Below are 72089 nucleotides of genomic sequence, written 5' to 3'. Positions count from 1 at the left end.
TACTTCTACTTCCTCCACCTTTACCTTTCCACATTTGTGGACCCTCTATGAACTGTCTTGATGTTCAGGTTGGATTCTGTGGCCCATGCATCAACCACTTTCTTGCAAGCACTCCAAGCTCCTGTGCCCTGTTTCTGGGGCACATGCCTGGAAAACTTGAAATCTGAATGAACCAATTACACTCATTATCTAGTCTTGCATTAGGCAGCTGAGGACGGCTGAGGAGTGGCAGTCACCAGACAGATAGAGATCACTACAAGCTTGATTACCAGGTACCTGGTGTATTCAGTTCTGTTGACTATCTCACCACAATCCTGACTCCCTTACATTTTCTATCTGCTTTAGTTTCTAATGTCTCACTTCCCCTCTTGACTTGACTTCTTGTATCATAAAAAATAGAAACCCCAGGCATCCCTCAACTTTGTGCTCCCAAATCCACAGCACAATCTGCATCTGCCTCAGTTTTCTTCTCAAATCCTTTTGTTAACACAGGGTGCCTGCTCCCCTTCTAAGATAAGACTCATCTTCCATCCTGCTTGGATCTAACATACTCAGAAATGGTTTTATGATTCCAGCAAAATAGAAGTCACTAGTGATTTTTTTGCCCCCAATGTTGGGGACAGAACTCAGGACCTTGTGCATGTTAGACAATTGCTCTACCAATGAGCCACATTTCCAGCTCCATTGGTGATCTTAACAAAACCAGGCATGGTGGTGCAGGTCTGTAATTCCAGCTACTTGGGAGACTGAGGCAGAGGGATCACAAGTTGGAGGCCTGTCTGCAAAACTTAGAGAGACCCTGTGTGAAAATAAAATTTAAAAGACTCAGTGTTAGAGCAGCCCTAGGTTCAATCTCCAGTACCCCCCCTCAAGAAAAAAGTTATACCGAAATGAGATGAGAAGGAACTAGAAAGTGAAGAAACAAAACAGTTTCAGACATGGTGTTTGATAAATTTGATAATGAATAGAGGAAATGACTTACTACTATCCCTAAAATCTGAAGCTCTCAATTATTCCCTTTGTATTTCTCCTCTTCCTGTCTACCCATTCCTTAATATTCTCTGCCTTTTACTTAACTATTTCATGTATCCATCATCTTAACAATTGCAGCAACATTTGGACAGACAATAACAAAAGCCATCCTTCAACCTTAGGTCCCTCTGCTAGAAGGCACAGTGCTAGAATCCTGGCCTCTGACCTACTTATCCAGTCCCAGGGAAACCAGAATATCTATGTTTAACCAAGGTATAGTCCTGGGTGCTAAGCAAATGAAGAGTAGATGAATGATTATTTTAGCTCATTAAACTCTACCACATTATTTATGTTATTTAAATTAAAAGTGCAAATGCAATTAAAGTGCTTAGAACACAGGCAGAGAACATAAGAGGCAGTGAATCCAAATGGTTAGGACATCACTCTAGGGAGACCGATACCCAGGTTCCTATCCCAGCTTCTCACTATTTACTATGACTTTGTACACATTTCTTAAACCTCTTTGTGTCATCTGGACAGTGGGAATTCTGATGGTAATGAACTCGCAAGATTACCAGGAGGGTAAAATGACTTTATATGTACAAGGACCTAGCTAGTCCAAGGCCTTGTAACAATTCACAGTAATTGTTCATAGTTACCATTAACAAATGATGAACACTATTACTAGTAATTTAAATTAAGATAAAATAATTACTGAGCATTATGACCCAATTCCCCCAAGAGCTCTGATTCCTAACACCCTTTCTTATACCCCAAATTGCATTCATTTGAGGGCTTACCTCTTGCTCATTTGGGACATAACATTGCTCCATCAAGTGGGTTTGTTAGCTGATGAAACAGAATTTACATGACATATGCCAGTATGGGAAGGTGCACACATAACCCACAGACCTAAATCACGATATTCCAAAATCTAGATAGCCCTGCTTCCTTATTTAAAGCACAGTTGGGTTATTTAATACAAACCAACATGGCTGTCTGGAATTATGCTGTAAAAGGCTAAAGAAAGAAAATTTGTCCTAGGTGTGCAATCTAGAAGGTTCCCATGACATTTTCTCCATATTTTTTTTTGTTTGTTTATTGGATGTCAGCTTTCAGATATGCTGCTCAGCTAGTCCAAACAGCATGTGTTTTTATGTTCTGAAAAACTGTATCAAGCAACAGAATAAAACAACAGAAACCAGTTGGGAAGCTTTCACTTTTAAAGAGTTTCCAAGCACCCTGCCCTTTTCCTAAAGGACTCTTTTCCCTTTTATGGATGAGCACCAGGCTCCAAGACAGTGTAAATAGAGCTTCCTGTTCCAGGGAAGTACTGGCTCCTGCAGGAGCCCAGGGGTCCTCTGGGAAAAGTTGATAGGAACTATGAGCTGTATGTGACCTGAGGCTCAGGAGCCAGCTGAGCCAGAAGGGAGGGAAACACATTTAACGGCTCCTTTGTGCAGGCTTTGGTCCCAGAAGCACTTCTGGGAAAGTAAGTCCAGTGCCATACACACAGTCCTTGCAAAGAATGGCAGGGAAGCTGGCCGGGCTTGAAGGACCATTCCCAGATCAGATGCCTCAATCTTGGACATAGCTGCTTGGAGGAACCCAGAGATGGCTGGAATTCCCACAATTCAGGGATCTTGTACATCAAATGAGCAGGGTTTTAAAAACAGAAGAAGGGTTAAGGGTGTAGCTCAGTGGTAGAACACTTGCCTAGCATGTGTGAGGCCCTGGGATCCATCCCTAGCACTATTTAAAAAAATTAATAATAATAATAAAAATAATTAAAAACAGAAGAAAAGCAAATTGATTCTGTACAAATTAATTCCAGTCCGACAGCAAATATTTTCAGGGCACTTAGTGTTCATACATTAAGGACATAGAAATTAAAATATTCTCTTTTCTTTCAGACCTTAATATTTTTCCATGCTTTTGAATAATAATAACATAAAGGACTACTTTTGTGGTTGAATTGGTAATTTTGATCTTTGATAATTTTGATCTTTGACTTCTGTGTGCTTCAAAATCTCATCAGTAGTAGCAAAACAAAAACAAAACAAAACAAAACAAAACAAAAACACCAAAAAGGTATTATTAATATTTTTGGATGTAGTCATAATGATTCCATGGTAATTACAATTTTTGGTCTATGATGAAGATTGAACCCAGGGCCTTAAGTATGCTACTAAGTACATGCTCTACCAGTGAGCTGTACCCTCAGCCCCATAAATATTATTTTGATAATAGCTAACATTTACTGAGCACTTTCCATGTGTCAAGCAGTGAGTTAAGCCAGGTCTCCATCAGTATAAAATTATTTGAATGAGAACCAACAAGTCGTGTTTGCTAATTTAATATAAAATATGCCATCATATTATTGTATTAATATAAGCAAAAATGAAAATGAAAGGAGTGACATAAATATAAATAGAAGTTCTTAATCTTTTTCCTTCTCTCTCTCTCTCTCTCTTTTTTGTTTCTTTTTGGGGGGCTAAGGATCAAGTCCAGGGCTGTGCATGCAAGTACCTTGTCAGATATTTGACTTGAAAAAAAAATTTCTACAATGGAGCTACACCCCAGCTCAGAAATTCTTGTACTTTCTTCTCTCATGTGACAGTAGACTGTCTATTACTGGGATATGGACACCTGAGTTTGAGGATCGGTCTGCAGATACTCCACAAATGGTTATTTTTTCCGGTTTGAAAATGAGCAGAGATGAAGCCCTTGCCCAAGCTTATTCCTGTGGGGGCAGGGTGTTGGCTGCTGGGCCCACCCTGTGACCTCATGACCTTGTTGATTTCTGTAGCTTTTCCACAGAACTTTTAGGAAGTCATACCAAAATAGTAGTATATTCCTATTTCTTCTTCTAGTATTAGATGCATGTACTTAAAAAAATGCAACCAAATGTGTTCTAGACTTATCATCTGAGATTTTTAGAAGAGATTGAATCAATTTGTAGTTTTATTTTTTAGTCAGACATAAGAACCTCGGAATGAATGGAGATTTACTCATCTGAAGCTTTCTTTTTTAAGCCAGAAGTTAAACCCATATAATATTGAGGTTGCTGTTGTGGAGTGTATAAATGAACTCAGAAAATGGTTCCACTTAGTATAGCATAAATTTTTTTTTAAGTATAATGTAAGAAGTGCAAAATTTGTATCCTGAAAACTATAAAACAGTTGAAAGAAAATTTTAAAGTTCTAAATAAACAAAAAGACATCTGTTATGGTTTAATTATACGAAATGTCCCCTGAAAGCTCATGTGTAAGACAAAGCAATAAAGTTTGGAGGTCAAATGATTGGGTTACAAGATCCTTAACCCAATCAGTACATTTATCCGCTTAAATTCATTGGGTGGTAATGTAGGCCACCAGGATGCAGCTGGAGGAGATAGGTCACTGAGGGAGGGCCTTGGGGGCATATATCTTGTACCTGGTGAGCACAGTGCTCTCTTTGTGCTTCTTTTGACCATGTCCTGAGCTGTTTTCTCTCCCACACTCTTCCACCATGATGTCCTGCGTCACCTGGGCCCAGAGCAATGTGTGGACTAAGACCTCTGAAACTGTGAGCCCCAAGTAAGCTTTTCTTTTTCTAAAATGCTCTTGTCAGGTCTTTTGGTCACAATAGCAAAAAAGCTGACTAGTTTTATGTTCATGGTTTTATATTCATGGATCAGAAGACTTAGTAGTGTTAGAATAGGAACACTCTTCTGGTTGATCTGCAGCTCCAACTCATTCTCTTTCAGATCTCCAGCTGAGTTATTTGCAGAAATTTACAAAGCTGATTCTAAAATTCAAGTAGAAATTTAAGGGACTGAGAACAGCAAAACATTCTTGAAAGTAGGAATAAAATTAGAGACCTCACGCTTCCAAATTTTCAAACTTATTACAAAGCAATGGTTATCAGGATGGTATGATGAGGGCATAAGGCTAGACATTTATGTCAAAGAATATAATTGAGAGTTCAGAAATAAGTCTTCACATTTATGGTCAATTGGTTTGGGACAAAAGTGCCAGGATAATTCATTGGGGGAAATTATAAGATTATCTTTTATTTTTATTCTTTAACTTATTTTGTCTTGGGCATTGAATAGTATTTTCAATAAACAGTGGTGAGAGAACTACATGTCTACCTGCAAAAAAAATGATTTTGGACTCTTACATCATATCACACAAAAAATTAATTCAAGTCAGGTGCAGTGGCGCATGCCTACAATCCCAGTGACTTGGGAGGCTGGGAGGAAAGCAAGTTTGGGACCAGCCTCTGCAACTTAGTGAGGCCATTTCAAAATAAAATAAAAAGGACAAGGGATGTAGCTCAGTGGCAAAGTGCCTCTGGGTTCAATCTCCAGTATACCCCAAATTAACTCACAGTCCTAAATGTAAGAGCTAAATTATAAAAATACTTAAGAGAAAACATAGGTGTAAATCTTTATGACTTTGGATGAGGCAATAGTTCTTAAAGATGATACCAAAAGCACAAGCAACCAATGAAAAATCACAAATTGGGCCAAATCAAAATTTTTTTTAAAAATTGTATTACAAAAAAAATTGTATTTCAAAGGTCGTGATAAAGGGAGTAAACCCACAAAATAGAAGAAATTTTTTTTTGCAAATCAAATAACTGACAAGATACTGGCATCTAGAATACATAAAGAATGCTTACAATTACATAATAAAAAGATGACTCAACAACAAAAACAAAAAAACTCCAAAAATCCAATTTAAAAATGGACAAATTATTAGAACAAATATTTCTCCAAAAAAGATGCAGAAATGGTCAATATGTACATGAAGAAATGCTTAAAGGACTGGAGGTCTAGCTCAGTGTCAAGCATAGGTTTAGCATGCCTGAGTCCCTGAGTTCTATCCTCAATAGCCACCCACTCCACACACAAATGCTTAACATCACTGATAATTAGGGAAATGGAAACACAAATCACAATGAGATGCCAATTCACATTTGTTAGGATGAGTATTATAAAAAAAAAAAAAAAAAAAAAAAAAAAAAAAACCCAGATAGTAACATACATTCATCAGGATGCAAAGAAACTGAAACCCTTGTGCCCTGGTGGTGGGAAGGTAAAATAGTGCAGCCACTATGGAGAATGGTATGATGATTTCTCAAAAAATTAATCATAAGATTATCACCTAATCCAGTAGCTTCACTTCTAAGCATACTAAAAAAAAAGTGAAAGCAGGGATTCAAACAGATATTTGTACACCCATCTGCATAGCAGCATTATTCATAATAGCCAAAAAGGTGGAAGTAACTCAGATGTCTGTTGATGGATGAATGGGTACTCAAAATGTGTCTCTCTATTTCCATATGATGAAAGATTATTCAACCTTGTAAAGATAGGAAATGTGGACACATGTTACAACATGGTTGAAACTTGAGGACATTATACTAAGTGAAAAAGCAGTCACAAAAGGGCAAATATATAAAATTCTGCTTATATGTGGTACATAGAGTAATCATATTCAGAGAAACAGAAAGTGCAATGTTGGTTGCCAGGAAATGGGTACAGGGAATAAGGGGAGTTAGTGTTTAATGAATACAGAATTTCAGTTGGGAAAGATGAAAAATTTCTGAAGATGGCTGCTATTTAAGTAACATTGTGAATGCCCTTAATTCCACAGAACTACATACTTTAAAAGATGATAAAAATGCTAAATTTTTATTGTATATAAATATGTGTATATATATATATACACACACACACATTATATATATATACACCCACACATTTGGCACAATGAAAGGATGAATTAAAACATAATAAAAAGACAAAGAACCCAACTGAAAAACAGGCAGAAGATATGAATAGTTATTTCGCTAAGGAAATTATATAGCCAGGTGCAGTGACATACACCTGGAATCCCAAAGACTCAGGAGGCTGAAACAGGAGGATTGCAAATTTGAGGTCAGTCTCAGCAATTTAGGAAAGCCCCAAGCAACTTAGTGAGACTGTCTCAAAATAAAAAATGGGGTAAAGGGGGAATTCCGGGATGTAAGTAGTGGTAAAGCACCCTTGGGTTCAATCCCCAGTATACACACACACACACACACACAAATGGCGAACAAGTACATGAATGATGCTCACAATCATTAGTCACTAGGGAAATGAATATCACTAAGATAGTTTTAATAAAGAAGACAGATTACATGTTGAGGGGGATATGAAGAAATTGTAGCCATCCTATACTACTGATGGGAATATAAAAGGGTGGGATCATTTCAGAAAATAGTCTAAGAAGTTCCTCAACAGTTAAACATAGAGTTCCCAAATAATCCAGTAATGGATCCAGTTATAGACTGCAGTGATGGATACATAACTCCAAATACACTAAAGAACATTGAATTGTATTCTTCAAGTAGATGAACTGTGTGGTCTGTGAATTTAATTTTTAAAAATGATTTAAAAAATAATAAGCTTTGGGTGCTTGAGATATATTCATGAGATATATTCATCATGAGATGATGAAAGTACCAAGTTGTAAATGCTTATCAAGCAATGATACTTAATTGTTTGCTCTCTCTTCTCTCATATTTGTGAATATAAGTTTAAAAATTGAGGCTATTTTTCTTGAAATCAAGAGGTTTTGCCATTTTTTTCTCTGTGGAAAAAAAATGGTACCATATAATTTTATTATCCTTTCCTTCTCTCCTCTCTCTCTCTCCCCCCCCACCTCTTTCTTTTTTGCAGTACTGAAGACTGACCCAGGGCTTTGCACATGCTAGGCAACTGTCCTAGTGCTCAGCCATGTCTCCAGGCTTCCTTCCCTTAAAAAAACAAAACAAAAACAAGTTAATTGCATTATTATTTTTATGTCATAAAGTACATCCATTTGAAGAGTATAATTCAATAACTTTTTTGTAAATGTATGTGGTTATCCAAATATCACCACCATTCAGCTGCAGAACATTTGCATCACCCAAAGTGTTTCCTGGTGACTATTTGCAGTCAATTCCTGCACCAGCCTTGTATCATCCCTACAGCAAAGAGGGACAGTAAGATACCTGAATATCTCCTTTCTATTTTCCCCAAACCTACCTAAGTTAAAGGAACAATGAGAGCAAGTCTGAGCTGGAAAGTCCAGATACCTATTATCTTAAAGGACAATGGCTTTCTCTTGTGCACACGGCACTAGGGCAAGGTAGTGTTATCTGTAGAAAGCTACTTCCTTGCATGCACACCAGGACAGTTGCTCCTTGGGACGCTAATCAAGCTGATGCTGATGAAGTCACTGCTTTTGCAGCCTGACATGTACAGCCCCTCTCTGAGTGGGGATGCACGTGGAACTGGGGGCACCGTGGAAAGCATATGTGTCACTCGTCCTTTGGGTTGCCACTGGATAAAACACAGGGAGGGAGAAGAGGTGCTGTTCAGCAAAGCACCATGAGGGACAGAGGTGCTGTCTGTTGCCAGTTACCACTGAACTCCTCTTGGGGCAGTCTCTGATCTCTCGTAGCTTTCCCCCATTCAACCATATGTCTCCCATGCTGTTTCTGGGCACTTTCTTTGACTTTTCTGCAGCCTAACCATTGCCCTAGCACAACTGGGCAGAAGATGGATTGAGATACCTGAGCGGATTGTTTAGGTTTCATATCATGAAAAAGGTCAATGCACAATTACCTATAGATTAGCAACATGCTTTATAAACTGAGCCTGTAGCATTGCAAATACCAATTTTTGTGTTGGAAAACAGGTATTTTCACCCACACACAAAAAAATGGTATTTATGTTGAGTATAATAGATTTATTTTAAATGGATAAAATAGTAAGTTCTCGGTTTTAATTCTATGGTTAATGTTGACAGATGTAACCCACATAAACAAAATCTTCTTGGGGTTCTCAGTAATTTGTAGAGTGCAGGGGTTCTCAAGAGAATTCTCAAAAGGAATACATCCGAATCACCTTGACTTCAAGTCCCACACTTTCTTCAGCCCTCTGATATTTCTCTCCACCAACATTTCTGAAGCTCATTGTGGTAAGGTTACCTATAAATTCCCAATTTTGAAATCCACTTGACATTTGCATTCCTTATCTTATTTGACTGCCCTCAAGCCTCTAACATTGTTGTCCACTCCCTTCCCAAAAATCTTTCTCCCTTTGATGTTGCAACACCACCCCACCTCAATGTCTCTTCCTATCTTTCTGTCTTTCTAATCCCCTTTGCTTGATCCTTGCCCTGACTATTGGCCATTTCTCAAGATTTCAACTTAGGTTTTCGTTTCTCTCTGCTCTAGGTATTTCTCCTGGGGTGTCTTCTCAAATTTGCAACTTCCTTTGCTGCCTCTATCCAGTGATTCCAAAATCTGCATTTCTTCCCTGAACTTGATATCACTTATTTCCGCAAGCATACCATGTCCAGATAGACATCCCTAAGGGAAGATGTATAACTGAAACGCATATATAACTTTCCCTTGCCAAGCTCACTTTTTGACTTGTATGCATATTTTTGTAATATTATTATCCATTTATTTGGAAACTCAAGACAATCGTTAAAAAAAAATAACTTGTTAGGTTATCTTTGACACTTTCTCTTCTGAGGCCCCTCCTCTAATATGTGTTAGATCTCCAAAACCATTCTAGTTTCAAACCATCTCTCATGTTTATTCCTTGTTTTTGCTCCTTTTATTTATGCTCACACCATCTTTTACCTTCACAGGAGATCAGTGTATCTCCAATTTTCCTCCCAACGGCTTGACAGAGTTTCCTTTTTCCAAGCATACACAAGTTTGTCCATTGTATTTTGAGTGTTTAAAATTGTCCTGTGCTTTCTCCCCACCTATAGGATATTATCCACATCAGCAGACAAAAAACACATGAAGTCCTGTTTGCCATGTTTTTCAGCTTTGTCTCTTACTACCCCAAATTGTACCCTATCTCCCAGCCATGACTTGTGCCTTTGAGGCATTCAACCCACGAACCCTCTACTGATGGGGTATATCCCAGCCCTTTTCCTTTTATTTTTGAGAAAAGGCCTACATTTCATAGGTTGGCCTTGAACTTGCAATCCTCCTGTCTCAGCCTCCAAGTAGCTGGGATTAAGGCATGCACCACTGCATCTGGTTAACCGTGTAGTTTCTGGGTATCCATATCTTTCTGTCAGCAGAGCTCCTTCTATGGGTTTCTTCTTTGTTGTTTTTTCCAAGTCTCTTTTTAAAGGTCATATCTTTTCTGCAATCATCTCCTCTCAGCAAAGAAACATATTTGCTTGCTTTATTTTGCAAATTCTCAAATCAATGCTCATCAGCCCTTATCATATCTCATTGAACTGTTGATATTTGTTTGCATCTCTAATTCCCCACTAGACTTTGGCTGTAGGGCTGTCTCCTCAGTGCCTAACCAGTGTCCAAGTCCACTGTGTGTGTGTGTGCCAGTGGATTAGTTGGGTGGGAAAGTCAGAAGACGCTCCTTTGCTTTCTCTCTGAATCAGCTGCAGAGACATGATTTCTCTCCACAGTTAAATCAGATGTGAATACTGACTTGCTTCACCACGCAGAAAAGTGCACATCCAATAACCATCCAATGATACAGATGAAGCAAAGCTTCCCTCTCACAGAGGGACCAGGAATTATTTCTTGCAGTTTTGTTATTTGCTTCTTTTCATAGATTAGGAACAAAAGAGATGTTGGGATGAACAGACTCATGGGGAGAATGAAAAGTCAGGTGAGTGCCTTGGGAAAAAAAGGTACCAAAGTAGATGAGGGAGATAGAATAAAAAAAAAAAAAGATTGTGGGAAAGAACGTAGAGAAACAGTACCAAAGAATAGTCCATTTGCTGCCAATAAGGCGCAACAGGGAAAAAGAAATACAGGAATGAGAGGAAGCTCTGACAGGATGCAGCTTCACAATTCTTTTCAGAGTTCAAGCTCAGGCAGGCTCCTGGACATTGTCTCCAAACTATGTGTCCACCCTGACGCTCAGATCCATGTATGCTTTCTCTGAAAGGAATTTTTGGGTCAAAAGGCCAGAGCCTCTACATTAGAAGAAGGAACTTGTCTTTTCAGGATATAGGTACCATCTTAGGAATAAAACCAGCTAACACCCCAATCATTTGATGAAACTGTTCCAATAATGATGAGTGCAGTTTCAGATATTGATGAGACGCCCAGAGACCCCAACTGTTATATTCAAGTTCTTCCATCTGGTGCTTTTGTGTAGGACTTTAATAAGATTCTATACCAAAATTCAATACTCGTTTTAAAAGTTATTCTCATTTGTAAATTTAATACTCTTTGATGTTAAAATCATAAGTAATTCTTATTTGAAGAACAATAAGAGACCATGGCTATTGCTGGTAAGCTTGTGAGTTAAAGAGTAATAGAACTATACATTTAATCATATCTTTAGAACTGCACCAGAATGTAAGGATTGAATGTATAGTTCCCTCATTTTTTTTTAATGATTGCTTTCTCCAGAATTGGAACTTATTGGTTTAGTAATAAGTTGCATACTGAATGAAGTAGACTCAAAACTTAGAAGAGCTGGGCATGGTGGCACATACCTGTAATCCCAGCAGCTTGGGAAGCTGAGACAGGAGGATCATGAGTTCAAAGCCAGTCTCAGCAATTTAGTGGGGCCCTAAGCAACTTAGCGAGACCCTGTCTCAAAAAAATTAAAAGATTTGGGGATGTGGCTCTATGGTTAAGCACCCCTGGATTCAATTCCCAGTATCTCCCCCAAAATAAATAAATGAATAAGAATAGTGTCATGTGGTAATGTTTAAAGGTAAAATATGTTCTCTTGTTGAAACTACTGTAATATTTGCCTGGTATTGAAAGATAATGACACGTTGGATCATTTTAAAATCAGAAGAATATACAGAAGCTAAATAGTTTGCAAAGATATGGTTTAACAACCACATTTCCTTTCTTTCTTTTTTTTTTAATCAGTCTGTGGATTGAACCCTAGGATACTCTATCACTGAGCTACACCCCCACACCTTTTATTTATTTTTTTAATTTATTTTTATTTTGAGACAGGGTCTTAACACGTTGCATAGGTTGGTCTCATACTTGTGATCCTCCTGCCTCGGCCTCCCAAATTGCTGGGATTACAGATGTGAGCTACTACAACCAGCTAAAACCTTCATTTTCAAAGTACTGTCCCATCTATCATTAAAGCCTATAGGAAAGTCTTTCATGTATAAATCCTCAAGTCAGATTTATTAGATTTTATGTTTCTTTTTAGCATTCTTCAAATACCAAACTAATCACTAAGCATTTAAGAAGAGTTTCCCAAGTTCTATCACTCAAATAAGATTTCACCAGTTCGGCCCAATGATTATCCATGGGGGGAGATGGATTTGTAGTCAGGAAACAGGCGGAAACATAACTTAGCTGTCAAATGTAGTGCTCATTCTTCTTTATCTGCCACCTGCTTTTTAAAAATACCGTGTCCAAGTCTCTCAAACCTTGTACCATGGGATTATAGAATGTTTGAGTCTGAAGGGAACAGAGAGATGTGTCAACTCCTGAATTGCCTATGATCACCAACTCACCTGGAGAAGAGTCCAGGTTGGAACCTGGGCTTCCAGCTCTGGCCACCTCTGACACCTCCCATCCCATCACTTTGTCTCAGGACTCACTGTCCAATGCAAAGATTGTATGACTGACATTCTCCAAAGTCTGGGATATGCATGTTCAGATGCAGGAATCAATATGGTTTATAAGACTTGGTGCTGGTTCCCCGCGATAGAATGAACTACTCAACGATTATTTGTCTATGTGTACAAGTAATAAAGAGAGAGAAGGAGGTAGATGGACAAGAGTAAGGTGGGCTGGCATAGAAGCAACTGAGTTTAGCATTATTTTTAAAACATTTATTTTTTAGTTGTAGTTGGAAACAATACCTTTATTTATTTGTTTGAACCCAGGGCCTCACAAGTGCTGGGCTAGTGCTCTACCATTGAGTCACAAGCCCATCCCAAATTTAGCATTTTTATGAGCAAGGACTTGGCTTTATATTGCCTGGCTTCCTCCTCCAAATGTACCTTATGCCAACTACTGTGTGATTTGGGGCCAGTGACTTGACCTCTCTAGCCTCTGTTGCGGGTTTTCTGTGATGACTTGATGAGCTAAAGCATTTATAACTGGACCTGGCACTTGGTAAGCACATACATGCTAGCTATTGTAGAAAGAGCCCTGTATACAATTTGGTGGCACGTAAAGGTGTCATGTGAAGTCACTCACCTGTAAAGTTATGTGGTCTTTTCATCATCTCTTTCTCTTGGAGTGTTCTCTATGCCATCCAGCCAGGTTATGCAGGTACCATTAAATTGCATTTTTTAATGTGACCCTAAGAGATCCATATGGAAATAGAACCTATGTTTTTTTTTTTTTTTTTTTGTTTGTTTTAGGGCTAAAGGAGCAAGCTCATTTAACCCACACAGACTATCTCAAGAGTAATTCACCTATGTCTCTAAAAAGCTAGGGGGAGGAATGACCTCATTCCCATTCATGCATTCATTAATTGAACCTAAGAACAAGATTCTAACTTTCAAGCAGAGTTGAAACAGAAGGACTCCAAATTCAAGGAGAAAAGCTACCTAAATTATCCATATATCTTCCCTTTCTCTGCATTTTCTGGGACAACATTTCAAGTTTATTAGACAGGTTGTTTGCTAATATTATGCATTTGGAACAAAACCCTGGGTGTGTGCTTTTTAGAGAATCATGTAAATCATCAAGGTTATACGTAGAACAGTGATTTGCTCAGTGACCAACAGGTCCCTACAGAGAGCAAATACACTGCTCTTGCCAGAGAAAGGAAGCACAATGCTTCCTTATTTTTCTAGCATCCTAGGCTTGCAAGAAAACACACATCCTCCAGATAGTCAGTTAGCTATTCAAATAAATATTGACGATAGGTACTGCTTATTACAGAAGGACTTATTTCTCGTAATTCCACTATTAACAATAGTATAGCTATTTTCTGAAATGCCAGCATTATGTGAATTCATTACTTTAGTCTTAATTTTAGAGGTGATTTAGAAATGGAATATTTAAGAGGGATCACATATTTTAACTCAAAACAAATTAACAAAACTAAAACATCACACATACTTTGAAAAAGTATACGTACAACTGTGGTTGAGTTCAACTGAACAACCTTCAGAAACAAGATCAGCAGGCATTTGTGCAATGCTAATGGCTTTCTCACATTTCCTTGATGATGTCATAATTACCTATGGAAATACAGAAAGCCACTTCCCATCTGCCCAACACAAACATGTCACCTCCTGTTTTTCATTTCCTTACAGTGACAGTCAGCGTTTCTCCAGTTTTCCGGATAGCTTTCAGTCCTGAAACAAGAGTTGTTTTTTAAAATTTCTTCCTAGGTTATGTTAAGACATATCTCGTAAGCCATAGACTGACACTTTTTTGTAGAAGGAAAAGAAAAAAAGATTACTGTGGAGCTCAGGGAAGAGATCAAGCTACACGTGGCTGCAGTGTGTTAAAGTGCTTTGCCTTCTGATTCACCCAGATCCTTTCGGCCAATGGGCTTCATGCAGAGTCACATGACAAAGACCTGCTACATCATTCCTACTGCCATCCACGGACCAGCTTTCACAATCTCTCTGATAGTTTTAATCTTCTGTGAAAATCTGAAAGAAGAAAGTAGGCTTAATTTAGGGGTGAGTTTTGGGGGCGACTTGCTTTTCAGGGTCTCTGATGAAATGAGCCCTTTTGTCCAATAAGACTCAGAAACCTGTTAGAATATTTTCTGGCTCTTCATGTAGAATTGTTAAGGACATCGCACTCCTGAAGCCCAGACTGTCAGATATAGCTGCCTCCAGTACTGTCCGTAGGTCACCTGGTAGAGACACAGTCCTACCTGGCTGGTGCTGGTTCCTACCTCCTATGACGGGGATCTGCTGCTACCTATACTTAGTTGTATAGGTAGACCAATTTCAAAAGGAAAAGAAAGATTTTTCAAGATACTGTTACGATTTAGCAAGTTAATTTATTCTCAGAGTTTCCTGAAGTGTTTTGCTTCTGTCTTATTCTATAAGACTCTACTTCAGTGTTTCACCCTGAGAAGGGTCTGTCCTGGTTTCAGAGGTGACTCCAAAGTTGGGTAGGAGGGGGTCTAGAGTTCATCCACGTTTTAGAGGCGGTCTGACATTTGTACACACAGCCTTCGTCCCTTGTGACTTATGAGCCTCGAGAGTGAGAAATACGTGATTTTCCCCATTCCATCACTTAGTAGGTTTCCTTCAGAAAGGAATGTGTGCCCAGGAGCAGGACATACAACCGGGTCCTTCCCTAAGCTTCAGACTAAGAACCTGGCTACCTACTAACCAGCAGCACTTGGATATCACACAAATACACATTGAGTATTCTTACCTTGAAACTCAAAAATCCAAAATGATCCCAAATCCAAAATTCAATCAGCACTAACATGAGGCTGCAAATGGGAAGTTCGACCTCTGACCTCATGGGATGGGTGGCAGTCAAAATGCAGGTGCACTAAAAATATGATATAAGGTTATTTTCAGGCAATGTATATAAGGTTTACATAAAACAAATGAATTTTGTGTTTAGACTTGGTTCCCATCCCAAAGATATCTCATTATAGATATGCATGTATTCCAAAGTCTGAAATCTGAAACACTTCTTATCCCAAGCATTTTGGATAACAGATGTTCAACAGGCACATTAAAATCACCTAGCTCTCCTCCCCCTGTTTCCAGCTACTCCTGCTCCCTGGTCTCTGGACAACAAATTTCTATTCATTTGGTTGCCCAAGCCTTAAACCCAGGGTCATTCTCAGTTTCCACCTCACTAGAGCCCCTCCATCCACATAGCATCCACTTTTAATTATAAACCTAAGACCTAAGAACTTATTCAAATTTATCAAGTATTTTTGATTTATACTGATATTACCTTAATTTCAGCAAGGATAATATGTTACTAAATTAATATAACAGCTTCCAGATCAGCGTCCTTGTCCTCAGGGCCCCTGAATCATGGTCTCCATGAGGGTTCATATCTTGCATATCCTTCACTTGTCGCTGTGTGAAGGAGCCTGGCAGTCTTAGGATGTCTCCACAGACGGCTGCTGCTAGTTCACCATGGCTATCAACCATTTCTCCCACCTCTGGGCACAGTGCCTGATTTTCTACGGGGAAATTGGCACCCTCTTTCCTTTTGCTTTGATCTCTGCCATCCTTCTCCACCCTCTCTGACTTGGCCAGCTCCAGAGACTGGAGATGAGGAAATATTGTACCTTTGGCCCAATGATTGATTCAGGCTTGGTCATTTGTCTCTGTCAGCCCAGTGGAAAAAAAGCAGTCTTAGGAACCACTGGTGAGGAACAGCTTCTGTGGGGTTTACAAACCAGTGGACTCCAAGCCTGACTGCTGGTCGCCATCTGGACATGGTGGACACCAGGCCTTACTGGAGATAGCCCGACAGAGCTGTGTCACACAGGCTCTGACATGTCAGTCTGTGGGACTGCGCTTGCTCAAACCACTTCACCTCTAGTTTATTTTAGTTATTCAGACCCTTTTTTTGTTTAAATCAATTTGAGTTGATTTTTTTTTTTAACTTGAGAACAAAAGAGACTTGATTTCTATTTATGGCCATGTAAGATCCTTAAGGATTAGGCTTCTCCCTGTCTTTTTCTTTTTCCCTTGAGACTTTTGCACTAAGTACTTCCTGTTCATTCTTCAAGAACCAGCTAAAATTTTGCTACCTTCCAATATGCTTCCCCTGACTGCTCCAGGCTCTCTGCTCACAGCTCTGTGGTAACACTTATCATATTCCTTCCTAATTGCTTATTTGCTTTCTGGGCACTCTCTCTGGGAGCCCCTATAGTGGGACTGTTCATGGATGCATCTCCAGAACCACATGTATTCACACACATGTCTGAAGCAATGATTAAAGCCTCAAAGAAAGAGAAAAGAGAAGTGATTTTCTCAGTTTAATAGAAAACGTGATTGACATATTTAGAAAGATCACTTCCTTTGGGTAAATCACAAAGGTCTGAGGCAAAGACAGGTTAGGAAACATGAAGACTGTTTAAGTCATGTAGGCAAGAAATTCTGGCATGATGAATGACCAACATACTGTGAGTGTGAGGATGGAGAGGAGGCAATAAATTTGAGATATTCAAGATAATAAGCATCAGATATTGAGACAATGTGGGGTAAAAAGAAGAGAGAAATCCAGATGACTTAAGGTTTATGGAGGCAGGAAACATACAGAAGAAAGAATTTTGGAGTTAGGGAAAATTTTGCTTTTTTTTTCTAAGTTAAAGTTGAAGTGTGGTTTTTATACAATAATATTCACCCTTTTAAAATATACAATTCAAGTGACTTGTAATATATTCACAAGATAACCATAACCATTATATAATTCCAGAACATTTCTCAAAGAAATCCAAGCCCATATTAGCAAGCACTTCCCATGGCACCATCTTCCGCAGCCTCTGACTATAACTGATCTATTTTATGTCTGCATATATTTTCTTCTCCTGGACATTTCATGTAAATAGAATCATACAATATGTGTCTATTTGTGTCCAAATTCCTTCACTTAGTATGACTCTAAGTATTATCTCTATATTTGTACTTTGTGTATTTTTGTGGCTAAAATTATTTACATTGTATAGATATACCACAATTCATTCATTCATTCATTCATTAGTTGATGAACACTTGGTTGTTTCCATCCTTTGATTATTATGAATAATACTTTTATGAACATTTTATGTACAAGATTCTTTGTAGACATGTATTTTCAATTCTCTTGGACAAAAGCCTAGGTGTAGATTTTCTAGGTTATATAATATCTCTATGTTTAATTTTGGTTCCCCTGAGGATTGAACCCAGGGCCTTGTATATGATAGGCAAATGTTTTATCAATGAACTATATCCCCAGTTCTCCATTTTTAACTTTCAGAGAAACTGACAGATCATTTTCCAAATTGGCTGCATCTCCCTACATTCCTATTAACAATTTACAAAGGTTCAAAAACCCGAATCAACACTTGTTATGTTCTTTTGTTTTGGTGACAGCCATTCTAGCAAATGTCAACTGGTTATCTCATTGTGGTTTTGATTTGCATTTCCCTAGACTAATGATGCTCAGCATACTCTCATGAATTTTGTGCTATTTGTGTATCTTCTTTAAAAACCATGTCTCATTCAAATGCATGAATTGCCAAGATCATTGTAATGTCATGTGTAGCAAAAAAAAAAAAAAGAAACAAAACATGACTATTCAGATTCTATGATTTTTTTAGAGAACAAAATTTTATTCTAAAAATAGAACTTCAGTAACAATAAAATACCAAAAGGCAGTCATGATAATACAAAAGGGGAAAATAAATAACAGAAATTTGCTCTATTTTTTTCTGAAAAATATAAAATTATCACAGTAATGTGCTGCTAACTCTCATTTATCAATATTTGAATTACTCACTGTGTGAAATAGCCAAAGAAACTTTAAAGTCATAGGATAGATGGCTTCTATCTAATTTTTAGATTGCTTTTATCTTCAAGTAAAAGTGTCTTTTAATACCTGGATTGCTTTTATTGTTAAGTAAATGCATTCTCAAGCAAAGCAAACAAATTTATATATGGGCCTATTTTCAAATGGAATTATTTTTGATATTGAGCTGTAAAAATTCTTTATAAATTCTGAATACTGGACCCTTATCAGATATATAATTTGCAAATACCTTCCGACTTTGTGAATTATCTTTTTATTTTCTTTTTTGTGTCCTTCACAGCATAAAATTCTCAAAGAAAATCTCAATGAAATTCAATATTTCTATTTTTCTTCTGTTGCTTGTGCTTTTGGTATCACTTCTAGGAAATTACTGCCAAATCAAAGATCATGAATATCTAATCCTATGTTTTTTTCCAGAAGTGTTGCAGATTTAAATCTTGTTTTTAGGTTTCTAATTTATTCTGGACTAATTTCTATATATAATGTGAAGAAGAGTATAACTCCATTCTTTGGTATGTGTATATTTGGTATCATTTTGTTGGAAATAATTCTTATTTCCCCCATTGAATTGTCCTGGCACTGTTGCCCCAAATCAATTGATTTTGGATTCTCTATTTTACTCCATTTAACTGTATGTCTATACTAGTGCCAGTACTATATGCTCTTGATTACTAAAGCTTTCTAGTAAGTTTTGAAATTCAGATGTGTGAGTCCTCCAACTTTGTTAATTTTTTTTTAAAGATTGTTTTGGCTAATCTGGATCCTGTGGATTTCCCATGAATTTTAGGATCAGCTTGTACCAGTAAGTGAGCTAAGATTTTGAGAGGGGTTGTGTTGAATCCGTTTTGGGGATATTGCCATTCTTAACAATATGGTCTTTTGATTCATGAATATGAGTTTTAGTAGAATTGTTTTTAGTAGGAAACAGGTATAGCACATGGTTACCCTTTTTTCTTAATTTCTTCCCATTACTTAATTAATTTCATTCAATAATGTTTTCACTGTACTTGCACTTCTTTTGTTAAATTGACTCAAATTTCTTATTGTTATGGATAGGATATTGTAAATAGATAATTTCCTTTCAGGATTATTCATTGTTATTGTGTAGACATACAATTGATTCTTAAAAAAACTGATCTCATGAGGGGCATGGTGGCACATGCCTGTAATCTCAGCTACTCAGGAGGCTAAGGTAGGAGAATCATGAATTTGAAGTCAGCCTTGGCAATTTAGTGAGGCCTTGTCTCAAAATAAAATTTAGAGCACTTGCTATACATGTGTAAGACCCTGGGATCAACTCTCAGTACAAAAAAAAGAAGGAAAAAAAAAACAATCAAAAGCTCATCTTATATCCTACAACCTGCTAAATTTATTTATTAGCTCTGTAGATTTTGAGGGTATATTAGTTCCGTTGTTGAAATATTAAATTTTAGACATCTAGCATGTCATTGAACACAAAGAGTTCAAGGAAAGTGTCTTGGATGGGTTTGGAGGTCTTATAACTACTGATCTTTTTAAATATCTAAAATTACATTTTGTTTAAGGGATTGGAAAGCTGAGACTGTCATCCGAAAATTGTTTTTGAGGACAAATTTTTTAATGGCATGTAGACAAATGGGTAGAAGAATTTGGAAGTTCCTGTCTCCATTTCCTTTTGATTTTTTTCATAGTTAACATTCCTTTTGCTCCTGCAGAGGAGGCTCCGCACCAGCACATCTGCCACGTGTTTTGCTGTTATCGATATGGGTGCTCCAAAGTCAACAGGTGTTTTCTGATGTCAGAGCCTTTCTTGTTTTCTTTGGAGGCATTCCAGTGCTGGATAAAGACATGTTTGCCTGAAAAGGCTTATCTCCTCATTAGGACCAGCTTTCCAGAAGATGCTCTGGGCCACCTTGCCAGGGAATTGTCCACCAGAGAATGTCCACACAGTTCATCACACTTCCACTCCTGAGTTCCAAGCAGTGTGTGTTGTAGGATACACATTGTCAGTGTCTCCATGGAAACCAGATCAAACATTTTGATTCAAAATTTTGGTCTCCATCAATATCTAAGAATTGTTTTTAGTAGGAAACAGGTATAGCACATGGTCACCCTTTTTTCTTAATTTCTTACTAAATTTTTGGTAAAATAATGTACCAAGAATTTTAAGCTTAAATATACTTAGCTACCTTTAAGCACATAACACAAAGCATGATATTTAGATTTTTTTTTGTATTGAACATAATCATCTTGGTGGTCAGCCAATTTATTTATGTCTATTAGCCAATCATCTTGAAAGAAAAAATCCACAGTGGTACATGCCTGTAATTTCAGTTACCTGGGAGGTTGAAGCAGGATGATTGCAAGTTTGAGACCAGCCTTAGCAATTAGCAAGACCCTGTCTCAAAATAAAAAATTTTAAAAATGGATGGGGATGTAGCTCAGTGGTAAAGTGCTCCTGGATTCAATCCCTAGTACCCCCTCCCAACAGACAAACAGACAGAAATCCTCTATTCATCAGAAAAGTAAATTATTAAAAGCCTTATTTATATTAATAAGAACTGTATATTTTATGTACTTAACTACTTATTCATATAAAAAAATGTCTGTGGATTATCTCTAAATGAAGCTTAATTATCACAAATTCTTTTTTTTTTTTAATATTTATTTTTTAGTTATCGGCGGATACAACATCTTCGTTTTGTATGTGGTGCTGAGGATCGAACCCGGGCTGCATGCATGCCAGGCGAGCGCGCTACCGCTTGAGCCACATCCCCAGCCCACAAATTCTTAATTTAAGTTGTAGGTTCTATCATTTTTCATTCTCAAAGTTATTAAAGAAGATCTTTCCAAAACAGGAAAGGATATTTGGTGTATTGTTAAAACTAAAAATGTTTTTTGTAGCAAACCAATTTGGGAAATTTAAGCATTTTTCCCATGCTCTAAGTTGACTATCCCTTTTGAGCTAGATCAGGATCCAATAAACGCCCCCTTTTCACATCAGGAATTATTTTTGTTGCATAGTTCAATGACAATCAGTTTGGCTTTCCTTTCATAAATATAGCCAAAGTCTCACATTAGTGATAATAAATATAAAAAGTCTCACATTAGTAATAATAAATATAAAAAGTCTCACATTAGTAATAATAAATATAAAAAGTCTCACATTAGTAATAATAAGTATAAAAAACGGAATGCACCTCAAAGCCTAATTTCAGAGGCCATGACCAGCAGTTCTGAGAAAACAACGGAACTGGTCTCTTCTCTTTGGATATTGAGTCAAAGTGAGTCCACTCATATGTGAATTGTGGAGACTAAAACTCTAACGGACAAGGCATCAACGTGCTTACAGTGTGTACAGGTCAAATCAAAGGTCATATACTAGAGTAAAAGGTAATAGAATAGTTGGAAGAAAAGGTGGTGCTCTTTGTAATCTTTTATGAGATGTTTGGGACATGCTTCTGCAAGAGGCAGGCCATACTTCCATACTTCTGATTTATTTTGGGTGATCAATGATCTTGAATAGGACTATTTCTATCTGGCCTGCCTTTAGAACAGATCAGCAGAGACAGCAAATAACTGGTGCTCAGTACTGGACTCTACCTCCTTGTCATGATAGTGGACTCTTCTCAGCACCCTTCCTCTCCCAATAGGCTCTCCAGATTTCCCTATTCCCTTCTCAGGTACTCTCATCCTAAGAGAGGGCAGAGTGTAGGTCTAGCTTTGACCCTTTCCACCCAACAGGAACCTCTCTATTGTGGGACGAAGAGCAGCCTCTCACCTCTGAGGAGTGTCCCTTTCCCAAGGAATGGCAGACTGCCCACCTCCATTCACTGTCCTCCCATTCCTTGCTTTGGGGACCTACCACACTCCTATGGGTGCAGAGGCTTGTCATCTCTTAGTCTTTGCTGTTGTCACCATCTGAGCCAAAGTGCCACAGCTTACGCCTCCTGGCCACTTAGATGGCCCCTAATTTTACTTTGTTCAGAAAAGTCTCTCTTAGCTGATACCTTATCAGCCAGGAAACTGAATAGTGTAATTTTGCTGGGTGAGGTTGGTGATCCTCTCTGATGGTTTATTTGAGAGAAAGTAAATAGCATAATAGTGGAGAAAGCATTCTTGTGGGGGGGAAGTTAAGATGCTCAGACTCCTCGGCTAGGTTTCCCGGGGGGGTTAAAACCTTAACCCCCAAAAGAACACACACATGATGGGGTTGCCAGCGTTCTTTCATTGTAGAGCAGCTCCTTGCTGGGGGATAGTCTTCCACTTTGGATCTGGATTCTGTGCTTTAAATTCAGACATGGCTCAGGTGGCATATTCTGCATTGTTACTTTCCTGCCATCCCTCTGGGGTGATGGCTAGCATCCCCCTCCCTGTCTCTGCTCTCCCCACTGCAGAGCTGGGCACCCAGACACAGTCCCAGACTGTCTGTGCATCTGCTAAGTCCAGGCAGGCACTGGGGACATGCAGAAAGGAAAGGATTTGTTCTCTCTGAGAATCACTCTGCCATTTTGTGGCCATATTTTCTTCCTTTCTCTTTCCAGACTCCTTTATCCCCAAATTTATCTAGTTTGATCATCTCCAACTCCTGACTTGCATTGTCTTTTCAGAAATAAGCCTGCAGGGGACAGTGGGAATGAGCTTCCCTATCGGTTATCCTTATCAGCTCAAATACACCAGACATGATTTGAGTGTTTTCGGAACATGCCCTTTTCTGTCTTATGGTGTAGTATTTTTAAATTTTTAGATAATAGGAGCAGATATTTAAATGTATGTCTCATTTTCTGGGTTATTGTAATGAAATAACTGATACTTAAAGAGAGGGATTCCGCTGGAAACATCTCAAAAATATTTGAAGCCGGGTTTGGTGGTGCATGCCTGTAAATCTCAGCTGCGAAGGAGGCTTGGGGCAGGAGGATCCCAAGTTCAAGACCAGCCTGCACAACTTAGCAAGTCCCTGACTCAAAATAAAAAATAAAAAAGGGATGGGGGTGCAGATCAGTGGGAGAGCACCTCTGGGCTCAACCCCAGTAGAGCCAAGTAATAAATAAATAAATAAATAAAAATTTAAAAACAGACCAAAAAAAAAAAAGTATTTGAATTTTATCTCTAAGCCCCCAGCATTCCCAGCATGGCTGAGCCTGCCCAGTCCTTGAGGATGGTCTGAATGAAAGAAGGAAGGGAGAAGATGAGAGGAAAGGGAGAATGTGCCCTGGGCCAGCCACTCTGTGCACTCTACCTAGCACCTGTGGTGAACCTACTCCTTGGGAGTGGCTTCCACGTGGAGTTAGTCATTCTTCAGGATGTTGTATTTACCTCCGTGAACTGTGTTCCCTCCAAAGGGTAGTTAGAGATACGACAGAAGGACTTGAAGATTCACCATGTTTAGTTAGATATTTGGTTTGAAATCTGCCAAGGAATAGATGAATGTCTGGATCAGCCCAGGTGCAGAGGTGCACACCTTAATACCAGTACTGGTGAGGCTACGGGGCTTACTGCAGTCCAAGTGCTTGGTATCCACCATCACACCGAATCTCACAGTGACCCCAGGATGCCAGCACCTCATCTGCTTTAAAGTTGGAAGGTTAGAAGTGTTTTGTTGTACGTAAGTGGCAGGGCCAAGATGTGAAACCAGACTTTTAAATATTAGGTCTCCATTATGCTGCAAAAATGATATTTATTCCTCTCTGGCTTCTTTCCCCCATGAGTTTATGATGTATTACTTATTAAGAATGGAAAGCACAGGAAGTGAATGGGTTCTTGTAGGACACAGTTGTCTGAGTAGAGGGGATGGAAACCGCCCTGTTCCCAAGAACAGTCAAATAGCGGCAGCCCCCTTCCCCTGGGGCTAGTGGCTCACATCTGAGTTAGATTTGCCAACAGGGCTCCACCATGCTCCCAATGTTTACTGCCACAACGTACAATGGAAAAATGGAAGCAAATTCTCCATATTAACCCCACTTTCTCTTTTCTGGATTCCACTTTTTCCTCCTAATTCAACTTGCCCCACATTACCCCAATCAATTCCCTTCTTGCATAAATTAGCCAGTTTTGATTGCTGTAGCTAGGCTGAAAGAATGCATATTTGGGATAATTAAAAATTTGGGACATTGTATTTGACAGCAACTGATTTTGACCTCAAGATACATCATTTCTCAATTTATAAGTGACTACATCCTGAGGCATTGAGAAGTAACTTCCTCAAAAATCATGTGACTGACACATGGTAGAACCTGTCCATCATTCCTTATCCATAATTCTGAGGTCCAGGTACCTCTATAAACTACAAGCAAAAACCTGGCCTGGGCTGATCTGCAATTACTTAAGTCTGTATGTTACTTCTATAAAATTCAATGTAATATGACTCACAATCCCATACTCCTCCTCACCGTAATGGGTTTGAAGGCTTCACCCATTTGCCATGTGTCTATTGACCTGCCATTTATACGGTCATCCATCATTTGATGTTCTTTTTGATAAATATCAATAGTTCCCAGTGATTGGCAGTAGGTAGGGGCTACATAGTTTCTCTCAGGAAAACTTGCAAGTATTGGGGCCATTCCTGCCCAAGTGCATAAACATTAAGCAAGAGAATTAAAAAGTTCATACTGTCTGGTCTTCTATCCTCTGAGAAGCCTTCCCCCTCTGTACTCCAAAGAGCACCCAAAAGATGGCCAGCTCATTCTGCAATGGATGCCCAGTGTTCTGTTGTGAGCACCATGAGGGCTAGACAAATCCTTTTTTGTTTTGCAGGTCATCAATCCTTCATCTGAAATTCTAAAACCAACAAACTAGTAACAACAGCAATAGCAAATCCAACATGAAAATCATGATTCTAAAATATACAAACCAACAACAAATCCAACACTGAAAACCAAAGTGATTTTTGCAACTTATTAGGCAGAAGAAAGCCTGATGTTGAGGGCTCTTAATAATTTCATTTATCTAATAAGAGTGAATATTCATGTTTTGTGCCAAAGTTTTAATATGTTTGCTTACAGGGTACTATCTCAGGCCCCTCTGGGTTATCAATTAATAAATGACATAAGTCAAGTCTTTGAAGAAATATTAAGATCCTGTAACTTGTTTATGGAGAGGGGCAAAGGGCCCATGTAATCCTTCAATATCAAATGTCTTAAATATAACTTTCACCAACAAAAAATTGTTTTGAGGGCTGGGATGTAACTTAGCCATAGAACCCTTGCCCAGCACTAGTGAGGCCCTGAGTTTGATCCCCAACACTGCAAACAAAACAAAACAAATCAACAGGAGTGTGATTTCCACAGCAAAATAGCATTATTAAATCTCTTTCCCTCCCCCAATTTCTTTTTCACTGACTCCCAGCTGTTAAAGAGCCATTGTATGCAAACACAAAGTCAAGCAGGAGACTCAAACTGCAGGCTAGGAGGTGGTTATCTGCATTTGAATATATCTATGTTAATTTTTTTAACCAACTAAAAACCCACAAACTTTAAAATTGTGTAGAAAATCCTAACAATTGTGTAGATTCTAACAATGTTTGAGGTTTGCATATTTGGGATATGCAAACTACTCTGAAAAATACTTGAGAATTCTGTTTTTACATGTGAAATCCAAAAGGAGAATTGAAGTCTCAAGCTAATCCCAGAACACAGTATCTTCCCAAAGCTCTATAAGCATATGAATGAACTTACTTAGCTTCCCTTCCTACAAGGGGTTCTTTGGGGTGTGATAAAAAATGTTAAGTGTACTTGCCAACCAATGGAGTCTTGTGAAGACGGGTGGGCAGTAGTTTCTTATAATGGCTAAATAAAATACTAAACTTAAATTGCTAAAAATGACTGGAAGTGAATTAAAATGATCCAATAAACATTTTCAATAAATCAATAAATGTAATTTAATTGGAACTGAGTTCATTTGAAATGCCTGGGGAAATTCATAAATAAACTTCATTTATTGCATTCTTGGATCTATGAAAAAATATTTTGTTTATCCAATCCACATATATTCCATTTAGTAAGAATAAACATATTGCTCCTATCTCTTGTAGGAGGCTAGGGCTGACGTTATTCCAAAGGTGATCTAGTTTGGTAGCAAATTGCACTTCAGGAAAGACCAAAAAGGAAAAAAACAAAACAAAGCAAAAACTCCTGTTTTTGTTATTGTTCTGTTATTGGTTTGCTTTTTTTTTTTTTTTAACTTGAGTAAAGTTCTCTGTTTCAGAAAAACCTGGAAAAGTTTTAGTGTTGTCGTTCACATCCACAAAAGTGAATCTAGGACTGAGGTGAAGTTTCAGAGACTCTTCAGGGTCAACATTTGGTTCAAGACTCTGAGACAATTCCTAGATCACCTTAAGTTTATCCAAAGTTATAAAGAGTTGAACACATTCTAGCAAAGGGTTGGGGAGTACATGTTCTTTTGCAGGTGTTAACAGCCCAAACCAGTTCATCTTTTTAATTGAATGAAAACTTTAAGAAGATGGACAGCAAAGGGGCTGGGGATGTAGCTGAGTGGCAGAGCACTTGCCTAGCAAGCACAAGGTCCTGGGTTTGATCCTCAGCATCACAAAATAAAACTCTCTCCCTCCCCCCAAACCACCACCAGCAACAAAAACCAACCAAAGGAAAACAAAATTAAACAATCTTTAATAAAATTCCTATAGAAAACTTAGTCACAGGGCAGGTGCTCAGTTGTCTTCCCAGTATCACTGAGGGTTGAGAGCTTCTAATATTCTTTGGAAGATAAGTGGTAGTTTTGTAATATGTTACCAATAATCAATCCCTCCATGGTAAAAGACACCATAAATAAAAATTAGATTCAAAGCACTATGTCCAATATGTGATATTGTTCTCATGTGTAGGTTTCTATTATAGAGGACTAGTTTTAAATTATTCCAGTTTTTCAATATTAATATAACAACAATCAATAATGTATGTATGTGACTATGTTTACGTAGACATAGGCATTTATATGTTATATATTTAATCTACCAGGAAATAAGATTGGCAACTGTTATAACAACACATAAAATACATAGAAAAAAAATTTCATTCAGTCCTGTTATCAATCATTAATTTACACTTGGTTATGTAACAATCCATCTGGAGACAGTAGAAAAGATCTTTCTCTATTATGATTTCATTCGTTTTATCTCAAGAATTAAAATAATTTTTAAAAAAAATCTTCTAGTTTTTCCAGATACTTCTTGGTGGATCCAAGAGAGTCTGATTGTGTCCTTGACCTCAAGGGCCCCCTGAACATCGGTAAGAAGCCCTTTTGGTTTTGGAGGTTGGGATATCTCAAATCTGTAAACAGGTCCCTGTTGGTGTGAGTTTATCCACCTTCATTTGTTGATAATTTGTATATGACTAAATTAAGATGAGGAAAAGAGACCATTTTCACTCAGTCATTCTGTATCTTTGCAGAGGTTATCTTATTTTTTCAGTTAAGAGATTTTTGTTATTTTGTATATTATAGACAATGTAAAAATGAATGTAATCCTGACTAAATGTCTAGCGCCACCTATTGGTAGTAAAGTATATATCAATTCTTGGTGACTGACATTCCCCCTAAAGAGGAAACTAGTGATTTTCATGATTCTTTTTCTTCCAATTTTTATGTCCATTTGCACACTTTATGAAGATTATTATACTTAAATGTTGGAAATAAGAATAATAAAATTCTTCTACGTTATGGTTTGTATTGGTTCACAATATCTTTGAAGTAGTATATGCAGTGACAGTCTCCTTTTCAATTATAAAAAGAAAAGTACAGGGAGAAACAACAATATAACATCACATGATGTTTTTTATACTTGTCCCGAGTACATGTTGTTACCTACAATACAAAGTGTCCTAATAATGCTCTGTATCTTTTGAAACAGCTTTGGATTTTTTTTCCCTTGACACTTAAGAGGTTGAAATAATAAAGTAATTTAAATTAAGTTACTTATCTGTGCTAAGAATGAATGGGCACAAATTATGCTGAGACAACTGGATTTCCACATGCAAAAGAATAAAATTGGACCCCTAACTTACATCATAAATGACACAAATCAAAATAAATCAACCACTTAAACAAAATATGGTCTGTCCATACAAAGGAATATTATTCAGCCTTATAAAGGAAGGAAATTCTGACACATGCCAAACCATGCATGGACCTGGGGGTGGGGGGGCAATATGCTAAGTGAAATTAGCCGTTCACAATAGGACAAATACTGTGTGATCACACTTGTATAAAGTATCCAAATTCAGAGAGAGAGAGAGAGAGAGAGAGAAAGTAGAATGCTGGTTGTCAGGGGAAGAGGGAGGAATTGGGATATTGCTGTTTAATTTTTGCAGAGTTTAAGTTGGGGAAGATGAAATAATTCTGGAGGTAGACAGTTGTAATGGTTGCACAACAATGTAAATATAATTACACTATTGAACTGTGCACTTAAAAATGGTAAAGATAGTTAATTTTATATTATGTATATTTTGCCACAATCAAAAAGTAAATTAAGTGAGGTGCAGTGGTGCACACCTGTAATCCCAGTGGCTCAGGAGGCTGTGTCAGGAGGATTGTAAGTTCAAAGCCAGCCTCAGTAACTTAGTGAGGCCCTAAGCAACCTAGTGAGACCCAGTTTCAAAATTAAAAATCAAAAAGAGCTGGGGATGGGCTGGGGATGTGGCTCAAGCGGTAGCCCACTTGCCTAGCATGCATGGGGCACTGGGTTCGATCCTCAGCACCACATAAAATTAAAATAAAGATGTTGTATCTGCCGAGAACTAAAAAATAAATATTGAAAAATTCTCTCTCTCTCTCTCTCTAAAAAATAAAATAAAAAAAGAGCTGGGGACATAGCTCAGTGGTTAAGCACACCTGGGTTCTATCTCTGGTTCCAAAATAAATAAATAGTAAATCAAAAATTAAAAAATGGATCAAAACCTTAAATGTAAGAGCTAAAATTATAAAATTCATAGAGAAAAACATAGGCATACATCTTCATAATCTTGAATTAGGCAATTGTTTCTCAGATTTGACACCAAAAATCGAAGCAACCAAAAGAAAAAAAAAGACAAAATTAACTTGATCAAAATTAATATTTTGTGCTTTCAATGACATTACTAAGATAGTAAAAAGACAACCAGGGAGAAATCATTTGAAAACCAAACCCTTTTGTAAAAGACTTGTATGTAGACTATAAAGAATTCTTGCGATTCAATAATGAAAAGATAACCCAATTTAAAATGGGAAAACATGAGTCAACATTTCTCCAGAGAACATATCCAAATGGCCAATAAGTACCTGCAAAGATGCTCAATACCATTAGTCATTAGGAAAATGCAAATCAAAACCAGAACGATGGGGGCTGAAGTTGTGGCTCAGAGGTAAAGTGCTTGCCTAGCATGTATGAGGCACTGGGTTTGATACTCAGCACCCCATAAAAATAAAATAAAGGTATTGTGTCCATCTACAACTAAAAAAATAAATGTTTTTTTTTTTTTTTAAATAGTGCTGCTTGGGATTTTAAAAAAATCAGAACAAGATACCAGCTCATACCCACTAGAATAGTCATAGTAAACAAAACAACAATGAAATAAAGGATAGTACTAAGTACTGGTGAAGATATAGAGGAAACTAGAATCCTGATGCACTGCTGGTGAGATTTTAAAATGGTACAGCCACTTTGGAAAACAGCCTAGCAGTTCCTCAAATGATTAAACACAGTGCTATCCTATGGCCCAGTAATTCTGCCCTAAGGGAATCGAAAACATAAATTAACAACAACAACAACAAAATATGCATATGGTCATAGCAGCATTATTCATAATAACCAAAAAGTAAAAAAAAAAAAAAAAAAAACAGATGTCTCAGCTGATAGAGGGGCAAATAAAATGTGGCATGCTCACACAAAGGAATATTGTTCAGCCGTGGAAGAAGACGGAGAACTGATACATGCTACAACACAGATGGGCACTGATAAAACTGGCCAGCCACAAAAGACCACATATTATAGGACCACACATTATTTTATATGACTCCATTCATACAATACATTCAAGACAGACAAAATTATACAGACAGAAAGTAGGATAGTGCTTTTTTAGGGCCAGATCTGGGGGGATGAGAATGACGGCTGAAGCTTTCTGGAAGGATGAGGGAAAAAAAACCAAGAACTTAAAATTGATTATGGCAATGGTTGTAGATATCTGTGAATATAAAAAACAAAACAAATCAAAGTTCCTGAACTGTACCCTGTAAAAGAATCAATTAAGATGGATAAGTTAGTGCAAGCCTATAGTCCTGGGTTCTCAGTAGGCTGAGGCAGAAAGAAGACTTGAGCCCAGGAGTTTGAGATGCCATCTAGAAAGAAAGAGAGAGGGGGTGGGGGCAGGGAGAAAAAAATTTGTCTGATATGTGAATTAAATCTCAAAAAAACCTGTTATTTGAAAGAGCGAATGAGTCAACAAGAGATTCACTGTCATTCACTTGTGACATTAATTAAAAAATGGTTTTAGACTGGGAAAGACTAGATAGAAAAAAGGCAATGCTAAACATTCTCAACGGTTATTACAATATATAAAATTATTAATGTTTAGATTAAATGAACAGGGCTTTATAATAATTTAAATTTTAAAATATTTATTCATAATAGAACATTTAAATATTTATTTTGTTACAGTAAATAGGTTCTGCTAAAATTAAAGTTAGACACATTGTTTATTCTTTATCTCCTATACTCTGATTTTTAGCAAATTGCATGAAAAGACTCAGTTTTAGAAGTTGTCTCCAAACTATGACTCTTGCTTCTCTTTCTGGAATTGCCTTTTATATTTGTTAATTTCCTGAATGTAAAAGCTGTTATTTTCATTCAGAATGTAAAGATACCCTTAGGTCAACTCGTTTAAATATTCTTGGGCTGGGGACATAGTTCAGTGGTAGAGCACCAGCCTCCCAAGCACAAGGCCCTGAGTTCCATCCCAGCACCACAGAAATAGATAGATAGATAGATAGATAGATAGATAGACAGATAAAATTTGTAAAAATAAAAAAGTATTGCTTTTCACAGCCTTCTTCTTTATTGAAAGCCTAAGGCTAGGCTTCCCCAAATCCGATCTTATGTGTCATCTGGGTTGGAATTCCTTGTATGCTAGAGGAAAAGGCAGATTCAAAGAAGTAACCTCAAACCTACCACATCCCCCAAGTGATTTTTTTATGCATACCAGAATGTGGTAAGTTTAAGAATGTGACACTTCCCTACCTCACCCAAAAGATGGGAGTTGAGAAATCTCATTGCCATATAGTGGATGAGAACCTAGAACGTAAAAACTGGAAAACACTTGAGAGTCACCTGGTACATCCCCCTGGTTTGTGGAGAAAGAAACAAGACAATTTGCCCAAAGTCATGTGGGTAGCTAAGCAACCAGCACAAGATGGAACTGGACAGGATGTAGCTGGACAAGATGCAGCTTAGGTATTTTGATACACTGAGCTGTCCTCAGCTCAACTGGGGCAGGATTCGGCTGACTGGACACTACTGAAGTACATGCTAAGTCCGTTGACCCACCATTAGATGGAACCTCCAATTTTAGTTGCAAATATAAAGAGCGTAACAGGGAAAGGTGAGCTAGAATGAGAGAAGGGTTACTGTAGAGATTATTTTTTGAAAATTTTTCTGCCACAGCTCTTCTCCACTTACGCACATAAACTTGGGGTTTTATACTTGGTCTCTAAAGCATTTCAATATACTGGTAATGGAACCACCATCTGATCCAACCAATACCACCCTCAGTATTTTTCCTAAAGAATTAAAGTCAACATAGTATAGTGATACATGCATGCCCACGTACAGCAGCACAATTCACTACAGCCAAACTATGGAACCAGCCTAGGTGTTCATCGGTGGATAAAGAAAATGTGATATTTATACATACTTGAGTTTTATTCAGTCATAAAGAAGATTGAAATTATGTCATTGCAGGAAAATGAATGGAAATTGACAGCATTATGTTAAGTAAAATAAGATGAACTTAGAAAGTCAACGATCATATGTTTTCTGTCATATGTAGAAGATAGAGAGGAAAAAGGAAAAGAAAGAGGGTGAAGGAGGGGGAACTCGTGAAAACTGAAGGAAGATCAGTAGAACAGAGAAAAGGGATCAGGGGAAGGGAGAAGAGGAAAGGGGAAATACTGGGGAATGATATGGCCAAATTACATTGTTATATCATGTGCACGTACAAATATGTAACAACAAATTCCACCATTATGTACAACCACAACGCACCAATCAAAAAAATGGGGAAAAAATAAGTTAAAAAAATTAAGAATAAAAGCATTTCAATATATGTGTGCAAGAAAGAAAGTTTACTTTTCTATTTGAAGAGTTGACTAAGTCCCTTTTTCTTGTTAAGCACTGTGTCTCCCTATTAAGGATTTTCTAAAGTTGCGATTCCTCAACAAAACAATTTTAGAAGAGAAACTGACTTCTTCTGGTCCTGGTTATTGGCCAGCAGGATTTTTTATGGCTTTTGGTTCACATCACACCTTAATAATAAACAGAAGCAGTTTTCCTTTGTTTTCAATTTCCAACAGTATGGTAGTTAAAAATTGGCTCCCATCAGAAAACTCTTTCTCCAAGTCTAATGTGCTAGGCTGTGTATATACATGATTAACCAGCACAATACGTACAGCAAAGAGACCAGGTGAGAGATTTATTGATTCTGGCTGACACAAATTGAAAAAGTAACCTTGACCACTTTGTGAAGTCCATAATAAGTTCCACAAATCAGTTTTGGAGCCAGTTTAGCATGTCCATTTAGTTGAGGCAAAGAGCCCGTGTTTGATCTTACTTAATAAAGTAATTCCTGTGTAAAGAGTAGACCAAGGGCTAGGGCTGTGGCTCAGTGATAGTGCACTTGCCTAGTATGTGTGAGGCACTGGGTTTGATCCTCAGCATCACATAAAAATAAATAAATAAAACAAAGGGATTGTGTCCATTTACACGAAAAATATTAAAAAGAAAAAGATTAGGCCAAAATGATTACATTTTAAAATTCAAGATTCTTTTTTTAGCACTGAAAGAAATGGCATTTTTTTTCAAATGGAATTGGTGATCATAGATTAGGTAAAAGATGATATTTTGTTATATAATATTTGTGGGTACCTTCTACTAATACTTTGAGGTAGATTTGTGAGATAGGTAAGTGTTCAGAACCAAGTTCAGAAGTTATTCTAAGTAAAATTCAATGACATGGCTCTTAGATAAAATTCTCTCGCCTTCAATGAAACAAAGTTCAAACTGGAGTTATAAAAAAGAACATGGAAATATTTAGAATAGTCAATATTGCAGAACCAACATCTACTGGCTTTTACCCCATTTGCATTAAGTATGATATCAGACAGCATTATGAATCTGTTTTCCGAAATTATAGATGAGCTTTTTAAAAATATCTGAATAATAATGCAATAGAGAATATAATTATTATGCTGCCCTTCGTGGATTAATTTTCCAAACTCAGAAATGGAGAGGCATTTACATAAGCACATATGAATAATTAAAACAGCATCAACAAAATTTTCAGCTTAAACTTTCAGTGTCATTTCTGTTGGTTTTATATGTTTGGGGACCATGTAAGGACTCTGTTTTTCTTTGAATCTTAAATTTTGTTCATAATGATTTTCTGTTTATAGTAGAAATTATCCAGTTTAATAAAATAGAGGATTCCATTTTGGAAAAGTAGGTTAGAGTGGATAAATGTATATCATGATTTTTTTTTTTTTTTTACTGTCAAGAAATCTGATTCTTTTATAAGGCTACAGTTCTTGATTTTTTTTTTTCTGGCCAAAATAAAAATGATTAATTTCTCTAAAACTTAGGGTACTAAAAGAACCAAAAATTAGTAAAGCTCTTCATTCTGACTACATCATACTATCTGTTTTGTAGGAAAAGATATCTACAGAATTCAAAACAGAATAGTAAGTCTTCAGTTTATCACTTAACATTACAGGAACTCTTGTTTTCTCTTTTAACAGATGTTTCCAAACAGAAAAACTGCTACAATCAATTTTATAAAATATTTTCCTTTGAGGCAGGAAGGACAATAAGTTTAAGCAGCAGCTATGGAGTCATTTGCTAACCCTCAGTGGTAGAATGACATCCTGCACTCCTGAGATGCCTTTATTTGCAACAAAACGACCGGGTTTTGTGTTTTTTTTTTTTTTTTTTTTTTCACCCAGGTAAAACCTCTAGTAATTTCCATTGTTTTTTTCCTTTAATTTTGGCAATGCTAGGGATTGAACCCAGGACCTGCTCATGCTAGGCAGGCACTGTACCACTACATCCCCAACCCTGATTTTCACATACTATCACAGACACTCATGCTTAAATGAAAGCAATTTTGTTAATACAGAGCTCAGCATGTAGGAAAAAAAATGAATCTCTGTAATAACTTCTCAGGCACCCGAAGAAAGCATCTTCACACAGATTATGGATATGTGCCTTTACATTCATTTGTAAAATAATTTCATTTTTTATGGAGAAAAACAAAATATTGACTACCAATGAAAATTTTCTCCTACACAAATATTTTTCAAGCTTATCCAACCTCTTGCTTACATAAAATCACTGAACATCGGGTTCAATCTTCTGGGTTATTTCCTTAAGTTCCTAAATGAACAAGGGAGATAATGCTTGATTAAAAATAATAATGGGTTAGTACCCATACATATCAAGAGAACAAAGAAGAGCTAGATGTTAAATAGATTTTCTTCCATTCTTGCAACTACCCACATGTCATTTTAACTTGGTTAACTTAAGGTAAACTTATCTTTTTTTTTTAATTGATCAGAATCCCTGCACAAACCTTAATTGCCACTTAATAAGACAGAGAAAGAGGATGAGAAGGTGAAAACTCATTTTAACCATTTAGGCAGGAAGATAGGAAAGGGGGCATTTCATTTAGGATTTTGAAACAGAATTGTATAATGCTTTAAGCAAAAAAAGTTCTTTCAGAAGTATCTATGCATTTGGGTTAAAAATAAGACAAAATAGAGTAAAGTTTAAAATTTTAATGTACTCGCTTAAAAGTTCATGTTCCAGAACATTTTTTCTATTAAATAAATACTTTGTTGGAGGGAGGAGATAATCCATTTATTGCTGGTGTGGAATGTTCTGGGTGGGGGAGGAGTGGGGAGGGATAAGGTCCTCATTGGTGTTATCAAAAGGGGCTTTTCCTTTCAACAATTTAAAAGTCAATTTCAAACAAGACTTTTAATATCTGTGTCTTTCCCATGTTGTCTCTGACTTGTAGTTTTTTTAACCTGCATATGTAATTCACGTACGGTAAAATTCATTCATTTAAAGTGTTCAATTCCGTAGTTTATAGTAGATTTGGAATTTTGTCACCATGACCACAATTTTTATAAAATTTTTAATCATTCCCAAATAAATGCTAATCCTTTTGTAATCCCCAGCCCCAAGAAACCCATACACTATTTTCTGCCAATAAATCTGTCTGTTCTGAACATTTCATATAAATAAAATCATGTAATTTGTCCTTTGTGAATGGGCTTCTTTTACTCCTGTTTTCCAGGTTTGATGTTTAATTCAAAAGGTTTTTTTTAGAATTATTTATTTATTAATAGTTTTATTGATTTTATTTTTTTAAATACACGAATGCATTACAGTGGAATGCATTACAATTCTTATTACACATATAGAGTACAATTTTTCATCTTTGTATATAGGGTGTGTTCACACCAATTCATGCCTTTATACATGTACTTTTTTTGCATTACAATTCTTATTACACATATATACCACAATTTTTCATATCTCTGTTTATATATAAAGTATGTTAACACCCAATTCTAGTCTTTATACATGTACTTTGGATAATGATGTCCATCACATTCCAGGGTCCTTGCTAATCCCCTGCCCCCTCCCTTTCTCTCACACCCCTCTTCCCTATCTAGAACTCATCTAATCCTGCCATGCTCCCCCTCCCTACCCCACTATGAGTCAGCCTCCTTATATCAGAGAAAACATTCGGCATTTGTTAAAAAAAAAATCCTTTTTATTTGGGAATAGATTCAAACTTACAGAATAACTATTCTAGAATAAAAATTGTATAAAACCCCTCATATATTCCTTATCTAGATTCATCTTTTATTAATCAAATGTCTAAGGGTTTTTAATTTATTGCTGTAGCAATTAGATACCAAAATGGTTAACTTTATGTAATGAAGGAACTTCAAATGCTTATAAATAATTTGAATTGCCATTTTGAAACTTTCTGAAGATGACTTGAACTCAGGGACTGTGGAAACTCAAGGGAGATGTATACTTGATAAAGGCAGAATGATTTTTCCAAGGAACCCAGCAATATTCAACAATACAAGAAAATAAAAGGAATACATGAAAATAAAGGAACATAAAGAGGAAAATGCAAAGGTGGTCAGTTTTTACAAAAACAGCCAACTGCCATATGCTGCTAGCAATTTCTGTTAGTAAAACTACAACACATAGCTATGAAAGATATAAATAATTATTTCTGTGAGAAATACACTTCTTTCTTTCTTTCACAAAAGACTCTGACTACATATGTTTTATGGAAAAAGTGATAAAACCAAGTGAAGATGCTTCTTTACTAGAAGTCTTATTATTTTACAAATAATCAGAGAGCTAGGAAACTTAGATAGCCTTTAAAATTTTTATTTTTTTTTTATGGTGCTGGGTTTTGAACCCAAGGGCCTCACACATGCTAGGCAAACATTTTATCACTGAGCCATATACCCAGACCCCTAAGATAGCTTTTTTTTTTTTTAATATAAATAACAATACTCAGGTTCCCCTGAATTTAAACCTAGCATACATTACAGTCTCCATCTATATTGCACAGATGTATTGTTAGATGTATCATTAATGGCTTAATACCTTTTTTTTTTTTTTTAACAGTGCCATGAATCAAATACTGAGCTTCATGAAAGTTAGCCAAGGGTTCTGCCACTGAGCTACCTCCCCAGCCCTGGGCTTAATACTTTTAATATGTTAAATGTGTCCCAGCTTGGGCTAGGGAACAGGACCCCTAGGGTGCTTGTAATACAAATTCCCAGGACCCTCAGCAGATCCACTGAGAGGACCTCTGTCAGGAGAAGATTGGAAAACTATTTAAAATATGCTCCCCATAGAGTCTATAAGCTAAATTTAGGACATTCTGTATTACCATATTTGTTATTGACTCTTAGTCTATGGACACAGAAAGTATTATTGCAAACATATTTCATAGGAGGCATGTGTCTTCAACTCTGGCCAGAGCACCCATGGTAATGAACTCAAGCTGTAGTAGCAGAGATACAATACAGAGGCTCACAGGAGGATTTGTGGAACTGTCCATTTTGCATGTGTAAAACCACATTAACAGTGTGGAACACAAACTGTGGAATGGAACTAGTAAATCCTTCTTGTTTGAGTCATTTCATCTCTCTGAACTCCATTTCCTCTTTTCTCTTGCAAAAAAAAAAAAAAATGGAAGCAGTAGAGACATCTAACTTGTTCGGATTATTTTGAGAGTAAATCCAGTATGTGTACAGAAATACTCTGCGGGTATTATATAAATATTATTGTATTTTTTAAAAACAATAAATAATTTCTCCAAATTTGTGTCTGTTACAAAGCTATACCAACTATTACACAACTTTTTTTTCACAAAGCAATATACCATTTAAACTGCATTTTGCCAAGTCCATTTGATCTGAAAATAAATCTTCAAAAGAAACCACTGTCTTCTTTGTGTATATCTCCCTGCTGTAGCAATTTTGATAGTATCACAATTTTCCACCTCCTCTTCAGAGAAAGTTCTCACTTCAACTTAAGAATGCTTATTGGATATCTGGCTTAGAGAAAATGTACATAATATAATGTAAATAATATAATTTACAGATCATCTGAATTCATGAAAGGTACTCACAAAGAAATTTAAATGGAGGGAATGTGGCTACATAATTGAAGCTTCTTTGAGACTACAGCTAGTTGCAATTTAAAATAAAAGGAATGGCAGATTCTGCTTGGAAAATACAATGCTTTGTAAGATAATTTAAAACCCTCTGTCTGAATAAAGCCCTTGGTATGGCAATAGTGGTACAAAAAAAATCTACATTTTATATATTATGATTTTCCATATGTGGAAACTTGCAACTATAGCTCTATGGCTGTGGTGAGAATCAAAGAAAGGTGGGAACCCTGGGGCTTCTCCATAGCCAGGATCCCAAATGTACTTAAAAAGTTAGAAGTGACAGTCATTTGGAAGATGGGATAGAAGCCATGCCTTGAAGTTTCTAGGAAAAGAGGAGTTTGATCAAAAAGCTGGATCCTTTTAGAACAATAAGCAGAACATTGGAAGGAGAGGGCAAGCTGACCCTCCCCCACCCCCAGACTGCAAAGAAGGCGCTGTCACAGCTGTGAACACTGCAGGTAAAAGACTCTACCTTTCCTTTAGCTTCTGCTACCAGATTCCCCAAACTTTCCTTCAAAAAAGAGAAATGGCTAGTGTGTAGGAGTAGCTATGGTTAGTAAAATAGGTTTACATATTTGGCAGTGGAATAAAGAATTCCAATCTGTGGTTGAGAAGCGGGTCATTGGAAGGTTAAGTTAACCTGAAGTTCCTTTTCTCTTTACCTCAGAGCTTGCATCCCAGTCCTCTCCCTCCATCCACCCCCTAAGCTATCCCAGCAGAGAAGCTTGAATGTATACACATGGCCCCTCCCTGGGGCTCACTGCAGCTGATGACATTATTGTTGATTCAGTGCTTATGAGTGATAGAAGTTTTTATCAGTTCAGTATCTCTTTTTATTTTTCTCTTTTAAAATTAGGATTTATAACGAAATTACAAAATAAAAAGAGGGCTACTGTTTTAGGATCCTTGGTCTTTCCGTGAGAGGTTCTCAAATTGTCTTTACCCCACCTGCAGGAAGACAGAAACCACAAGCAAGCACCAGGGAACTTGGGAGTCTTTTGTAGGTAATCTGATGCCTGCGGAAACTTGCAATCTAGAATTTAGAGGCTCTTGTGAAGTTGGATTGTGCATACCTTTGTTTTGCTTTAGTAGCGATTTATTTTTGCTGTTTTTAAAAAGTATCACTGGGGCCGGGGTTATGGCTCAGCCTAACCTAGTATGTGTGAGGCTCTGGGTTCGATCCTCAGCACCACATAAAAATAAATAAAATTAAATAGAGGTATTGTGTCCATCCACAACTAAAAAACCATTTTAAAAAATAAACAACAGTAATCACTGTGTAATAGATGGAAAATGGAGGGAAAACCTGATACACGGATGGTCTCTGAAAAGCCCAGCTTCAAAGAACATTTCATTGTGATCGACATTTCAACCACTGAATCATTTTCTCCCTAGAAATAGTGACCTGGGACAGGGCAAGGGGTGGAGAGAGAGCGCCTGTCCTCAGATCTTGTTTGCCATGGGCGTAGGAATCTTTCTTAGCCAAGCTGCAGGTGGCTTGACAGGGATTCCTTCTTCCCAGCTCCTGGCTCCAGGTGATAGCTAAGGTCTCATCCCCTCAGCAAACACCTTCAAAGAGTGCGCTGCAGATATGAAGTGGGCAGGGAGATTGGCTTTCTCCAAACACAGGGAGCTGGGGGGCGGGGGTAGGTGAAAATCATATTCTTAATCACAAACAAACACAATTAACTGGCAACTGGATTAAGATACCTAATCAGTCAAAATTATTTAGAGGCTCTTATAAGCATCACCTGTCTTTGGGAAGTCCTTAGTTTCTCTGTGAGATAATACTCTGTTAATGAAATACATGCCCGTGGGGGTATCCCTTTAGGGACATTCCTCTTCTTAAAGTGACATAATGAGGCTGCAGCAAAAGGAATAAAAGCACTACAGGGGTGAGTGTTTTCAAGAAAAAGACAACATTTCCACAGCTTTGGGCCAACTGAGGGTACAGAGAAATTCTTTAATTGTGCTTAGGCTCAGTGATCCATTATTCACCCAACAAATTATGCAGAGTTCCTAGGATGGGCTAGTCACCAACAGTACTGGGCACAAGGTAGGCATAGCCATAAACAATGTAGATAATATCTCAGGGGACTAGTATACTAATGGCAGGGGACAGATAACAAATAAATATGAAGTATGATGCCTTTTGAGTAATAAGTGTAATAAGTGCTTTGAAATTGTATAAAGCAGGTGAGAGAACAGAGTGTCTCCAATTTGTGGAAGATATGGAAATTGACTATTATAAAAGGGATAGTCTCAGGATAGGTGAAGAAAAGAACAAGCCATAGGAAAATACTGGGCCCTTAGTTCCATGCAGAGGGAAGAAAACACAGGCTTTGAGAATGAAAGAGCTTGACAAGTTCTAGGAACCCCAGAAGCCAGTTGTAATGGAGACAGACGGTCCAAAGACATGGGAGTAGAATGAAAAAAACAGTTCATGTGGACCAAGGCCACCATGTGGATAGGATACTTACATAGGATTGAGCTGGAGTTGGTGACTGTGATGTTATAAATCTGTATTGAACAGCATAAGGGCCACCTCTATTACAATGTACCCAGATGTCACTGGGGTGTAGCTCAGTGGTAGAGCACTTGCCTAGCATGCACAAGGCCCCGAGTTCAATCCCAGCTGAGCTGCAGCCCCAACACCACGTAGATTAACATTTATTAAAACCTTCATGCTAGAGTCTCTGCTTCATTAGAAGCTGCTCCTTCTGGGGCGTTTTCTCATCAGTTTTTCTGCAAACATCATCCAGTTGGATGTTCCTCTTTTAGGTCTGGGAAAGGGAGAGAGATTCTCCAAGGAAAGAGGAGCCCTCGTACATGCCCTGGGTGGTCCACAGTAGCTGGACCTGTACCATTTCATGGGCAGGTCTTCTGGGACAACCTAAGCACAGCTCTGGAGCTCTGCTAAGGGAAAGCACCTCATAGTGGATCCAGATTTCAAACAGAAGTTGAGCCTGTTTGGAAGACACAGTGATTGGAGTTCATTTTAATGTCTTTGCATTGAACTTTCTCTCTCACGGTAAAGACCTCAATGACTCATGGGAATTCAGTCATGCATAGAAGCAGTATAAATCAGATTGGCCAACCTCTGCACTTGGGGCAAGTCATGAAACCTGGCTTGTTCCATATTATTTCCTTCATTTAAGATCATGGAGAGTGATGTATGTGCAGGGGGTGGTTGGCAGGGAAAGGCAAATTATTTATTAAGTATTTTCTGAAAGCTGCCTTCCCCCAATTTATTGACACATCTGGAAAATCTTTTTTAATACGTATTCTTCTTTCTTTTTTACAGTTTTGAATAAAAGGCATTCTGTGAGGTCAAGCCAATCTCAAGTTTTGCTTTAGTAACGACTGAAATTCCAAGGAATATTTTTTTGGTTCTTTAATGGCACAATATTACAGTTTCAGAACTATGAGTGACCCTTTCTAATAATAATAATACCCAAAGTAATACACTGTAATTATAAGCCAGGCGTGGTGGCAAATACCTGCAATCCCAGTGACTCCACACCTTTGGCTGAGGCAGGAGGATAACAAGTCAAAGCCAGCCTTGGCAACTTATTGAGATCTTAAACAACGTAACCAGACCCTGTCTCAAACTTTAAAGTAAATTAGGCTGGGGATGTTGCTAAGTGGTTAAGAACCCCCAGGTTTATTCCTTGGTACCAAAACATTTTGAAAAATAAATTCAAAACAGTAACTCTTTCTTTCCCTTGCTTAGGGGCATGGAAGAAACAAGGCATGGATCTTCACAGAGGTACTCAAGCACCTAGAAGCCAAGAAAATAGAGTGATAGTAGGCAGATAGAGTGGTTAGAAGATCTATTACAGAGAAAATATGCACATATATTGGGGGGAATAGGAGCCATGTTTTTTTTTGCCATGGAAAATTGATTTACATATAAGAAAAGGTGGCAGGCTAGGAAGTACTGTAAGGTATTGAATTGCAATTAGAAGTATCTTCAGTTAGCTCAAGCCATATATGTGTCTATACATGTGTGTATGTAGAAATAGTTGTAAGTAGAAAAAGTTGATAGACAAGATTGTATGTGGACTTGAACACATATATGACCATCCCCCCTTATCTAGAGGGGATACATTAAAAGACCCTCCAGTGGACACCTGAAACCAAGGACAGTACTGAACTCTGTATGATATATTCTATATTGTTCCTATAGATACATACCTTTGATAAAGCTTAATTTATAAATTAGGAGGCACAGTAAGAGATTTTAGCAATCACAACTAATAATAAAATAAAACAAATATAGCAATATACTACAATAAAAGTTTAAAATGTGCAAATTATTTACTTCTAGAAATTTCCATTTAATACTTCCAGACTGTGACTGATCTTGGGTAACTGAAATTGGAAAGTGAAACCATGGATAAGGGGGACAACATTACACACTGTGTACATATTTCCTAGCTCTGTCTGCGGCAGATGCCTAGAAGCTGTGATACCCCAGAATCCAGGAGAGCCCAAACCTTTGCTTCTAAATGCCATACTCCACTGAAAGATGCTCCTGCCTCCTCAGAGAAATAGCTGGATACAGAGCAGAAGTAGGGAGAGTATAAGGTGAGCCCAAATATCTTGTTATGCCAAAGTGCATGGAAGGACATATCAAAAGGTTACAGGAGCCACTTGAAGATGACCTGGTGGCCAAATTTGCAGCAATAGGAGCACCAAACTCATAATATCAGCTAAGGAAGATAAACCACTGAATAGAGAAAGAACTCATAAGTACATACTGATATAAACAAACAAACAACAAATAAAAGAAGGGCAAACTGCTATATAATAAATAAAATACATGAATACAGAAGAAATTATGGGAATAGAAAGTCAGCACTTGTCACATGTCATCCCTCCAGTGAATGCCAAGGCAGGTGAGTGGAGGTTTGATGAGAAGCAGGATTATTAGTATAATGGGAAAATATTTCTCAGTTATTAAGGGGAAAGTGGTAACTTACAGATGGAGACACTAAGACACCAACCAACCAGGTGATCCAGATTGACATCACTAGTGAAGATGAGATGATGACTTCCTGCCTCCCTTGGTTCCCTGGTAGGAGCACAGTTGGTTTTCTGTGAAGAACGTGTAAGCTCTACCAGCCTGACCCTGTGGGGGACATCCTTGGAATGAAAGGCCTGCACACTTCAAAGCTATGAAAGTTGTAAGAGAGACAGAAAATGATTGAGGAGCTTTGATAGCAAAAAGTAACATGTGATCTCAGACTGAGTGTTGGAGCAGAAAGAGAAAAGAGCCTCTGTCAGAGAAGTTTGCAGGCTTTGATATGTGGCTAAGAGGGTAGTGACATGAGGTGGTAATGCTTCCTTTCCTGATTTGTATGATTATTTGGTGGGTATTGGAACAGTGTCCTAATTTTAGGTGAATACACATTGGAGAAAGTCAAGTGAGTGATGAGACATCGCGTTAAAGCTTGCTGTCATACGGTTCAGAAAAATGACTGATAGCATACACACAACTTAATGTATAACAATACATTATGTATATATTACAATAACAATATATTATTTTATATAACAATTATACAACCTTATATATAACAACATACAAAATAATAATAACAATATATTTTGTGCTATATAACAATATATATCTATGTATTTGTATTACATACATCTATGTGTATATGCTAATGTTATAGGACAGCCTATGTATTATATACTAATGTAATGTATATTTATATTGTTCTGTACATTTACATATATTCAGAAAGGGAAAACAAGATGGAAAAAATGTGGGGAAGTGTTTATGTTTATATATATAAGGAGAGTTGGGTCAAAAAATGCTAACTAACTAGAGAGTCTGTGAGGGTGACATAGTTCTTTGTATTATTCTTGCAACTTTTCTGCAAGTTTTAAATTATTTTAAAATAAATAATTTTAAAAGAAGAACTGGTCAGCCACTGTGATGCATGTGTGTAGTCCTCGCAACCTGGGAGGTTGAGGAAGGAGGATCCCAAGTTTGAGGTGGTCTGGGCCACTTAGCCAGACTCTGTCTCCAAATAAAAAAAAAAAAGGGCTGGGGATATAGCTCAGTGGTCAAGCCCCTCTCCCCCAGGTTCAACTCAATTCCCAGCTTTTTTTTTTTTTTTTTTAAAGAGCTTCTCAGGACTGGGGTTGTAGCTCAGTGGTAGAGCACTTGCCTAGCATGTGCCACACACTGGGTTTGATCCTTAGCACCACATAAAAATAAGTAAATAAAATAAAGGTATTGTGTCCATCTAAAAAAAAAGGGGGGGGGCCTGGGGATGTGGCTCAAATGGTAGAGTGCTCACCTAGCATGCGTGAGGCACTGGGTTCGATTCTCAGCACCACATAAAAATAAAATAAAGATGTTATGTCCACCTAAAACTAAAAAATAAATAAAATAAATAAAAATAAAAGAGAGAGAGCTTCTCCTCTATATACAATAACATTCTATTATAACCCAAAGCAGTAAATTTTCATTATAATCCCTGAATTCCATTTCATCCCAGTTGGCTATTTTTATGTACAAAGAATCTGCACTAAATTTATATAATGCCAGACACCTACAGCCACATAAAGTCACATATACACACAGTAGTATTATTTTATCAGTACTTTCACTTTGCAGAAATGTAGCAATTATTTGTTTATTTCTTTATCTGAAAAAGTTGGGAAGAGATCAGACACCTGCCTCCCACTTTTTTTGAAAAAATTAAATATTAGGCAGTTTAAGTGACTTGCTGTTTTCTTGATAACAAGTTACTGAGGACTCAAGACTAGAGTTTAGGAACTTTCTACTATTCTACACAGAAAAGTATGGTTAGAGTTGAGGGTGTGTGTGTGTGTGTGTGTATGTGTGTGTATGTGTGTATATGTGTGTGTGTGTATGTGTGTGTGTGTATTTCTTCCTTTGAAATATGAATGTACTAAGCAGTTATTGAAGTTAAATTTTGCTTATATATCTTTAGGAAAATAATTTATCCTACCCAAGTAAAAATTAACTTGGAAGTCGTGTCTTTGTATTCCCAAAATTTTCTAAGAATGCCGGATGTTTTACAATTCCATGTATTTTTGTCCCTTCCAGTCTTAAGACTTCAGGTTAACATGCACTAAATAAAATTTTTAAAACTATCAGAGTAAAAGTGGTCACATTCAGATATAATTAGAAATGCCCAATAGTTTACAGAAACCTCCCTACACAATTTGTAAGTGTAACAGACAACTGTGATTAAAGTACAACAATGTTAATTATTACTAGCATAGATATCAACACCATCACGAAATTGTTTGTTTAGTTGTTAAAATGTATTTACCCTCAGTACTACTGTAACTTTTTCTTACTTCTTCTTCAAGCATGTTTTCATATGCTAACATGCATCAACTTAAATTTTATTTTATTTATCAAACATCTATGTAGCATTAACTATGTGCCTGGCCCTATATTAAGGAGTTTATGAACAGTTAACTCATTTTATCCTCATGAAACTCTTAGGTCATTCCTATTCTTATCCTCCAATTTACAGATGAGGTATAAAGAGGTTTAGTCACATGTCCAAAGGTACCACTTGTAAGCTGTGACTAGAATTCAAACTTACCCATTCCAACTCCCAAGTTTGTGCTCATTATCAACATGCTATGCAGTGCTAAGCCTTGCACTCACAGTTAATTATTTGTTGATTAAATGAATAGATTATTCTCTTGTCACAGCATGATTTGAAAGCATTAAGCAAATTTTCCAGTTTCTCTGTGGCTTATTTTCCCATTTTGTAAAAAAGAATTGATAATACTTGCTATTCATTTCTATTCCTAACAATAGAATTTACTTTATCTAGCTGCTGTATGTTTTTATTTTTTATTTTTATTTTTTGGTACTGGGGATTGAAACCGAGACGCTTTATCACTGAGTTACACCTCCAATCCCCCTTTTTTAAAAATATTTTTTTAGTTATACATGAACACAATATCTTTATTTTGTTTATTTATTTTTATGTGGTGTTGAGGATCAAACCCAGCACCTCACCTGTGCAGGCAAGCCACTGAGCCACAACTCCAGCCCATCTCCAATCCTTTTTTTATGTTGATACAGGGTTTTGTAAATTGCCAAGGTCATGTGATCCTCCAGCCTCAGCCTCCAGAGTCACTGGGATTATAGGTATGTGTCATCCTGCCGGCTATTTTATGTTTTCAAGACTGGGTCCATAATGGGTATCAAGGCAGCCAACAGTATAAGCAGATGATGAAAGAGAGCTCAACAACTTAGGATAATTAAGTTTTTTACAGTTTGAAAGAGTATGATGTGCAAGGACAAATCTTTGAAGACTTTAATTTCCTTAAATTAGACCTTTATCTCCATTTAACTTTGAATTATTTTCCTTTTTTAAAAAAAAAAACCGCTAAATTAGAAGATTTTTATGAAATAGAATAAATGAGATGTCATCCAAGGCTTAGATTATGTGATCTTAAAAGATCTATTTATAGCTCAGCATGGTGGCTCACTCCTGTAATCCCAGAGGCTGAGGCAGGAGGATCTCAAACTCAAGGCCCTAAGCAACTCATCAAGACACTGTCTCAACATTTAGAAAACAAAAATAAAAAGAGCTAGGGATGTAACTCAGTAGGAAGGTGCTCCTGGGTTCAATCCCTAGTACCATTAAAGTAATCTAATTATAAATACTATAAATGAAAATGACTTTTTTTTTCCTTATAGTACTCTGGCTTAAAAATTTATCATGACCCAGTTAGGGAAAACATTAGAAGTTTCTGTGCCAAGGATCCTTGATCAGTCTTTACCTATCTGCTGTCTTTATTTAGTTCCCACAAATTCCATGGGCCGCCCCATTAGCTAGAAACATGGTAAGGGAAGAAATTCAAAACAAGATCAACTCTTGTTAACAGCAAGGGCTGATAAAAGGTCCAAGAACCTTGTCATGTGACCTTGAGTCATTGATCCTCTTAGTCTCAGGCTCCTCAAAAATATGAGGCTTTAGCCCAGTGAAGTGGCCAACATCTTTATTCCCAGCTACTTGGGAGACAAGTTCCAGTATAGACAACTTAGTGAGATCCCATCTCAAAATAAATAATAAAAAGGGCTTGGTGTATAGCTCAGGGGTAATTCCCTTGGTTCAACTTCCAGTCAGTACCACCACCAAAAAAAGAAAAAGAAGGAGAGAGAGAGAGAGCCTAGCTGTCCAGCTCACCTACAGGACTATTCAGAGAGTCAAATGAAACTGCTTTGTAAACTGTACTTCATGACTATGGAGAAATTAATATTGAAAAAACTCCTGAAGATACACAGTTGCTTTTGCATTATATCCATAGGTAAAATTGTCCATGTACATTCTTGGCTATACTTCCAAGTCAAATTAGTTCTAAAAAGCAACAGACTTTGAGTTAATCCTTGGGAGGGGTGGGATTTCAGATGCTGAAATACTGAACTCCTGGCGAAGGAAAGGGTGAGAGATAATATTATTGGCTTGAGGGCATCTGACCATAGGTCTACATAGATATGCTTGCAATAAGAACAGAATCTTTGCTGAGGTCTACAGAGATGGTTCTCCGTGCCTTGTCTAGAAGGGAGGGCACCCAATGACTCAATCTGGAAGGAAAGCCATTATACTATCTATCCACAAGCATTTGTTAGAGACTATAAATTGTATGTGCTCTGGGAACATAAAAATGAAATGATCCAAAGGCCCTGTGTTATACTGTTAAATGAAACAAAGTCAAAGTTGTTAGCAAGGTCCAGCAAATGGACAGAAAATAAAATTTTGATAACAAACATCAACTGAAACTTAACAGCAATGGAATCCAGCAAGGATCCCTAGTATTTTTCCCTCCTGTTTATAAACTTTGGAAGTCAACTCAGCTACCCTGGTACTGTTTTAAAATCTGATATGCTGTGGCTAAAATGCACAGAAGAGCAGGTAATGAGTGCTGTCAGGAGTGGCCTGTCTTATGACCTGTTTAACTTTGATCACTTCCATGATCACAGAATGCTCACCTTGCCCTAACCAACCATATGGCACAGGCCAGCTCTGTTTCCTAGGGAAACTTGGCAGAGTTTTCAGGGTGGAAAGGCAACCTATTACCTCCACTAGGGGAAAAAAAGAAAAGAAAACAAACAAACAAACAAACCTCAAAGCACTTGTCGTATTGATATCAGCATCACCTTCACAGGCCAGGAACAAATCATTACAGGGTATAGACCCAGAACACCCAGATGGACGTTAATAAATCAGGGAAGAAGCCTAAGGACACTGTATTGTACATTCCTTCGAGGCAGGGGCCGCGTTGATTCTCCTTTAGGTGGGAGTGGAAGTGTTCTGCTAGCAGGGAACCTGCTACTGATAAGACTGGTCAGTTCCAAGATACAACCCTCCGTGGAATCCCTGGCCTCTCCAGGGTGTGGGTTGATACAGAGGGCTAGTAGATCAGCAGCAGTAGCCTCAGCCTTCGCATAGAAACCAAGTTGTATTTGAAATTCCCTTTAAAGTAGGAGGCAGACAGGAAAGGGACAGGACAGCAAGGCTGTGTGTGTGTAACTTGTCCAGCGTTCACAGACGAGCTCTCTCCTTCACCCCAATGCCACTTCCGCCACGGTAACCCGAGGTTCCAAACGCCAAGCCATAACGGGAAGGAGCCCACCCATCAACCGGGAGACTACAGTTGGGGGTGGGGGATCTTAAGAAACACCCCCGCGGACCAGTTTCTGAGCAGGAAAGTGGACCGGGAACAGCGCATTTCCTGCTTCGCCGGTGCAAACCCCAGGCGGGGCCAAGCGGGAACGAGGATACCGTCGAGGAGTCGCCGGGTACCAGGGCGGGGTTCGGAGACCGCCAAGAGGGGAGTACTGTGCACCAGGAAGGGATGCAGGCGGAGGGAAAGACAGGGGGCGTGAAAGTAAAATTAATGTTCCATTGTTGCGGAGAACGAACGTCCCCGGAGCCACTCTCGCAGTCTCGCTTTTAGGAAGGAGAGCCGGTGTAGCAGAGGTTGCAAGGTCTGGGTCGCACCTCCCGGGCCGGGGGGCGCGCGGCGCCGGCCACGGCTGGACGGGTGACCGCTATCTTCCCGGCCACTCCTTCCTCCTCACCAATCCCCTCCCGCCCGCGACCTTCGACCTCCATCCTGGACCCTCGGTGTACTGGCCTCGGGACAGGGAGGAGACGCGAAAGGTAGCAAGCGGGAGCGGCGCCGCCGCCCCAGTGGGCGCCGAGGCACAAGGTGCCCATCGGCGTCGTTGGGCTGCGTGGCCCTACCTGGGAAGTGCTGAGCCCTGGACTGTGCTCCGCCGCCGCAAACCACCTCCCTCTCGGTTCTGGGAGGCAGCCGACCCTGAACGATTTATAAATGCAAAGGCCTTAATGTTGTTCTTTTTTTTTTTTTTTTCCCCCTAGGGACACCAATGTCTATTCATCCGAGGGTCGCACCTGAGTTTTTCCTGGGTTTGCTGCGCGCACTCTCCTCCCCTCCCCCACGAGCTTGCTCTTTAGAGCCACCTCAGATCTGCCTGGGTGCTCAGGGATCCTTCCCGAATGACTTGAGTGTCCTTTGTCCGGCTCCCGCTTCCCGAGCATCAAAAACACAAAAGACTACCGGAAATCACCCAGCCTTTGCCTGTTCACTCAGAGGCCCTAGGAAAAGCTTGGCCCTGATTCCTCCAGGTCTGAGCCACCGTTTGTCACCTACCCGAATTAATTTCTGCGCCCGCTGGCCAAAGACCCCAAGTGGTAACAGGCACAGCTTCTTGCTACATTAGTTGCTTCCTCGCCCAGCCTTTGGAACTGGAGTCCGGCCTGCGAAGCCGGGGAGTATAAGCGCAATCAGTAGCCACGAGCCCAGAATTCCAGCACTGTGTATTGCAAATGTTCACTGCCGGCTCCAGAGCTGGTGGTGTACAAGGCTCTCACTCGTGAAACTTGTCCCTCTACCCGCCCCCACCCCCGCCCCAGTATATCTCCCGGGTTGAGAAAAGCAAGGCTTGCAGGAAGCCACTCCGGATGTTTGCTTCTTTACATGTGGCATTTGTGGCTGGCTCCGATAACGTCCAGAGCTTGGCTTCTAACACTGCGTTTAGCAAAGAGATTGAAATACGAGTCCGCACACAAAGCGCACCAGTTTGGGGCGCCGCGGTCGCCAGTACTCCCCCTCACCCCCCAAAAAATATGTTAAGAGAATGATTAAAAGAAATCAAACCTAGGTAACTAGTATGTAAAAGGCGACTGGTCTTGGAAAGGCACCACAATTCTTTTTTGGTAAATTTAAGTAACTGCTACGTTATGACTCCATAGGAGGGTGTATTAAGAAATAAAGAAAGTGCCCAAATCTGAAGCTCCAACTCCATTTTAGGGATGTGTTCTCTCACTTGCTTTCCCAGTAACCTTATCTGTCAAAAATCACTGGTTACTCTCCAGGATCGGGTACAAATAATGATGGAAACCCTTAGATTTTCTTCTTCCATCAGTTTCCCAACGTTAAGATCAGGAGGGTGAACAAGGATAAAACTGCTCTTGTACTTTTTCTGGAACCACACCTGGATTATATTTTCTATACTCTATTTTATCTTTGGAGAAATTAGTCAAATAGATTAATCTAGAGATGGATTCTAGCACAGGCATTGGTTTTGTTTAGTTTTTCAGTCTCCATTCTAAAAAACTCTTAGTTCATAAAAGCTTTTGCAGTTAAGAGAAAATTCTGCTTTGAGATCTTTGAAAACATATTTATTACAATCTAAAAAAAGTTAGATAATGTGTTTTAAAAACCAGCAAGGAGCAAGGTGCTAGGGGATTAACTGGTAACTTTGCTGTCCCTCTTTTTTTTTAAATTTTTAAAAAAAATTTATGATACTGGGGATCAAACCCAGGGGTGCTTCACCAGTGAGTACAACTCCAGATCTTTTTTGTTTGTTTGTTTTGAGTCAGAGTCTCCCTAAATTGCTGACCTTGTCTTCAAATTTTCCATCATATTTTCTCAGCCTCCTGAGTAGCTGGGAATATAGGCTAACATTGCTGTTTCTACTCCTATAGTTTCCTTATTTATAACCATTTGCAATGCATTTTTGCTTTATTTTCAAGCCATTTTTTTTCTTCTGGAACAAATAAAACTTTAAAGGGAAAATCACCATGAAATTTAAGATAAACTGCTTTAAACTATCAATTAAAAACATTCCACTATGATTTCTTTAAGCAAATTTATTAATTTATTTTTTTCTTTTTTGAACCATAGCTACTTGTAAACTAGAACTAGAGTCTTACAGTCCCTATAGGAGGACTGGGTGCTAAAGGAAAGGTGAGCCAAGGGAACTAAGTCCACACATCCCTGGTAAAGAAAAGTTGGTTTTAAACAGTTGTGTATCAGTTTTTTGGATACAAAGCAATGACAGAGAAACTAAAGGTCAGGATTTAGCAAAAGCCCTGTGTTTTTATGGATGCCTTTAATGAGCCAGACATGATAAATGACTTCGTCACTGAAATATCACACAGAAAGCTATAACATTTTACCTCTCAGATCCGGGATGTAATTGGTACCACTTTCATCACCCCTTCATAGCAAACTGTGAAAATCTATTCTGGAGATTGATATATTGATTTTTCTTTTTCCCAAATGTATGCAGAGGTGGACGTGTTGGTTACTGGTGGAAAACAATACAAATACATAAACACAACTGGCAAGTGTGGGAGGGGGTATCTTGGCTCCTGCTCTGAAGGTCAACTGCCAGGTGCAAACTTCACCATCCCAACACTCTGATCTCCAGGCACCTTTTTAAAAGACCTGTCTTGCACCTCAGTTTCCCTCTGGTTAAGCTATAAGTGTCTAACTAATACAGTTGATTGAAAGATAAACTAGTTCGATAAGGTTTGGAGGCAATAAGAATACTGAATGTCATATATAATTGCTATATAAAGGTTTGTTTAAAAATCCCAAAGAAAACCTTTTTCAGGTCTAAACACAATTTTAATAATCATTCACATTTCCTTTTTAGGAAAATTATCTGCCGGGGTAGCCATCTTAGCTACTAAGAGATTTAGCTATTTTACCGCTCAAAGTATTGCTCTCTTTCCCTTAATAAATTTGGGCACTTAAGACAAATATTGTTGTTGTCTTTATATTTTACCTTTATTTATTTATTTATTTTTGGTGGTACAGGGAATCAAACCTAGGGCCCCGTGCAAGTCTTTCCATTATAGAAACTAACTTATGAAACGCACGAGAAACAGTTTTGTTAAATGTATCTTACACATTTTAATTTGAAAATTTTCAAGGGTTTATTTATCATGAATAAAAACTTTAAATTTCTTCAGGGTGATGGACCAGAGGAGAATGAACGTCATTCCTTATTTAAATCTTGTTTTAAGTAGTAGAATTTACCTTGGACATAACATTTTTAACACAATGCAAGTAAGGCGAGTCCTTGGGGAGAGACTGCATTCGTTTATTTTAAACACTATCTTCTGCCTTAGAAAAAAATATATTTGCAGAAGGCACCCGTACAGTCCCTTGGAAGGAAGCAAGTTCATCCAGCACTGAAAATATCCTTGCCTTCTATAATAAAGATGTGATTTGAGAGAGAATAGAACCGATGCTTAGCTGCTAATGTGAACTATCTTGGGTAAGTACCTCTATCTTGCAGTAGTCAGCGCCCCGAGAAAGTTCTTCAGTGGCTCCCCTTCCCCAGTAGGACCGGACGTGGCGCCAGAACCCGGCTCCAGCCAGTTTTCCTGGGGGCAGGTGTAGCCCAGGGCGCTGGACCGGGGGAGGGGAAAGGGGCGGGCTTGGGGTTAACTAGGACTTGAGACTCGGACCACAGGCCGGGCGTGGGCCTAACAACGCCGACCCGGCCCGCCCCCGCCGCTCCATTGGCCACAGCTGTGCAGAAAAGGGCTCGCGGCCAGGGGGTGCTTGCAGTGTCACTGGGCCGACCGGGGACTTTAGTTAGTGTTCTGGGACTGGCTGGGGACGCAGGTGGCAGCTAGGGGCCCGGAGGCTCTCGCAGCTCTCTAGGTATCTCTTGCCTCCTTCTCCACCCCGTCCTCCCCAATCCCGGGTCGGGGGAGGTGGCGTGTCCTGCGGAGGGTAGCGGGGCGCGGGGCAGGGCTGGAGCGCCATGAGCAGTCCGGATGCGGGGTACGCCAGTGACGACCAGAGCCAGCCCCGGAACGCGCTGCCAGCGGTGATGGCCGGGCTGGGCCCTTGTCCCTGGGCCGAGTCGCTGAGCCCCCTCGGGGACATGAAGGTGAAGGGCGAGGCGGCGGCCAGTACCGGAGCGCCGGCTGGGGCTGCCGGCCGAGCCAAGGGCGAGTCTCGCATCCGGCGGCCGATGAACGCCTTCATGGTGTGGGCTAAGGACGAGCGCAAGCGGCTGGCGCAACAGAACCCGGACCTTCACAACGCTGAGTTGAGCAAGATGCTAGGTGAGTCCAAGCTGGGCGCCAGGCTACTGATCTCCGGTGCGAATCGCGGAGCCACTTCCTTGAGCCCCAAAGATTTTTTTGTTTATTTTGTTTTGCTTTGCTTCTGAGACCAAGTGTGTGTTGTAGCCTCGTCCATCCCTGGGGACACTCTGTTCATTTCCCGCCTCCTGCTCCCCTTCTTTCCAAACGGGCTTTTGGTCTTTTTAGTCCGCGCTCGCATTACCCAGATGGCCAGGGCGCGAGTGCAGTGGTTCTGAGGAGGTGGCTTCCCGGTGCCCCCGAGCTGCGATAGGGCACCCCTGCCTCTACTTGGGTCAGTCGTGTCAGAACTCAACCCCTTCCCAGCCCAGGGAATATTTCAAGTTTTTTGAAAGGATCGGGAGATGGGTGAGAGGAGAGGCCACTTCTAGGAGCCCAGAAGAAGTGAGGAGTACCCTTAGAGGACGTGTTTTCTCCCAAGTGCTGGAACCTTCCCCCTTCAACTTGACTTGGTTTCTCCTCTGGTTTTACAATTCAAGATTGGGGTGGGAGAGGTAGGGCTAGGTAAGGCCTGGGGCGGGAGCGCCGTTGGGTAAGCCCTGCGCCCCTCTCCACCTTCCCATTTCCATTCAGGCAAGTCGTGGAAGGCGCTGACGCTAGCGGAGAAAAGGCCCTTCGTGGAGGAGGCCGAGCGACTGCGCGTGCAGCACATGCAAGACCATCCCAACTACAAGTACCGGCCGCGGCGGCGCAAGCAGGTGAAGCGGCTGAAGCGGGTGGAGGGAGGCTTCCTGCACGGCCTCGCGGAGCCGCAGGCTGCGGCTCTGGGTTCCGAGGGCGGCCGCGTGGCCATGGACGGCCTGGGCCTGCCCTTCGCAGAGCAGGGCTTCCCGGCTGGCCCGCCACTGCTGCCCCCGCACATGGGTGGCCACTACCGTGACTGCCAAGGGCTGGGTGCACCATCGCTGGACGGCTACCCGCTGCCCACGCCCGACACGTCCCCGCTGGATGGCGTGGAGCCAGACCCGGCCTTCTTCGCTGCACCTCTGCCAGGGGACTGCCCAGCTGCCGGCACCTACAGCTACGCGCAGGTCTCGGACTACACGGTGCCTCCAGAACCGCCTGCTGGCCCCATGCATCCCCGGCTGGGTCCAGAGCCCTCTGGCCCTGCAATGCCAGGCCTCCTGGCGCCCCCCAGCGCCCTTCATATGTACTACGGCGCAATGGGCTCACCCGCGGCGGGCGGCGCGCGCGGTTTCCACATGCAGCCACCGCCGCAGCAGCAGCCGCCGCAGCAGCATCCCCCGCCGGGCCCCGGGCAGCCTTCACCTCCTCCGGAGGCTCTGTCCTGCCGGGATGGCACGGACCCCAACCAGCCCACCGAGCTCCTCGGGGAGGTGGACCGCACGGAATTTGAACAGTATCTGCACTTCGTGTGCAAACCCGAAATGGGTCTCCCCTACCAGGGACATGACGCCAGTGTGAATCTCCCGGACAGCCACGGGGCCATTTCCTCCGTGGTGTCCGATGCCAGCTCAGCGGTATATTACTGCAACTATCCTGACGTTTGACAGGTCCTGAATCCGCCCCAGCCTGCAGGGCAGAAGCACAGTGTTACACTCTTTCTGGAAAAAAGCTAAGGAAATCCTTAGCCTCACGTCGTTTTGTTTTGTTTTTAAGTTGCCTTGGCATATAATTTATGGTAATTTATTTTCTTTGCCACTTGACCAGTTGTGGGTATGTGAAGTATTGTTTAAAATTTATTCAGGGCCTCCCCCCCCCCTCATAGCATTGTCGAAATCCCCTTTCCAATTTCAGTTTAACCTGTCCCGAATGGGTCCCACAACAATTTGCTCCGTTTCTTGAAAGTTTATTGATTGAAGAAATTTTGCCCGATGTGTTTTTTTAATCTTTTAAAAAATAAAATCTGCTTTTTCACTCTAGCAGTGCCTCTGTCACATAGTCTTAACAGAAACCAATTGTTTAGATCAATGTTAAGTATTAATATATAACGCTATAAGTTTCTCATTTTCCTACAATAGCAGACCATAATGCTTTCATGGAGTCCTAAAAATGAATATTAGAATATGCAAGTTGTATGTAATTGTTCTTGCTAGGGGAAAAAAAGCCTCATGGAATAAGCCTACTTCACATATTTCAAGTGATCTTGATCTATGAAAGGTTATTGTTAATATTGCAAATGTTTCTAATTTCGGTAGATCACTTTAGCCAGAGGGGATGTCCAAATAGTTTTGGTTTTCTAGTTGTTAAAGAAACCTGCCTAAATAGGCTTTTTGGATATAGATGTATATTCTATATTCCACCAAGAATTTTGTGCTCTCCTTCAACACAACTTGCCTTCGATTCTCACATTTTTATACCTTGGGAAGTGGTGTGTTTGGGTTAATACTTTGAAGGGATCGTGGGAACTAAACAAAATTAAATTTGCATTGTGACTGTCAGTGAACTTTAGCATCTAATGACATCCGAGGTTCCTAAACTTTGGGGTGAATCCATGGGTGATTTGTGCATCACAGGCTTTACTTGTGTGAACTAAAACCACAGCCCTAGTGCATCACTATTACACCCCTATTGGAAGAAATTGAATTACAGGGTTGTAAGTAGATCAGCCCCTGCAATCTGCAGTGCTGATTGCTGTGGCACTTTTCAAACATTTTACAGATTGGACATAAATGAGAACATATGACTTGTATTGGGTATTTCCTGTGCCAGATGTTTCCTTAGTGCTGTTCTGCACAGAATTGGATTGCAGAATTGGATTGCAAGTTCAGGTGCGATTTCCCCCACTTTGCAAGCAACAAAAGAATACACTAAGCTGTCTTGTGCCACATACACACAAGCTTGATATTGGTCCCTTGTTTTGTTTTACTGTGCTGGGATGAAACCAGAGCCTTGTGCATTCCAGGCAAAAGCTTTAGTGCACTGAGCTGCCTGCACCCTGCCCCTGCTCCAGTCCCACCACAGTTCTTACATAACATTTGCTTACTGTTTTCCTTCTTCCCAGGGTGTATCTGTGGGCACTGGGAGAATTGACATTCTGAATGGTGAGAAACTATATAATTTTCCATTCTGGTATGGGTTATAGAGAAGAGTTTCAAATGCTTATATGAGAGATCTAAGCTGAAATGCTTCACGGGATCCTCTGTAGTATATGTTTTTAAGAAGGGATTCCTGGATACTAGGAATGTGAGGGATGGAAAGATCATGTTTGTTTTGTTAGACATAACAGAGCTAACAGTAATATAAAAATTACAAAGTTAAATCTGGGATTTTCATCTAACCCAATTAATTTCAATCTAATGCTCTACTACTTTTTTGTTCTGTTCTTCCTCTGGCCTCAGAGAGGTGGTTATTCTGAGTTCCTTTACCAGGATGTCCCAAGAGTTGCCTGTAGATAAAATGAGCAGCAGGGCTTCACCTGCCCTAGTTCAAGGGCATGTGGCTAGTTCAGATTACTCTTGGTATTTTAGTGACTGTCCATGAAGATGCAGTTGTACCCACAAATGCTATTTCTTAGCAAAATCTAGAAGATGAATAGGGAAAAAGAAAGGGAGAAAAGGAGGTAAAGTGCATAGGGCAAGAATCCAAAGACCTTTTAAGTTACATTCTTAACTATTCACCCAGCACTGGTGGGAAAATAATAACTAAAATTGTCGAGGTAATTTTAATGTGTTTGGATGGAGCATCATTCATAATCACAGATTTTTTTTTGGGGGGGGGTAAGGGCATCAAGCCAGTTCCTTTCTCTTTCTCAAGCATTCACAAGTACCAATAGTGATTGCTTTGTTCCTTAATATTCTCAATTTTTTATTATCTTATTTAGGAAGCAAATACATAGAGGATACATTGCTTCCCTCATCCTACACTTCTGAGATACCATAGGATTATATCAGGAGGTAAGAATCCAGGGTACCTTTTGGTTGGTTTCTAAGCACCCTTAGATGTCTTGCACATTTGAATTCTCCTGGAGATGGTAATCTGAGGAAAACAAGAATTCCCTCCCCAGGAACATGCACACAAGTTTACATTTAATACTTCAGATATAATTTCAGGCAATTCATAATCCCTTTTAACCATTAAAAAATTGTAGGAATCTAATGGCCTCAGATTTAGAAATACTAATGATGAAGCTTGGTTGGGAAGTATCATCCCTGAGCATTAAAGCCAAAAGGCATTTTTGAGCTGAAACAAAACACAAGTGACATATCAAGAACCCTCCCTATATTGAGTTCTCCTTTCTTGTGACATGTGATTCAAGAAGCATGAGAGACTAGTATGTCAGTCCTTCAAGAAACTCACAAGGTCCTGTCAGAATGCAGGTGTGATCTTTTCCTTTGTGCACTTGTGGTAGTGGTAGCTAGTCTTGAAGAATGACCCCGTTGAACAATAATTGAGTATTAATATCCTTGTATAACTCTCTCTGTATTTCAATTGGGGTTGGATTTGCTACTCTAACCCAATAGAAGGCAGTCAAGTGATTTTATGCCAGCTCCTGGACCAACTTGCAGGAAGGCTTAGCAGATTTTGTTTCTTGGGCTGTTGTTCTGAGCAACCCTGTGAAAAGTCCAGTTACTAAGGTGGTAAGGCCACATGGAGATGGATGGAGAGAGGAGTCCTGAGACTTCTGGCAAAGACAGAAGCCTCAGCTTTCCTTTCAGCCCACTCCAGCACCTTATTGGAACTAAAGGGATGCCAGAATTTTTAAAAACCCAGAAGAAAGGGGCTGTGGATATAGCTCACTGGTAGAGTGCTTTGCCTAGCATGTAGAAAGCCTTAGGTTCAATCCCCAGGATTGCCAAAAAACATAAGACAACAAAACTCAGAAGTGCCCAGGCAATTCAGAGGTGGGAGAGTTAAAATAACTAAAAGAATGAATGAATGAATGATGAGGGAGCTTGTTATAAACCAGTAAGTTTAGGAGTACATTGTTATGCAGCAACAGATTACAGAAATTGTTGTTATCCTTAAGCCCCTCTCATTTTTAAGTATAGGCCTGGGGGCAAAATCAGGAAAAAGCTTTGGAGCCCATCAGAGACATCATCATTAGTAAAGGAGACAAAGTAAACTTAGACCCAGGTTGGAGGACTTAGGAACATCACCAAATGTAAGTAAACTTACAGGTACTTATTAGTGATGCCCTAAACCCAGGGCCTGAGCTGGAACATGCTAGGTAGGCACTCTACCTACTGAGCTGCATCCCCCCACTCCCTAGTTAGTAGTTAAAAAAAAAAAAAAAAATATATATATATATATATATATATATATATATATATATATATATATAAAATTTGTCTTGATTTATTTTGGAAACATATATAAAACACCGTAGGTTCAATTCCTGGTAACAGCAACAACTAAAGTGTGTCAGGAAATAAGCATCTAGCCATTGTGTGGGCTAAGCTCTCCATACTGGAGGCCAGTACAGAATCTTTGCATTTTGAGAATAAGGAAGAAGGCATTTTTTTTTTCCCCCCATGAAGACACCAACTAATTGCTATTAAAGTTACCAGGTGGATCTGATAAATTTCAGATAAATATATGAATTCCTTATATAAGTGGCTAAGAGATGATATCACAATGAAACTATTTATGTATTATTCTTACCTCAGAAATTACTATACCTTTAGGCAGACTCACTCTGAGAAAGATATTTGCATGTTCTTTAAATTTTTACTGATGTTAGGAAGAGCACATACCAGGGAAAAAGGAGAAAATGGAGTGGGTGTTATGAACCAGAATATATCATCTCAGTCTAACATTTTTACACAACTCATTTTGTTTTGTTTTTAATACTCAGAACTGTGCCTGTCACATAATAGATGTTCGACATTCTTTTCCTCCCCCTGTTCCTCTTTGTTTTGACAATAGTAGACAGAGAAAGGATTTTATACCCATTATTTCAGCACAGATTTGTTCTTCCTGCTTACAAGGTGCTTCCTTCTGGGCTCAGAATATTCATCTGAAGAAAAATGAAAAAGTCTTTAACCTGTCTCCATCTGGAGTAGGATGTAATATGTTCATTTGGTTCCAGTCCCTCACCACATGATAAGTCTGTGTCCAACTGAGTATGTCGTAAAGTATGCTGGTCTGGGATCAAGCCATATCTCCTGCTTAATTTTTCACTGTACCATCTGTTCCTACCTCTCTTCTAATGAGAAGTTTTGCTGTGTGCTTCTTCCGAATTATCAAGCACCTTTATGAGAATAAAGAATTCCATTATAGCTCAGTGGTAGAGTGGTTGGCTATTGTGTGTGAGGCCCTAGATTTGATCCCTATCATTAAAAAAGTGTGTGTGGAGGGGAAGCAAGCCAGCAAGCCAAGGAATTCAATTTACACCATCTCCTACACACTAACAGAGCTCCCACTGGCCATTTCTCCCAACTTTGTTCAGGACACTGGAAATTAAAATTTATTAGTGGAATACTTGGTACATATTGAGAACTAAAGGAGTTGTTGTGATAGTAGATAGTAATTATGTTCTTTAATATAAAAACTCACCTATGGCTCAGATTCAAACAATTTGGCTGAATAAAAGGAAAACTTTAAATCCAAATATTCTTGCTGAAGAAATTTTGGTTTGATGATCTTCTACTTTAATCAAAGTCTTAAACATTTTGCTAAAGCTGATGTCACAACTGTTATTCTTGAAATTGATGATGTTTAAAAATGATTTTTGTGTAGTCACTCTGTGTGTGTGAAGATTCAGGTCAGAATAAAGATCACTAGACCTGTATGCATGCCCACACTTGCTTGGCTTGCTGACAATCCGTGCTTTCCCATAACCCTGACAACTTATTAGGGAAGGAATAGAACTGTGAAATGCATGCAGTAGTTAGAGCATTCCTCTAGCTACAAGAAGAGCTCCCACAGCAGGGATGTTTTACATCCCTGTCATGGCACCTGGTAAGTGCTCAAAAATCTAATCAAACAACCTGCATGATTGTTGATATTTTTCATTGGGGCTTCCGGGGGAATTGACTGGTTCCTTGCTTTATGTATCTATTCAAAATAGTCAGCCGGTGGCTATAATTCCTTTCTTTCAAGTAATGTGTTGGGACATAAAAATTTTAACAAGAAAATAAACTATTAAGGGCAAGAAGCAAAGACAGCTGAATAAAAGCCAGGAGAGGCAGTGTTCTAAAAGAAGAAAAAAATCTCTGCATTTTGAGTCAGAGGTTCACCTGGTTTAGTCACTTAGGTTTGTGAGTTTGGAGGAATCACTAACCTTTTGTGAACGCTAGTTTGTTCATCTGTAAAACAAAACAAGACAAAAAAGATAATCACAAAAGCTCTTTGGATAATGATAAAACCTCATTGGATTGTTGCACAAATCCAATGAGATCATGCTGAAGTTAGCCTGTCCTTGCTGTGGATGGTGATCTCTTTCTGTCCCACTTCTTTCTCTTTTGATTTCATGTATTTCTATTCCAGCAGACTTGGAACAACTTAATCTTGCCCTTCCACTAGAAAAGAGAACCAACAACTTGCCTCTCCTGGGTGTTTTCCCTAATAGAATTTTATAGTCTTGTAAGATTGTTCATAATTACTGGAGACGTAGATAATCTGTTTAACTCTGAATTTTGTACAGTTCAGCCTCTTTGATTATAAAATGAGAACAGAAATTATTGTAACTTGAAGAACTTGTATAAAATACTTCAATACCTATGAACTCCCATTTTGCATGAAAATCTCAAGGTGTTTATAAAACAAACAGCTAATTGGGACATACTGAATGCAATATCAAGGTAAATGCCAACATTTACCTTACCCAGCTCCTCCTCCCACTAGTCATGGTTTCTAAAGTCCTGACTGGTATTTCCAGGTCATTTGCTTTTTAAAGACTGAACAGTCAGAATTTTTGAGGACAAATAAGCAGAGTGAAATAAAAGAAGGCAGCAAGTTAAGAAACTGATTCTGGCTTCCAGCACTTCTAAGTAATGCTGGAATCTGATAAATTTCTAAATCATTCAGTCCTCAAAATTATTTCCCCAGGATAACAATGGATGGGCTGATGGGAAGAGAAAATTCAGAGATACAGCAAAAATGAAAAACAATTTAGTTATTCTCTAAAAATTAAGAAAAATTAAGAATCTATTTCTGGATGTTTGAATACAATTATGGGGATTGCAGGTGCATACACATATATGGAAAATATTAAATTGAAAAGGCCTACTGAGATATTAAGTGTATAAGATATTTTAATAGAAAAAAATTCAGATTTGTAATTTCAATAAAGAGATTATGGATATGGAAAATATATACTTTATTCACTTTAAAATAACTTAAGAATTTAAATTGTGCATGTGCTTGCAAAAAAAAAAAAAAAAACTCGCAACATTATAGATGGGCTTGTTCTATAAGCTACGAGTTGTGGAAAGGCTTTTTCCCCCGAGTCAGTTCACAAGTCAGCACAATTTTTTTTTTCTCCTCTAGACATCATCTACATTAATAATTCTGGCATTTAATTAATTAATACACCCGCATGACAAATCCTGGATCTATCAGTTTTAGATATTGACTTTCTGCTATGGTAACTTCCTATCTCATCTGACCTGCAAATATGGTCATATCATTATTTCCATTTCTTTTATGGATTGCCACCGCCTTTCAAAGCACTGGGATTACACAGCCTTTTTCTTGTACCACCACAAAGGCGGAAGTCTCCATTTCCCACCAGGAAAGGTGAGGGTGTCCTTGCCCTCACCGATCTCCAGCTGTACTTCCTCCCATCTTCTTAAAAGGTGGGTAGTTTTTCATCTATTGTTTTTTTTTTTTGGGGGGGGGAGGAACAAACAGAATATAGATTCATGCATTTTATGAAAAATAAAAAAAAATTCAGCATTTCAATCCATCCCAGAAAATCAGGACCTCTTATCTCCGCGGCATTTCCTTCACATTCACTCACTCACTTACACCCAGTTGGAGAGTTTTCCCAAAGCCTTATCTAAGGAAAAATAAAATCACGTGAAAAAATAAAACCACCCTAAACTCAGCTGTAGATCCCTTCACCGCCGCGGTCCCCCAACTTTCAGCGTCCCAAGCAGCTACGATTCGGACGCCGGCCGGCGAGCAACTCGTAGCACCAGAGGCTCTGGAGGCCATGGACTCCACTCGCCGGGAATTCCCACTTTGGATGCTGTTAATAGTTTTTTTAATTTTTTTTTTCTTTAAACAAGACTCTGGATTGACATTAACTAAGAAGGTAAAATGTTGTCGCTCTGATGGAGGACGGGGTGGGGTAGGGGCTGCGGCCGGGAGTGTGGGTCTAGGTGAACAGGGCCAGCGCAGCCGGCTACCCAGTTTAACCGGGATGAAAAGACTGCGACGTCCGCTCCTGCTCCGCGTCTTTACGAGCCTCAATTTTGCACCAGGGTACCCGCCCGGCATTAGAACGAATCCGACTCGAACGTTAGAAGAGGGCTTCCCTTGTGTATCCTTGCAGGGGCCAGCCCGCCGAGCTGAGGTTCAGAAGTTCTCAACGTGACATCCGGGACTGACTTTCCTTGGAGGAGGGGAAGGGATCTGGGTCTAAGCAGGTTATTTTCTGTTGAGGGGAAAAACCAAACCCTGTAACTGTCAACTGCCCTTCAGAGAGCGAGTAGCTGCGCGTCCCGATGCTCTGCGCTTTCATTTTCTGCAAGGCAGGTGGAGCCTGGTGGCGGGAGCAGCAGCTTCTCTACCCCCCACGTAGTTGCAGAAGAGGCTCCACCGCGCAAGGATGTCCCGCAGTGTCGCCTTGGGCGCCGGCTGATCAGTGGGTTGGGGCTAGCCGGAAACGCACGCAGCTGGGCGGCCTCGGGATCTTGCAGCCTTCTGGGCATTTGCTGCCTACCTCATTGCAAGCCCCAGCTCCCAGGTCGGGGGAGGAGGAGGACTCCGCGAAGGTTAGCCCACGCGGGGCAAAACTGGAGCATCCCGAGCACCCCGGGTGCGGGATGCGCCTGGGATGACCAGAGCCAGTCCCTGAGAGTGCTACCTGAAGTTACGGTGGGACTGGACCTCGGCCTCAGAGCTGAATCTCCGAGCTGTCTTGGGGACTTGAAGGTGAAGGGCGTGGCGCCGGCTAGCAACTGGGAGTTGGCTGCAGCCGTGGGGCAGAGCTAAGGGCGAATCTCGCATCCGGCGCCTTCAAGGTTTCTGAGGCTTCAAGGTGTGGCTAAGGTCAAAGGGCCGGCCGCTAACCCGGAACCCCAACCTTGTTGGATGTCCAGCAGAACCCAGCTCTGGCGGAGGCGCAAAGAGCTAAAGACCTGGAAATTGTGGGCTTCTGCAAGGGTAGACTGCGGGGTCCAGGAAAATATGCACTAGTGTGTGAGTGGGTCTATCTCCATCACCTCTCAAATATAGTAAATTTTTGGAGGAAACAGTGACTGGTGCAGAGACGTCTTTGAGGGCTGGAGATGAATTAAAAAAGGTTCAAAACCAACTTGTTAACCCAAGTCCAGGTATATATGATACAGAACAAGGGATTTGGAGAACCTGGGGTAGGTTTTAAGGTACCGTCCAATCAGTCAACCTTGTCTGAAAAAGAAAACTTGAATTTTTTATTTCAAAAATTTATTTTTATTTTTAGAGCTGCATTTCTTTGTTTTTCAGATGAGGAATTGAGAGACTGGGAGATACTGATTTGCTACGGATAAAACTGCTCCTCATTAATGAAGTTAGAAATGCATTCAACAGCACCTTTCAGAACACCTAAAGCTTTACAATTTCAAGCTAGTCAGACTGCAGTCTTGGACTTTTTTTTTTTCTCTCTCTCTCTCTCTCTTGAAATTTATTTCATAAAAATAGAGAGGGTGACTACTATTGGAGCTTCCAAAATCTTTTGAACTTGAGAGGTTTTTGTGTGTTTTATTTATTTTTATTTTCATTTTTTAATTTTATTTCTTTTACAAAAGGAACAAAATGGCCAGGGTTAATTTCATCAAAACAACGTAAAAAAATGGGTGTTCTGCATAAACATTCATTTTTCATAAAAATGTAAACAGTATAATAAGAGAAAATAAAGTCATCTCTGCCCCAATGCTTACTTCATTACCATATCTATCGTGTTCCTTGCACACATTGTCTCTGTACTTACAATCATACATACTTATGGTACTCTCTTCACTACTAGGATCTCATTTTCCTTCCAGACAGAAACTTGTTTTTGTTTTTTCCCCCATTTAGCTATAATATATTCGGCGTTCTTGTAGAAGATGGACCTTACTTACCGGTTAGTGGCCTTTTCCACTCTTTCTCGAAGTCAGCCACACTCGTTAGGACTCTAGGTAGATGTAAATTAATTATCTGTGACTTAATCCTTTCCTGTTCAGCTAGAGCCCAAGACCCTCTCATAAACTTGCAAAACCGGACTTCCTGCAGGAGAACGGAGATTACCTGTACTTTAAGTATAGAGGACTTGGTGGGGAGCACTTTTCATTCGAAAAGGGATGGAAATTATGCACGCTCTACGTGCAAATTTTTTGTAGGACGGTTCTTTTTGTATTGGTCTTGTGGGTACTTTTAATCAAGCAGTGTCCAATACCCCGGGAGCGTTACTACCTCCTGGAGAACTGGAGTTTTAAAAGCCAACAGGTGTTGGCTTTACAGGATGCCTTGTTGACAACTCCAGGACTCTATTATCCCTGGAAGTCGCGTCCCTAGAAACTGATTCAGTTGGGTGACAAGATCCTACCACATAAAGGCAGGCTGATAGGGTTCCTGGTACCTCTGTTCAGGTTTCCTGGTTCTTAACATTAACTTCCAGTGCCTGCATTTGGATGGTAAGTGTGAGGGGCGCCGCTTTGAGACTTCCTGCCGGCTTAAAAGATGCCTGTGCCCTGTGGGTTGGGAAGCGACTCGGGTCGTCAGCCAGGTGGGCGCGGGCAGAGGGGCTGTCTTCTATGGGAAGCGGCACTGGGCGGGGGTCCTGCAGGATCAGGACCCATTCCCCAGTCTCCAGTGGCCGCTTGCACATGGATCTCCTGGGCCTGCACTTCCCGGAGCAGGGCTTCCCTGTCCGCCCGCTGCTGGGGCCGCTGCATTTGGAAGGTGCAAGTCCTGCAACCACCCGGGACTAAGGGCACTCCCACTCCACCGCTACTGCTACTCACACTCGACTGTCCGGGCCAGACAGCATTAAGCGAACCCGGTCATTTCACCGTCCAGCTGCCCTAGGGCTGACTGCACGATAGCCGGCCGCTACAGCAACGCGCACATCTCCAACTATAAGCTCCAAGCATTCTGCAATGCCGGGCCTCCTGGCGCCCCCCAGAGTCCAGGACATGTACTACTACGGCGTCATGGGTTCATTAGCTGCAGGTGGGATTTGCAGATGGTCGCTGCATCCTCGTTATCTTCATCACCATCAGCAACAGCAGCAGCATTCCACGCCGGTTGGCCGGCGGTGATCCTCCTCCGAAGCTCTTCCTTGCAGGGATCCGGCGAACCCGAGCCAACTTGACCAGCTTCTGGGGTGCAGCTCAGGAACCAATGCTCACTTTAACTCTGCTTCAGCCTCTGAGTTCCGTTGCCCGTTGTACTAATTACTACAACAGTTAGAATATGGGAAATGCGTCTATCCTCAGAATGAACTTTCCAGTAAGGACAATTCTAACATTTTTTATCATCTCAACGGAGGCAACAATGTGTTCTGCGTTCTGTGTCTTGACACAAAGTCAATCTTTTTATTTTCTATTTACATCACATTTCGATTTTTTTTTTAAAGTGGATAATTAATGGGCCATGGTAGAAAGTACTTTTTTTCCTCCTTCAAAAGTGATCTCATTCCAAGTAGTTTTTAATATTTTCCTTAGCATTTATTTTTTTACATTTCAAGTCATTATTTCTTTTTTTTTAAATTTTTATTATTGGTTGTTCAAAACATTACAAAGCTCTTGACATATCATATTTCATACATTTGATTCAAGAAGTCATTTTTTTCTAAAGTTCTTGATTACTGACAACTTTGTAAACTCTAAAATAAAGTTGAAAAAATTCGTTTGCATATGTGCATTTTATATTTTGCAAAATTATATGAAATGTGTCTATGTCAATCAGGTTCCAATAGGAAATGGGAGACATTTAAAAGGGGCTATTGAAAACAAATCAATAAACTGTCTGTATTGGTAAGTCTGTCCAGGGACTGGAAAATCACCAGGGCACCAACAGCTCAAAGCACCTTTCATCAGCCTTGACTGGGCAGATGGAGAAGCAGTCATTGGAACCCAAGGAGACCATAGCTTTAGGAGCCAGAGGTTGTGTCCTTGGGAAGAGGAATAAAGTGACTGCCAATTGTGGCCCAGAAGGATGGAGTCTAGAAATAAATCCTGAAGAAAACTCTATTTCTCTCCTGATTTCCTGGCTACATGTAAATTCCAACCCAGAGGACAGGAGGCCAGTGGATACAGCCACCAGGAGAAGAGGGAGAGTGGATCTATGGAAGGGGCCAGGCTTTGGTGTGACTACCATATTCTGGGTGTGAAATATAATGCATAGTAGGAAGGAATCTTAAGGGCTGCTCTTATTCTCAGGAAGCTTATGGCCCAGGTGGGGACACAGGAAAAAATGAATAACAATACAATGTTGTCAGGCAGAAGATTCCTCTCCTCCTTTCTCTGGCTGACATCACTTCCTAGAAAGTTCAGGCATCACCCTTGTATTTTGCCCCTTAAAAATGCTATTAGTTGGAAATACTAGTCCTCAAGGAAGCTTTTGCAAAATTTAGAGTATATTAATACTGGGGGGGGGGGAATGAGAACATTAAAATATATATATTTTTCTTTTTTTCCTGGTGGTGCCACAAATTGAACTCAGGGCCTTATGCATGTGCAGTAAACACTCTACCTCTGACTTACACTTTCAGACCCAAAATAATATTGATTAATAAATGCCATTCTCCATGTTCTTATTGATCATATTGTTAACTTAAGATTTTGCATGAGCTTCATTACTGCAAGTTATGTTTTCTGAAAAAGCTTTGTGACTTTTGGGTGCTTTCCCCATTATCAGTTTGTGGGTATTGGGTTTTGTAGAGGATTTTTTTTTTTGAGAGAGAGAAAAAAATTTTAATATGTATTTTTCAGTTTTCGATGGACACAACATCTTTATTTTATTTTTATGGGGTGCTAAGGATCGAACCCAGTGCCCCACGCATACCAGGTGAGCATGTTACTGCTTGAGCCACATCCCCAGCCCAGCCCATATAGAGGATTTCTAAAATTGACTTTTCGGGAAGCATGCTTGTGGTCAAAGGTGCAGCTACCTGGATCCCAGTTAAATACATTTAAATATATTTCAAATTGACAGACAGCACTCACATGAGGAGCACTGTATTGAACTGAGACCAGGGCTTCCCCTTGCCCCAGGTAGGATGTGATGGTAGCTTTTCATTTGTTAGTGTCCCAAAGCCTCTGTTTTACCAGTAGAACTTTAGTTGTCCTTTGGAGGAAGTTGGGCTTCTGGTATCCTTAGCTATGAGGTGTGTGTGGACGTCACTCTTCTTGGGGGATCCCTGCATGTCTCAAGCTGTCATTACCAAATTGAAGAGTGGGCATGCAACTCAATTCAAGGCTGAGAGGGTGTGAATGGAAGAAGGTTTCCTTGGGCACAATGAAGGATGGACAGTGACCAGCAGTCATTTGGTTCACTAGAGGACAGCCTGGAGGGTACTGAGTGGAACCTGGGTGCGAAGCTATCATTGTGGGAGGAAGAGTAAGGGCACCAGAGAAACCAGATCCTATGTGACAGTATCTGAGTCCCTGAATCAAGCCTCCTGGGAGATGAGATTGATGCCTGAGTGAGTCAGTTATGTAAGCAAGTGCAGTCGATGGTTAAACTCCTTTAAGCAGTTTTCTTCTCACTTGAAATAAAGGGATTCATAACAGACAGAAGATCAGGGGATGGGGCACACTAATTTTTCTGGTTGGCAGAAGGAAATACCTGTACGAGGTATTCTTGAACCAGTAATCCCCATTTGCATTGCCTGGGAGATTGGCAGAAATGTTGGGTTGGTTCTGGTCTAGAATAGTGCTTCTCAAATGTTAATATACATACAGATCTTGAGATTTTGCTAAAATGCTAACTCTGATTGAGCAAATTGTGTACTTTTAACAAATTCCCAGACGAGGCTCACAGACCACACTTTGAGAGCAAGGCCTGAGATCTCTGATTCCTACTGACTTCTTAGGGACCATTGTTTGATTGTTTGTTTGTTTTTGAATAGTGAACATTTATTGAGGACCTTTTCTTGCTCAGGAGTAAGTGCTTCAGGTATATTCTTTCATAAAGTTAGTAAAATATTCTTGTGAGTTAGGTGTTATGAATCTTTAGTGACCACTCAGTTCAGGAGCAGACACTGAAGAGTCATTTCAAGACAGCCACTAGACAGTGTTGGGTAATTTTTTGCTTTGGGCCATGTTTGCTCTGCCTGCCACCTCTGCCCAGCCTGCTCTCCTATCCTGAAATGGGATTGGTGGGTTGAAGAGTGCTCCTTTCTCTTCTCCAAAGTCTTATAGAACTGGACTGGAGGAGCCAGTCAGAAGTCCACAGTGTTGATGGGGAGTGAGCACCCATCCCCCACCGCGCATTTCCACTGACCTCACTGCCAACTCGTTATTGTTTAACATTGCATGAATCTATTTCTTGTTTGCTTGTCTCTCTTGCTAGATTAGAGTCAGGCTCTTCCTGTAATACAACACATTAGAATTAGATACTGAGTCTCGCTAACTTCTATAAACCAGCAACTCTCAAAGTAGGCTACACACTGGAATCAACGGAAACTTAAAAAAAAAAAAAAGACCAAGGCTTGCTTTGGCTCTTGGAGATTCTGATTTAATTGGTTTGGTGCATTTCAATTTTAAAATTTCTTGAAGTGCTTCTAACTGTGGCTATTAGATAGATGAAAATATTGATATTACAGAGCCACCTGAGAAGTCAGTTTTTATTTAGGTACATACTTGATTTCATGAAACGTTTATTGAACATCTAATTATAAGCTATACACTATGCATTGTCTCCAAAGATATACAAGGTACATTCCTTTTTCCTAAAGGATTTTATGATCTTATAGGGTAGAAAAACATGTAGTCAAATAACTGTATGGTCTGTTTACTGCAATAACATAAAATATAAAAACGTATGATTCTTGCTGAAGGCAAAGCGACAGATTTCATGTGAAGGGGCAGGGGGTGAAAATAACAATGGCTGACATTTACTGAGCAATTACTTACTGTGGAACAAGAAGGGCCCAGGAAAGTGCTGATGCTGGTAGGAGGCCTTGAAGCAGCAGAGAATCCTGTGGTAAATGTAGGTGGGAAATGATATAGGGGTTGTATTTCTGGGTTACCTTTGGGGGAGATGGGTGGTAAGAGGTAAGGAAGCTGAGGGAGGTTTAATCTGTTTTCTCTGCAAAATCAGAGTGGAGCTATGACCTGACAGGGGCAGAGGTGCTGGGAGAGGCAGGGAGTAGGCAGGAGTGGGCTCTAGAAGGGCAGTGAGTTCTGTTGCCTACTCTGGCATGCTGCTCATCACCTCCCCTGGGGAGAGCCATAAGACTAGGATTCACTCACAGCTGTGCACTCAGGAGCAGTAGTGGAGGCAGACAAGGAGCCCTGGGAGTGCTCAGGAGATTGTGGGTTTGGTACAGTGAAGCTGAGTATGGAGGAAAGGAGACTTGGAGAGACCTGGAAGAGGCTGTTAGGTTTGGAATCAAGGGAAGGAAAAACTGGGAAATAAGAAGGGATTTTAGAGATGGAGTAGGCCAGGATGACTATAAAGTGCAAGGTGTGGCTAGGGTAGCTATGGAAGGGAGGAGGATAAAGGTCAAGCAGTAGTGGAACTCAGAGATGGGGGATGAATACTTCCTGGTGGAAGGAGAGTGGGAGGACTGTGATCCTCTCTGTACAGTTCATAACATGCTATCCAGGGATCCACTGTAGGGTAAAGGCTCTCTGTCTAGTGGAAATGGATTTGAACCCATTATTCAGGATATAAAAGAATGGGAAGAAGAAAAGAACACAGAGCACATGCCATTGACCTACAAAACAGCAATGGTGAAACAGGAAAATCACTCACATTGGAAAGGATTCAGGAGTTAAAAAGTTCCTAGTGATTTCAGGAAAACTTGCAAATCCTCCTGGAGGCCCAAAGATGAATTCCTTCTCTTTTCTTTTAGGGTAAAAGATCTAGAATTAAGAAACTGCTGGAGACAACAACAAAATTGGCAAAAACAAACAAACCCAACAAGATAAAACAAAACAAAAAACTGCTCAAGGTCAAGCAAGAGCAGTGGTCCCTTATCAACTGTGCAATTGATGGTAAGATTTGCAGATAAGTGTAATTAGCAACGCATTGATTCTAAAAACTTCCTGTTGGAACTAACTTGATCTCTAAGTGCTGAATTTTTAAAACCATCATTTTTACATCTTAGCAAAACATTTTCCTGTCAACTCAATATTGATCCCTTGAGGCAAAGCCACACTGACCTGGCATTAATTAAGGTTATGCTTAGCCTGGAAGGGTGACTCCCCAGGTTTCCCTCCCCTCCCCCAGATCCTGGAGCCTCCCTTTATCCTATTTTTGAGCAATATTACCAGGCTTTTTAAAAATTTCTTACATACATGATAATAGTGGAATGCATTACATTCATAATTATCCATTCACAGCACAATTTTTCATAACTCTGTATATAACGTATGTTCACACCAAATTATGCCATTATACATGAGCTGTCTTATTGATTTTTTTTGCATTACAATTCTTAATACACCTTTACACCACAATTTATCATATCTCTGTTTGTAATATAAGGTATGTTGACATTAAATTCACATCTTCAAACATGTATTTTGTATAATGATGACTGTGTCCTTCCACCATCCTTGCTATTCCTCTTCTCTCTCCCTTTCCCTCCCACCCCTACTCCCTACCTAGAGGTAATCTTTCTCCCCTGTTCTCCCTCCCTACCCCACTTTGAATGACCAGGCTTTTTATCTGACAAACACAAGGAGGACACCTCATGTCAAAAGGGTCAGTATCAACATACCTTATATACAAACAGATATATGAAAAATTGGGGTATATATGTGTATTAAGAATTGTAATGCAAAAAAAAAACAAAGTTCATGTATAATGGCATAAATTGGCGTGAACATACTTTATATACAGAGATATGAAAAATTGAACTCTAGATGTGTAATAAGAACTGTAATGCATTCCACTGTTGTTGGGTATTTAAAAAAATAATAAAAATCAATTAAAAAAGGGGGGGGGTCAGTATCTCACCCCG

At 39.6% G+C, this 72089-nt stretch overlaps 1 protein-coding gene and 1 long non-coding RNA gene across 2 annotated transcripts; one reads left to right on the top strand and one right to left on the bottom strand.

Moving 5' to 3' along the window:
* Nucleotides 1-12699: 12699 nt before the first annotated feature.
* Nucleotides 12700-50342, bottom strand: LOC139702050 (uncharacterized). Its single transcript, XR_011704615.1, has 3 exons — nt 50100-50342; nt 15337-15459; nt 12700-14594 (listed from the first exon to the last, which is right to left on the bottom strand). It is a non-coding gene; the product is annotated as an uncharacterized lncRNA (long non-coding RNA).
* Nucleotides 50343-53296: 2954 nt separating this feature from the next.
* Sox17 (SRY-box transcription factor 17) lies at nt 53297-55733 on the top strand. The gene is made up of 2 exons (XM_027932783.2): nt 53297-53821; nt 54434-55733. Exons 1-2 carry the CDS (start codon nt 53515-53517, stop codon nt 55369-55371), a joined length of 1245 nt encoding a protein of 414 aa, XP_027788584.1. The 5' UTR covers nt 53297-53514; the 3' UTR covers nt 55372-55733.
* Nucleotides 55734-72089: the final 16356 nt, after the last annotated feature.

The sequence above is a fragment of the Marmota flaviventris genome, chromosome 15 (genome assembly GCF_047511675.1).
Source record: "Marmota flaviventris isolate mMarFla1 chromosome 15, mMarFla1.hap1, whole genome shotgun sequence".
NCBI classification, from domain to species: domain Eukaryota; kingdom Metazoa; phylum Chordata; class Mammalia; order Rodentia; family Sciuridae; genus Marmota; species Marmota flaviventris.
This window is presented reverse-complemented; position numbering and strand designations above follow the sequence as displayed.

What these genes read in the sequence shown, in the direction of transcription:
- Sox17 (XM_027932783.2), top strand. Translation starts at nt 53,515, where the DNA reads ATGAGCAGTCCGGATGCGGGGTACGCCAGTGACGACCAGAGCCAGCCC. An exon ending in TGAGTTGAGCAAGATGCTAG is followed by an intron (nt 53,822 to 54,433) that starts GTGAGTCCAAGC and finishes ATTTCCATTCAG; the next exon opens with GCAAGTCGTGGAAGGCGCTG.